General features: G+C 35.6%; 5 protein-coding genes across 7 annotated transcripts; 4 read left to right on the forward strand and 1 right to left on the reverse strand.

Annotated features, from left to right (window-relative positions):
- The first annotated feature begins 5,741 nt into the window (after positions 1-5,741).
- Positions 5,742-16,632, forward strand: LOC120342005 (single-strand selective monofunctional uracil DNA glycosylase-like). Its single transcript, XM_039410646.2, has 9 exons — positions 5,742-6,140; positions 6,726-6,928; positions 7,263-7,496; positions 8,365-8,517; positions 8,871-8,983; positions 9,186-9,307; positions 11,554-11,692; positions 12,166-12,256; positions 13,213-16,632. The coding sequence occupies exons 1-9, from the start codon at positions 5,927-5,929 to the stop codon at positions 13,291-13,293; spliced, it is 1,350 nt and encodes a 449-aa protein (XP_039266580.2). The 5' UTR covers positions 5,742-5,926; the 3' UTR covers positions 13,294-16,632.
- Positions 16,633-17,427: 795 nt separating this feature from the next.
- On the reverse strand, positions 17,428-24,336 carry LOC120342006 (protein CDV3 homolog). 3 transcript variants are annotated; one of them, XM_039410650.2, is made up of 8 exons: positions 24,188-24,336; positions 23,086-23,322; positions 22,928-23,001; positions 21,541-21,620; positions 20,729-20,880; positions 19,744-19,798; positions 19,045-19,182; positions 17,428-18,601 (listed from the first exon to the last, which is right to left on the reverse strand). In XM_039410650.2, the coding sequence occupies exons 2-8, from the start codon at positions 23,237-23,239 to the stop codon at positions 18,472-18,474; spliced, it is 783 nt and encodes a 260-aa protein (XP_039266584.2). In that variant the 5' UTR covers positions 23,240-23,322; positions 24,188-24,336; the 3' UTR covers positions 17,428-18,471. The 3 variants fall into 3 exon arrangements, with proteins under 3 accessions (XP_039266584.2, XP_039266583.2, XP_039266581.2); XM_039410649.2 differs by having other exon boundaries at positions 22,916-23,001; XM_039410647.2 differs by having other exon boundaries at positions 22,913-23,001.
- Positions 24,337-26,418: 2,082 nt separating this feature from the next.
- Positions 26,419-33,738, forward strand: LOC120343450 (inter-alpha-trypsin inhibitor heavy chain H4-like). Its single transcript, XM_039412629.2, has 14 exons — positions 26,419-26,566; positions 26,685-26,878; positions 26,969-27,050; positions 28,490-28,657; positions 29,266-29,447; positions 30,274-30,552; positions 30,940-31,070; positions 31,165-31,420; positions 31,489-31,679; positions 31,870-32,075; positions 32,167-32,290; positions 32,879-33,058; positions 33,423-33,464; positions 33,602-33,738. The coding sequence occupies exons 1-14, from the start codon at positions 26,447-26,449 to the stop codon at positions 33,715-33,717; spliced, it is 2,271 nt and encodes a 756-aa protein (XP_039268563.2). The 5' UTR covers positions 26,419-26,446; the 3' UTR covers positions 33,718-33,738.
- Positions 33,739-34,606: 868 nt separating this feature from the next.
- Positions 34,607-37,889, forward strand: LOC144420758 (zinc metalloproteinase nas-39-like). The gene is made up of 6 exons (XM_078110344.1): positions 34,607-34,710; positions 34,846-34,869; positions 35,045-35,068; positions 36,026-36,195; positions 36,775-36,931; positions 37,365-37,889. The coding sequence occupies exons 1-6, from the start codon at positions 34,611-34,613 to the stop codon at positions 37,790-37,792; spliced, it is 903 nt and encodes a 300-aa protein (XP_077966470.1). The 5' UTR covers positions 34,607-34,610; the 3' UTR covers positions 37,793-37,889.
- Positions 37,890-39,382: 1,493 nt separating this feature from the next.
- Positions 39,383-60,613, forward strand: LOC144421049 (inter-alpha-trypsin inhibitor heavy chain H4-like). Its single transcript, XM_078111180.1, has 18 exons — positions 39,383-39,522; positions 39,636-39,829; positions 39,918-39,999; positions 51,934-52,101; positions 52,725-52,906; positions 53,203-53,481; positions 53,848-53,975; positions 54,070-54,325; positions 54,394-54,581; positions 54,780-54,985; positions 55,074-55,197; positions 55,788-55,967; positions 56,340-56,369; positions 56,522-56,569; positions 56,785-56,832; positions 58,814-58,983; positions 59,293-59,449; positions 60,062-60,613. Exons 1-18 carry the CDS (start codon positions 39,403-39,405, stop codon positions 60,487-60,489), a joined length of 2,988 nt encoding a protein of 995 aa, XP_077967306.1. The 5' UTR covers positions 39,383-39,402; the 3' UTR covers positions 60,490-60,613.
- Positions 60,614-60,948: the final 335 nt, after the last annotated feature.

The raw sequence follows: 60,948 nt of genomic DNA on the forward strand, positions 1-60,948 counted from the left end.
CAAAAAAGGTTGGGAAACGCTGATCTATAATATAAGCATTTGCTTCATTAAAATTAAAACAGAGACACAAAGAATTTGCAGCAAAAAGAAAATCAGAACAAAATTCAAAATATTTTGGGATAAAATCATATATTTTATGAGTTAATCAAAATTCATGAATATGAAAGCACCGAATATTCTTGAGCGTGGTAAAATATAAAATTGCTCTAATAGCTATAAATACTCCACAAATAAACCAGAAGATGTGAAATGATGAAAGGTGTATAACCACAAGTATCTGTGAACGCATTTCTTTTTTCTGGATTATTTATTGTCACAACAGAAACTTCTCCTAATTTCAGATCAATGTTGAATAATAAAATTACTAAATTTAAAATTAGGATTTACACATTTATCCAGAGGGATAAGAAAGACGATAAGATCATATGGCAAACCACGGCCTCTTGTCCATTTACCAGTTTATGTCGAATATGGGTTTGTTATCCACTTGATATAATATGAAGGGTTCCCGTACATTTGAACCCACGTACATTTGAACCCACGACAATTGCACCTGCATATTATTGCACCTATGGAATTTTTTTTGTTTTGCAGATATTTGAACTCATACTAACCCTAACCCATGAGTTTTAGCACCCGCATATAGATTGAACCCACGGATATACACATGGGTTCGAATGTACATGGGTTCAAATGTACGGTGACCAATATGAAAGTACAGAAGCAAATATGCCAATATGGTCATTCGCGTATTGGGTTATGATGAAGTCAATAACATGTGTGACACATGGTGCTCTGATGTACACCATGTATAGCTTTGTCCATAGCAATCCATTATAATATAATTTATTTAGGGGCCGGTAACCTGTGGGCCGGATCCAGCCCGCGGAGCACTATAATCCGGCCCGCGACGCTTCACTAAATTATAGTAACAAAACATCCGTTTTGACGAATATATTCTTTAGAACAAATTATATTATAACCTAAAAATTATATAATTCACAATTACTCATTTAATAAGCATATAATTTAATTATAATTAAGCAAATGGCAACAGAACGCAGAAAAGTTGATGCTAAGTGCAAAGGGTTCAATGGCGCTGAAAATATTCAAATGAAATTTTATGAGATGCAATGAGGAAATAAATCTATATTCTATTCGTGAGATGTATCACTGCTTGATTTTTATTATAAAAAGGACCACCCGTTCGGTTTTTCAACTTTCTAAAAATATGTGCGGCCCGCCAATGACTTGCAACCCGAGCCTTGGCCCGCGAGCGACAAAAGGTTGCCGACCCCTGATTTATATCAATGTTGCCACTGTCACATATCAGCAAAATGCTAGCAAAATCCCGGAGCAAAATATACGATGTCATAAAAACGTGTTTCCACTTTGCGAATTACTTTTAATTAATAATCACAGAGATGTAGAATTGTAAATTGAACGTTAAATATGTAGCATTTAACTACACAAAGCAAATATGATCGAGGGAGGAGTTCAACAAACTATATTTATTACAATAAAATAACGTAGTATTTAAAAAAAATGAGGAGTTTGTTAAATTGACACTAAATTTGAACAGATCTGCATTTGGTGCTCAAAAAATATTTTGGGTATGGATTTATACCTCAGACATCTTTCCAATCAAATAAAGAAATTCGGAGAAAGAGATCAGTTTTCCAACAAAATACTTTTAAAACAACGCAATAACGTGAATTTCCTAAAAATTCAAAAAAAAAAATTGTTAAATTGACGATCGGATTTTCAAGAAATTTACGTTATTGCGTTGTATTAAATGTATTTTGTTACAAAACTGGTTAAGTTTTTTCCCAATTTCCTAATTTGATTGAAAAGATGATGAATCCATCCATCCATACTCAAAATATTTTTTGAACCCCAAAAGCAGATCTTGTTCAAATTTTGGGTCGATTTAACGATTTTTCAAATTTTTAAAAAACTTCTGTTATTGCGTAGTATTAAAAGTATTTTGTTCAAAAACTGATCGATTTTTTTCTAATTTCGTTATTTGATTGGAAAGATATTGAAACTAGCTATCCAAACTCAAAATATTTTTTAAGCCCCAAAGGCAGTTCTTTTTCAAATTTTGGGTCAATTTGACGATAGTTTGGATTTTCAAGAAATTTTTAACGATTTTTCAAATTTTTAAAAAGTTTCTGTTATTGCGTAGTATTAAAAGTATTTTATCCAAAAACTGATCGATTTTTTTCTAATTTCGTTATTTGATTGGAAAGATATTGAAACTAGCCATTCATACTCAAAATATTTTTTGAGCCCCAAAGGAAGTTCTTTTTCGAATTTTGGGTCAATTTAACGATGGTTCGGATTTTCAAGAAATTACGTTATTGCGTTGTATTAAATGTATTTTGTTAGAATACCGATTTTTTTTTTTCTAATTTCTTCATTTGATTGGAAAGATGATGAAGTCAGATATGCATACTCAAATATTTTTTGAGCCCCAAAGGCAGGTCTCGTTCAAATTTTGGGTGAATTTAACGATTTTTCGGGTTTTTGAGAAATTTACATTATTGCGGTAGTAGTGAAAGTATTTTGTTGAAAAACTGATCGATTTTTTTTATTTTTTTTTTATTTGATTGGAAAGATATTGAAACTAGCCATTCATACTCAAGAATATTTTTTGAGCCCCAAAGGAAGTCCTTGTTCAAATTTTGGGAAATTTAACGATTTTTCGGATTTTCAAGATATTTACGTTTTTGCGTTGTATTAAATGTATTTTGTTAGAAAACTGATCAAGTTTTTTTCCAATTTCTTTATTTGATTGAAAAGATGATGAATTCAGATATTCATAATCAAAATATTTATAGAGCCCCAAAGGCTTATCTTGTTCAAATTTTGGGTCAATTTAACGACTTTTTAGATTTTCAAGAAATTGACGTTATTGCGTTGTATTATTAAATGTATTTTGTTAGAAAAATGATAGGGTTTTTTGTCCGATTTTTTTATTTGATTAGAAAGATGTCTAAGCCTAAGGTATAAATCCATACTCCAAGTTTTTTTGATTCCCAAAGGCAGATCTTGTTCAAAGTTTGGGTCAATTTAACGATAATCCAGATTTTAAATAAAATTTACGTTATTGTGTTGTATTAAATGTATTTTGTTAGAAAATTGATCGAGTTTTTATCTCAATTTCTTTATTTGTTTGATTACATGCTGAAGGTATCAATCCATACCCATAATAGTTTTTGAGCCCCAAAAGCGGATCTTGCTCAAATTTTGGGTCAATTTAACGATTTTTCGTATTTCTGTGAAATTCACGTTTTTGCGTTGTATTAAATGTATTTTGTTAGAAAATTGATCGTTTTTTTTCCAAATTTTTTTATTTGTTTGAAAACATGATAAAGGTATCAATCCATACCTAAAATATTTTTTGTGCTTGTCTTGTGCAGATCTTGTTCAAATTTTGGGTCAATTTAAGGTTTTTTTTTCGGATTTTCGTGCTTACTTTATTGCGTTGTATTAAATGTATTTTATTAGAAAACTGATTGAGTTTTTTTCCATCTATCAGTCATTGTTCAAAATGTTTTTGACAAAGCCGCTCTTGTTTAAATTTTTCGACAAATATTAATTTTTTTGGGAATTTCAATTGTTATTCACGTATATAAACATGTTTTTGACATGTATGCAATATTTTATTGCAATACTCACATATTGTTATCATATCAAAGTATACAATCTTATTTGATTCACATGAGACTGGATACTGGTACTGAATTTATACACAAAAATGTTAGATCACATTTGCTCAGTAGGCTACGATTAAATTATTTTTTAATTATAAATGTTATAAAGAAACACCTTTATGACTTCGTGTTTTTGAGCAGCAGGATTTTGCTATCATTTTGCTAGCTTGACAGAGGTAACAGATAGATAAGATTTCACATATTTATCGCGTTTATGTCTTAGTATGGGGTTACTTAGCTAGTCGTTTTTTCCAGATGCATGGACTTAATGGCGAAGGAAATTCGAAATGCACGATATACGGTAACAGTATAACGAGCTTGTGAAATGTTTATGAAAAAACAAATCAATGTAGGCTACATTTTTATAACAAAATGGCAAATGGGTGTATCAAAAAAAAATGAAATACAAATCTTGTGTAATCAATTCACTGATGAGGAATATAGAAAGTGGATCGTCAAAAAGTGAAAAAAACTAGTAACGGAAAACACAGTAAAGCAAGCGAGTAGCCTATTGGCGGTCATGACATCAAACTGAATGCAGTAGGATAGGATAGGATTTACATGTTTATCCCGGGGGAGAGGAAAGGCGATAAGACGGCTTATTCATATGGCGAACCACGGCCTCTCGTCCGGTTACCATTCCGAGTCGGGTATGGGATTAGTTATATTGTTTTGTTTTCGGAAGCATGGACTTGGTGGTGGAGGAAGCCGTAACCGACCAGCGGTTACGTGAACCACCCAACGACGACGAGGAGTCCAGCAATCCTCTCGCACATAATCATCCCTGCATGAGATTCGAACCTGCGAACCCACGCAGAGTAATTAGAGGTGCGGTGGCGAGCGTATTCCTAACGCTTAGCCCGTTGAGCCACACCGCCGCGCCTTCTGTAATGGATGCATCGAAACAAATACTAATCACACCTGACACTCTGACAGTGGAAAAAAAATCTCATTTGTTAGTAAATCCAAGTTGCACCATACGTCTGTACGTTGTAAACATGTGTGAAAGTCGTGCCCATTTATTTGATGTTCTAACAGATGCTTCAAGCTGTTAGGTCAGTACAGCACACTATACAGATCGAGAGACATTTTCTTGTTTCAGAGAAACCCATTTTACCAATGATCAGACACCCCTACTTTGGGGGACGTCTGGTCCTCAATATCGGTAAAAATACAGTAAAATGAAGTTGCGCAAAAAAACTACAAAGAAGCGCAATCTAAAAATGTCATCATTGAATTCCTCGGGGAAAAAATAATCTGGTTTACCGAAGAAAAAAAATTTCTACCGTAGCATTCGAGAGTTTTGAGCAAAAAAACAGCCGCAATTAATTCAGATTATTATTGAGAAAAGCATGGCGCGATGAGAAACATCGGACTTGGTGCCAGACGCCCCTCGTTTGTGAGACACATAGAGTGTTTGTTTTATTGAGCCAAGAGGAGAGAAATTCTTGGAATTTGGATAGTGTGCCGTACTGCAGGTGACACATAACAGCGTTATGGTAAACTTCTGATCAACAAGATATAGCATACTAATACACATCACATTTAGGTGGTTCAGTAATTTCATATAATTGATATGATTGGATTGTTTTCGAATGTCAATTTCAGAACTACCCAACCAATCACAGAATCAGCATAATTCTATAAAAATATTCGTTTGTTCAAAGTTTTATTTATTCACGCAAAATTTTTGTTACAGTCTGAGTTTCACTCGACTACCAGTCATTGTGAAAATTGTCTCCAAATCCTGACTTCAGACTTCGCCTCTGGACTCCAGATCGCAATTAGAGAAAAACTTTAATATGACTATTGGTTTCAGTGGAAAATCTTGGGTTATTAAGTAAAGTCAGAAATAGTTAATGTAAAATTGATGTAAAAAAAACTTAACCGACTCACTTTTGAAAACTCTGATTTGTGACTCAAACAGATAGGGATATATCATTAGTTATTATTATAAGCTGAACCTTCCTCACTTCCTGTGTTCTATTTTTTCAACGATATTCAAATTCAATTTACAGATTTTTCGTATACTAGGATTCATTCATTGGTGCAGCAATATGATTTGTGATGAAGAACAATGTGCACTTTAAAAATTCTCTGCACTGTTTGATAGAACTTAATGGAATGTAAGACACATAAGTCTGACTTTTTATAACAGGAATAATCTGTTATTTCCCTTTCTCATTTCCAACACCTGAACCTGTAATATGGATCAATACTTCCATGGTGTTGGAGCCAAAAGGCAATTTCATAGAGATTGTGATATCTCTTCCGTTCCTGGAGCCATTGATTTTGCATCATTTTCTCAGCTTGCTTCCCAACAGGCTGTAACAAAACAAGCAGCATTAGCTGGTGTAATGCAAGAGTATATGGATGACAGATGGAAAGATCGACAAGTGGGTTCTGCTGCAGTTTTTCCTGGTGAGATATAATTTTGTTAATGTTGTTGATAGTTTTGATATAGGAACCACAAAAGAAAAACTAGCATGTTGGTTAAGCAACAGCGATATTTCGATATAGATTTTTTTATACTGATGAAGGTGCTTTCGGAAATTATGCAATATTCAGCAAAATTTTTCTTGGATTTCAATACTAATCATTTCATTTAAATGACCTGAATTGACAGCTGCCAAAATCGAATACTTTATTATTCCGAATAGAATCTAAAATAAAATTTTACCGAAATTTTGAATTCTAAATTGGTTCATGTTTAAAGGGTAAATTGATAGGAATTGTAAATTAATTTAAATATGATTCTAGGATATGTAATTCTGTATTTGCTTCTATCTTTATGTACACACATTCAATAGTTTGGATTATTCTAGAATATCGAATTTACTAAGTCAAATATTCAATTCATCATCACTATCATTTATCAGCGAATTCAAGTTTTTGGGAAAGAAAATATATATATAGTAATCCAGTATTTTATCAACATTGATAATATTTCTACTAACTTCTGTGTTAACTGTATTGGACTGTTTAATAAAATGCTGTCATTTCCAGGGTCTGCTCCAACATCAAGTCGTGTCTTATACAATAACAATGATGAAATGGCTCAAGCGGCACACAGTCTTCTGATGGCTCAGCATTCTGTTGCAGCAGATTTAGATGCAGTAGCAGCTGCACAGGCTGCGTCAAGGAATTTCATGTCAGCACATATAGCAGATCCATTGACACTTTCTCATCCACATGATGCTGATGATTCGGTAGGCGTTTACTTCCAGATGTGTGGTTATTTATGATTCGATAATATTGATGAAATTTTTTTTTGTCAAATTCTATGCACTATGCAAGAAGCCCAAATTGTATATAAATTTTGGGGTACTGTTCTTAAAAACTTCTGATTATAGCACATATCTCAAAAAGTAGTAGGTGGGCTGAGAATAGAAGTATTTTCTCAAAGAAAAATGCTAGAAACCTCAAGTCGATCAATTCTGATTGAACAAACTAAAATTGGCTGTAAAATTTTCAATCAACTAATAGCAAGTGTAAGTAATAGCCTACTTTTTATTCAAATTTCATAAAATTATTTTTTTACAGCCAAAAGAGCATCTTACAGAGGATGACCTCGCGCATGATAATGTGGTGGCAAATTTTTTGAGCAATCCTCAAAATCAACAACAGTTAGAAGCTGCTCTTGATCTTCATCAACAACAACAAGAATTGATCGGATCTGCTGATTCTACTATAGCAGAAAATGAAGAAGATTCATTCAATGCACAAATTGTTCAAGCTTTCCTCTGGATTGAAGCAAAATTATGTGCAAAACTGAAGGTTATATTTTGATTTGAGTTTGTATGATTGGGTTAAATTTTGAGGAAATGTCAAGAATTTTTCTATTTAGAATGATGTGTTTTGGGTAGCAGGGATTCAATCTGAAACGGATTGAATGTTCAAATACATTTAAAATCAGATGTATCAGAAAAGTTTTTATTTTTTGGAAAAAATTGGTTTCGGGCCGTTAAAATCACAACAAGCAGGCTAATATGGCTTCATTTAACTTCTGATAGCTGTAAAAATATACTGCATCATTAAATTCAATGTTTATAATATATAATAATATATGTTTTTCTTCTGATGAATGGACCAATTTGGAAGATACTCTATATCCAAAATTGTTTGTTCCAGAAATCATGTGAAACAGTTAATTATTCTGTTTTGTCGTACGGAAGTGCTAGTTATGCCATACTTGTAACCTTATTACCCAATTTTTTTTTTTTTAACTCTGACTGCGAATCCAAGTTCAAGGACATGGTTAATCACATTGATAAAGATATTAGTTTTAAAAAACGGTCATCTGAGAGAGAGAGAGATTTATTTTTTTCGTCAACCAAACAATAACAGTCATCGTAATGAGAAAAATAATAACAAGTAATAAATTAATTTGATATAGACAGGAGGGAGTGATACGACCATACGGTCATCAAAGTCAACTCAGGCTTCAGGCTATTATGTTTATGTTTCACTATTTCGGATGACTACATATTAAGGTAGAACATTCCATAGTTTAAATCTGTTGGTTGTAATTGTCAATATGTGGGGTTCAGATGAAAATTAGTTTTGCTGAATAGTATGCGTACATCTTACATTCTTTTGATCTTTTTATGTACATTTTTATTATAATTCCAAAATTTCTTTCCAGTGTGTCAAGTTCAGTGACAAAGTTGAATACGTCTATAATCCACTGGAATATGCATCAGATCCACATGCTCATTATGTCAGCAAATACAGTGGAACTAAAGCGGTACTATTTCTCGGAATGAATCCAGGACCTTATGGAATGGCACAAAATGGAGTAAGTTTGTTTTGTGTATGAAGTCATATCAGCTTATATTGGTGAATATATGAACACTGATTTAAAGCAAGATCACTCTCACTTTATCCAAAGTAGAGAAAATTTATTTCTGTTTTTTTTTTTTCAAATTTGATTTTGCTCTTTCTTACGAGTTCGCTATCTTTTTGAAAACCCCATTTTCATTTATGACCTTATTGTTACTCGTGCCGTGAATTGCTACCGAGGTCGCTTTGATGAGTAATTTTGATTTGAAGCATTCATATATGTCTAGTACTGCAGTTATGCATTTGACTTTCACGCCTATACATTTGAGCATTAGTCTCTTGTCAAAATTATACTATGTTCTATTACAGGTTCCATTTGGTGATACTCGATATGTCAGAGATTGGTTAAAAATTACTGGTGCTGTTCATCATCCCCCACATGAACATCCTCGTCGTATAGTACAAGGATTAGACTGTACAAGGTGGGATTATTGTTTCTATATAATAGGGAAGTCTGATATGCTAGATCTTTACAGATCACCAACTTGAATTTTTTTCGTAAGTACATCATCTAGAAATGGAGCATGGTAATTTTTTTCATTCAGTCTAACTGTTGGATAAGATATTATTATAACTGTATACTGTAATCATTAGTGTGTAATGTATTATGTTGTTGTTTTCCAGGAGTGAAGTGAGCGGTGCTAGATTTTGGGGTTTTATTGCCAAGATATGCGGTACGCCAGAACAATTCTTTCGCCACTGTTTTGTCCATAATTATTGCCCACTCACCTTCATGACCAAATCAGGTACGTGAAATGAAATTATGGATTATTGTTCTCTGCATAACATAATAAAATTGCCTTCTGTGGTTCAGTTTTGAACCAGACCAAGAAAATTGCTCTGTTTGTAAATATTATTATTTGTTCTATATTACATACTAACTATAGCTGGGAATTTCCATCAAAATTCCTTGATCATTATCATCACATAAAATTGACCAGTTAACTGGTAGCCGCTAGGCTTGCACGTAATTGACAAAAATCAATTCCGTAATTACGGCCAAATCGATTACGTAATGACCCCGTAATTGCGATATTTTTTTCACACATTTAAACCTATCATAACAACCAATTGAATCCACTTCTATTCCGGAAGGGACATCGAATTTTGGTTTTCATATTCCCGGCAGTACTACACACCGGCGACAGGTGTTAAAGACAAATATCAAGGAGTGAATTCAAAATAATTTTATTCTGATTTTTATCTTTTGTATTAGCTTTGAATTTCCTTTATCAACTTTATCACCAAATTTTATGCGATCAATTTTATCATTACCAACACTGGTAATATATTTATGAAACGATAGTTGACTTTGTTAAAATCGTATTAACGTATTAACACGACTTTCGTATTAAATAAAAATTCCGGGTTGCTAATTTATTAATCAACTACAAGCGTATTCTCTCGTTTGATTATACTTTCGCTTGCCTCGCGACGAAGACTTGTTATTTCACCGTTTTTTACAATATCCGACTTTACTACTTAGTTAGCATTTTATAATAATTATTGATGCCGACTTATTGACGATATTCCGATTTCCATGCTTCATTTTACATTAAATCATTTCGCGGCCTAAATGTTATAACATTATTTGCGATAAATTTAGATCAAATAAAAATTATTTGCGCATAATTTAAAATACCGTACCTATATGACATGCCTTCTCCGAAAATACAAAGTTATATCGCAAAACAAAGCATTTTGTGACATTTATTTTGCACTCATGAAAATATTAATTTATTTTACTAACTCAAGTCGACAATCCTATTTGCCAAGATTGACACAAGTTTGCTCGAGTGCCGGTGGTATTCGAGTCGACGATAAATCAAGATAAGTTGCCGCATTTGGTGAAGACAGGTAATCATATTTGGCCGACATATTGCGAGGCATTGTGAAAAACATATTGAGCAATGCCAAGTCCGGACAGATATTTAACGATAAAATCGGTAACAGAACATCAAGATTTTGTAATAGAAAATGGATCTGGCGCAGAATAAATACGGGAAATCGCGTCGTATTGTTGTTTCTCTGCCGTCTCAATCGCTTTATCGATGCCGAAAAGACCAAGTTGTGTTGGTTCATTACGCAATTTCTCTTCCGTCTTTATATTGCTGTTTGGTAAGCGCGACATTAATTATCACGGCATTTACAAATAGACCATGTTTTATAAGTTGATCTCTTACATTCTTTAGTCATTTCACCCGAAGAAGTTGAAACCAGGTGTGTTGGCGTCCATCGGTCTCAACACAATTCTATCCCTTATCTACGGTCAATATGTACATTGGCCATGCTAGATAATTTGATAATAGGTTAGTAAATGACGCGTTATGCCTTCCCCATCTGCGTAACAAGAGAGAGAAAAACGGCTGCGAATACCGGAACTCTAACTTCTTCTACTTAAACTTTTGATTTTTTACAGTCGACGGAATTGACTGCTTTGAAGTAAGCTCGTTTCAATCGCGAAAGCGCTCGACCAATAATTACGACTTTACGTAATTCGTAACTTCGCTTCCGTAACTCGAAATAATTCCGTAATTCCGTAAATCCGTAAATTACGTACAAGCCTAGTAGCCGCTGATATTATAAATGCATCACATTCAAAACTACCTACCAAGATTATGCTAATATTCTTGTTGAATCACATTCGTTTGCCGTTTCTGAAATACTGTCATGAAATTGGGTCAGAATTGTGGGTCCTAGCTCGGAATCCGGAATTTTCATTGCCTCTCATTCATTGTGAGCAGTCATAGTTTACGAGTTGTTTACGGCATTTTCTTGATATCCACCAAATGAGATATTCAAATTAAAGACCCCAGAAGATAAAATTGGGTTTTGGGATAAACTTAGTCAAAAAAAGAGAACTACCTAATACAAGCCCTAGTAGTAATAAGATTGTACTCTATTCAAATCTTGAACTATTTTCAAAATAGGCTTGGATTGGAATGTCAACATTGCAAGTTTCATTCAATTTAGTAACTTTATTCCATTTCAGGTAAAAATATTATTCCAGCTGCCCTACCTGCCACAGAACGTAGAAATTTAGAAGCAATATGTGATGAAGCTCTACTACAATGCATCAGAGTCATTCGTGCACAAATTATTGTTGCTATAGGAAAATATGCTGCTGACAGGTAGGTTCAATTATGGGTACTCCCGAAGAATGTGAACCAAGATGGCGGACACCGAAACGTACCGGTAGTATGTGTACCAGGTTAGGAAATAGAACTAAAATAAGAAAAATTGTAATCAAATTATGGCCTAACCCTAACCTGGTACACATACTATGCTTGGTGTCTCCCATCTTGGTTCACATACTTCAGGAGTACCCAATTATGTGTGAAACAAATCGACAATAAAAATATTCAGAGACAAGAGGGAGCTCCACCTAGACTGAGTTTGCGGTGGTTTTGAGCTGCCTTGTGGAAAATATTGATTTGACTTTTGTTTTGGTTTCCAAAATAATCTGTGTGAAGACTGATAGGTGTTTGTATTGTGGATGCTATGAGTCTTTGATTTTAATAAATGCTGTCTCTTGTAGGACTAGTGAAATCCAAACCCTTATTTTAACAAGAGATAACTTATGATCTTGGTATATTGTTTTCAGAGTAACTTGTGTACTACAAAGTGCAGGAGATGAATCTGCCGCTAGTATTCGAATTGTAAGAATTCTTCATCCTTCACCAGCTTCTCCTCAAGTTAGTATTTCAGTAAGAAATAAAATTTAGATTCATCAATTTGATTTTCTATCCCAACTGCACCAGTGACAAGATGATTTTTACTAGCCTTCACAAATTGAAAGAGCCTCTATATATTTTTGGTAAAAATCGAAAAAAGAAAAAATTGGATGTGTTAGCAGAAAAATTTGTATCTAGGTTGTGTAGAAAATATAACAACACGATAAAACAGTGTTTTTCTTGGAAATCAGCTTTTTCCTTGTCTATGTAAATTTTGATTGCGACTTCTACGAGTTGCAACAGTTAGTTTCGGAGCTTCAAATTGAACCTGAGTGTGTTTTAGTATTTGATTTTGGTGAAAAATAAGAGGCTCTTCTTTGACACAAGCAATATGAAAAATCCCAAAATTTCACTTTTGGTGGTATTCGTTCTGGTGCTTATTTCAATCATTCGTTGAACAATAATTTTTCACTGAGAACGAAGCAATTATATTTATTTATCTTAACCATATGTTTTGTGCGTGACTCAAGCAGGAAGTAAAATATCTGATTACAATAGATCAGTGCTTTTAATATATGATGCCGGATATAAAAATTAGATTAGTCAGTTAATTAATAAATTAAACATTGTCCTCGAATGTTGTCAATATGTACAGAATGAGATTGTACTTTGGTCTATGGTTATGTTCCTAATATTGATACGATCATCACTACCATTGAATCGTTTTCATTTTACTTCTTTGTTAATTAAAGCTGAAAGTGTCTCGTGATAGGCTATTTCGCTAAGTTTTTTCTAATTTTTCTATGGACTCTCTAGTTTTGAGTTGGGTGTCGGTTGTATGAATCTCACTTCATATGAATACCTAACCATTCGTCACAAAATATATATCTAAGCTTGGCATTTTAGAGACATCGTTTTGAAATAAGCGTTATGTTTTCGTTGAAGGTAACTAAAGATTTTCGTTTTAAAACTTTCAGGCGAATCGTGGTTGGGAAGAAGTCGTCACACAACAATTACAAGAATCAGGAATCATTCAATATCTGCAATCACCAGGATGAGAACATTTTGTAAACCTACAAATATAATGGTGCAGTTACAATTACACGAATTTTCTACTGAACTGCGAACTTATTTTTAAATGGAATGGTAATATGCTATGAGTCATACTTCCACGTATCATCAAGATGCAACATAAAAACAGTTTTTTGACAGAATTCTGCAAGGGTTTGTAAATGTGCATGATTCCGCTTTTTGATGTTCATGTTGAAGTTTTCTTGATCCAATCAATTCATTATACTAAATCAAAGTGTTGCAGGAGATCAAGGAGTGATCATTTCAGAAATTATTGAACATTGAAGCATGCTAGCATTGAATACGAAAATACTCGCACATTCTGACCTAAACTTCTACTTTAATTTAGACAGTATCAAATAGACAGTCAGAACTGATATATTTTTTCATGCCTTCTATTTTATTATTCAGTATTGTTTTATAGTTTGTCATTGCATGCATGAAATTTTTCTGTACTGTATTCCTTAATTGAACAATGTACCTAATTATACTGTTTTCATCTTTTTTCATTATGTTCCTCACTTTTAAAGGTGCTTGTTTGAATACTTGTATTTTTGAACATGATTGCTATATATTAGCTCAATTCACTTTGTAGGCAAAAGATTGTCTACTAAATAAAGAAATGACTTTTTGAAAAAAATGCTGGAATGTTGTGTTGTGTATAGCTCTTTATCTCTCTCTCTCATACTCTCCACATTTATACTTTATCCATTCATGATATGGTATTTTTCGGAAATTTTGATTCACATCTTTCCAGTGAATATTTAAGTATTCAACAGTATTTAAATCAACAGAATTATCCTTTTGGAGACTGGTAGTTGAAAATGAATTGTGTGTAGAAAACGTTTGAAAGTTTTGTATGTTTGATCACAATTTTAATGCACCATTTTGTCTTGTCAGTGGAATGCAGTAAATTGGATATTTGATAAGTTATGTACAATTTCAGAATCTAAATAGGGAGAAAGCTCATTGCGGGTTGTTAGATGCAACTACTTGATGTTTTGGAACTTCACAGGTGCACACATCATAATTATTAGCAACTGTCTTTCACCATTTTTCAACGTGTATGATTGGACATGTAAATTTAATACTTTGCACAAGCTTGATTGTATTATGTTTGCGCCTTCAGCACTTGCTCGTCTACGAGGTGCTAGCTTTTCGTGGCATACATGTTTATTTGTTTTTTTGAATTTGAAGGACCATTTCTTAAATAAATCTTGAGATTCCGACCAATATTTTATCTTGGCTTCTGTTTTTGTAGTAAATAGTGACCAACGTTTTTTTTTTACATACTTTGTTTGTTCATTGTACTAATAATATTGCTATCATGTCTTCAATATGAATTATTATGTAACAAATTTGGAATTGTTTTTAATTGATTATATGGACCAGTGTGGTTTATCTACCTCTGAGCGATTGTAACACATTAACATGAATTGCTGTATTTTGATAATTACTATTAATAATATGTTCCATGTTTTAAATATCACAGATCAACTCTGTTTTTTTAATTACCGTAACACTATTTTCATATTATGATTCGACTCTAATGGAATAACCCATCTATGAAGAGTTTTATTTTGAGTTTTTGAGCTCAAAACTAAAATGTTTACGATTACCAAATAGTATTTCTGAGTGACCAAAATCATGTCATTTTCATAATCTCTGCCGATTGCATTTTTGTTTTTGAAGCTTCACATTTGTTGAGTTACTATGTTTGCACCAGTTTTGTGATGTTCCGCACTGCTATTTTCATATTTTTTATTTGCTGATCACTGATCTGCTACTAGCTGAACATACTTATCTTTGGAATTAAGTCGTCAAAACTGACGGACGCATCATATAGTTAAAAATTGTAACTTTATCTGATCAATAATCCAAATAGTATATATAAAGAATTAGCTAACCACGTAAATGTTTTACGCAGAATGGTTGTGCACGAGTGTGCAACAGGTGGCCCACAATTAGGCCCGTCGAGCCATTTAGTGTGGCCCTTGTCAACACTCTATCGATTTTTACCCTATCAAGTATAGAATTTGACAGTTTGTTTAGAAAGTCGCTCACCTGGGTTAAAATTCCTTGAAGCTTTTTGCTCGTGTCAATGCGTTAAATCTTTCGTCGCTTTGCCCGGCGTCTTTATTACTGCAAGGCTAAGCAATAGCTGCATATTTTTTCTTCTGCCTCTCCTGCATGGAAAAACTAAATTTTTTGTGTGGCCCAGCTAGCTGTCTGAAGTTGATTATATGGCCCACTGACAAAAAATGTTGCACATTCCTGATTTAGTGGATCAACCTGAAATGACCTGTTATTGTCTCATTGATAATCAACCCTAATAGGATTTGGAACTGCCAGTTCAGCATAGAAATGTTATATTACCTAGTTCAGCTATTGTTTAAAAGAAAAGAACCAATTTCTTGTACAACCAACTCAAGGTTCTCTTTAAGTAAGAAACTTACAGTGAGCACACTTCCGTTCCTATTAAATTTATTGCACACCAAAATTATAAGTGGGATTTGTACATGCTTTTAATAGCTAGTGAGGTATACCAATGACCATAGTCTGCGTAGATGCATAGTTTCTCACATAATACCTATGCGATTCTTCTCAATTACAGTCGTCGTATTCAGTGAAAAAATTTCGTTAACAAATGTTTAGTGTAGAATAGTTAGTACCAGATGGTTCATTTGACTTGAATGGGGATAGGCATAGGCATACGATGCACATGAAGTGAAAGTTTCATCTAAAATAAATTTGATTGTTCTTTACATATAAATTTTTTGCAAGTGACGCGACTCTCGATATCAAGTGATTTTTTTGTTATTTTATATGGCTGGCAACCTTGCTTTATGTCTAGTTTTTTATATTGAAACGGTTCGGTTATTAATGTTCCCTTGTTCCCGCAGACTCCAATCCTGACCCGATGACAATAAAAGCATGCCAAACTCCCAATTTTACCATGGTAATACAAGACTTGACAGTGTTGGAAAACGTTGCACTGTTATCCAAATAATACTTTGACAACTCTACCTCATTGGATACTTTAATAAAATAAGTCAATTTGCTAAACTACATTTCACATTTACGGTAATTAAAAAAGAATCTGTTCATCCTTGTATTAATTTACTGGCTGCAACGTTATTAACTGTAAATATTTCTTTTTTTTTTGTAATTTGTACCAACATTGATTTCACTGCCTAGCTGTTTTCAACATCCATATTTTGTCCTTCTGTATAAACTCTGTAAAAATGCATTGTTAAACACTATTGACTTATATTGAGCATCCATCTTGTTTTATTGTTCATATTAAACCTACTACTGTATTAAAATATCTTGTGCTTGTAAGTTTGAGAGATTGTCAGCGGAAGACTCATAAATAACTGTTGTGTGTTGCTCTGGACTAAGTCACATGCACTTGCTGTTGAAGTAAAGGAGGCTTTTCTCTAGGCAAAGTTATGGCACAAGTCTTTAAATAGATACAATCGGGAAACTGCTTTGAGGTAGTGATTTCATTTTGGCCTGACGATTTCCGTATTCAGAATCTGAAGCAGTAATTTTTGGTGGAGCGGAACCCCAATAAAACATTTCAGGGGCTGGAGGAACCCCTGCGTAGTAGTTTGAATAAATTTAAACAATATAAATATAGAGTCATAGACACTTGGATTTAGATGGAAACTTGCGGAACTCTTGAAATGTTCTGGCGAAACCAGAGTATACAGGTCCTGCCGCTTACAAGCATACATAATTTTGTTGTCAGATTCAAAATATCCTGTCTATCAGTCACAACGGAAAACTCCTATTCTTGGGGCCATGAAGATATGAACGGCAACATCATTTTGGTGGCTTTGTAGCCAATCTTTAAACAAGACTTTCAAGCAGATAGCCAAACTCTTTCCACTGAAACTTCCAAATCACTATATCAAATAGAGTTATGAAAATTAGTTATCTAAACATTCAGATGAATATCTTTATATTCTCATCAGACAAAATATACAAAAAAATATGTTCTAAAAGCCCCTTTGCTTAACGGCGAAACACAGCACTAATTTAAGAGTCTTGCACAAAGAATGAAGATATGTCACCAACCAATAGCTATCCACCCAGCAGTCAAACACACACAGAAGTACTGCAAATGCCTCAACCTTTATTCCGAACAAACCACAACCTTATAGTGCACTTAAAGTAGATTATGCTCATTTCTTGTGCACATAAAATATATCAACGAGACTTCAAACTGCTATAATTCATCTAATGCAGATCTGAATACAAAACAACTTGAAATTTCCAGAATTCATTAATTTTACATTTTTAACAGCACATATCGAGTGCATTTTGAGGCTGGTAGAAAATTCTACAAACAGTAATAAAGGAGGGTATTTGGCGTGTATTATTCTCCATAGGGAGATATATTCTGCTGCTGTACAGCCTTCACAAATTCTAGATTTTTACTGTTAACAGTTGTCATTATTCTGTAAAAATCATAACCCAAAAACCAATGAATTCCCTATTTTTCATGGTCAAAGGGACAAGGTGCAGATGATATCCTGATATTACGCAAAACCGCATATCTGCAATAGTAGAATCTTGTTCATGCAAATTTAACAAGATCACCTTAAATGTTGAACAAATCTCGAAAAGCAATATAATACAATTTGATCACTTGTGAGCATTTGGGCATCCTGGCACCGCCAATGACATGAAAAGTTGCCTTGTAGTGAAATTCTTCAATTACCCACAAAATATAAGATAACATCAAAGCTATTCATTGAACAATACGCAAATATTCCAAAATAGAAAACGATCCGTCAAGCTGATCTAATTTTTACTTCAAAGCTTGCATTTCATAGTAACAATGATATATCAAGAACAATATTATAGCCAGTCATTTTCATAATGAAAAGGTGCGCAGTTGCTTGATATATTACTTCATCATATGAGCCAAAGATTGCAATTCACCATAAACATTTCTATTATAGAATTCAGACTTTTTCGTTAGTCATGTCAGTGACAAAAACAATAGTCAACAATCAAGCCCATATCAGAGAGCATAATCGAGCAGTAAAGTGAAATGCAATACTGATGGATGGTGAGTGCACAGGCATTAAGCATCACTACTCCCGACATGTCACAGTACAGTGTCACTTATTTACTTCGGAACAAAGATAAGTCTAGTCTCTCAAAGCTGCAAATTGATTTCCGAGTGTCAAACCAGCCGATTGTGATGAATTTTGCTGTTGCTGTTGGCTCCGTGATATTGATTTTGCTCCTGATTTAACGGTTTCAAAACCTACGTGATGCCTAGGGAGACGAGAGATATTGTTTTAAAGATAACATTTGTAACGATGCAAGTATAACTCTCATTTGTTTAGCATTGCATCGAATGGAAATGTTCAATAGTGTTGGCGACATAAAAACAATAACTTGATGGAGTAAATTAATACGTTAGTTGTAAAATATACTGTTGAAACTTTTCTGGTCACATATGTGCTTCTAGCGAAAGTAATAAAAATTGAACAAAGAAAAAACAATTCAAATTAACATTACAAGTTACGATATTAGATTATACAAACTACTGCGCGACTCACGACTCTATAACTCCAGCACATAACTGACCTAATCGATCATAAAAATAATCTAAAACTGAATTCATGCATTTTAAGTCTTCAACATATCTTTAAAACTAGTGTCAAATCTGCAAATAAAAGTACGCAAATTGTTCCTAATTTATCATGCCGACTTACTCTGTATCTTGAACAGCAGATGCTAATGATGGAAAATCTATTTCACTATTTATAACTGGAGCTTCTTGCGGTCGTCTTCTCCTTCCTGAACCAGGTTGTATACCACTACTTGGTGTACCTCCAGAACTTGGAGTCATTCTGAAGGAGGCAAATTATTTACAAATTATCAAAAACACAAGATTATTCTAAACGTCCACTCCTAATTATGCTGCGACTAGTGAGTGTTGTTCATTTCAGGCATAACATAGTATTTAGATTGAACAGAATTTAAAATTACTGTTCGAAAGATCTGTTTGAATATTCAAAAATTAACGACAAAAAAGGAAAGCTGACAAAGTGACAAGATAATTTTATCATATGGAAACAATGACTGCAGTTATATCACCAGCATGGCCATATTACCAGTATTCCAGGTGCATGGACTTCACAGCTAATAGAAACTGAAACCGCAGTTACGTGAAACACAATGCTGGGGCAACTAGTCTAGCAATTATCACACATATGATTATCCCTAACAGGATTCAAGCCTACATAGGACAAGCACATTCCTAATATTTAGCATGCTGCGTCAAAAGTCAAGTCTGGAATATTAAATTTCCTAGATACCTGATAAACGTATGCAATCAACCAACAATATGACACTAATTAAAAGGTATAGGTAGCTACGGGGATAAAACAAAAACCATAAAAACTTCATACCTGCTATGTGGAGGTCTATATACTGACTTTGTTACTGCAGGTTCTGATGTTGGTTCTAAAGTATTGATAGATTATCATGAAATAATATATAAGTAAGAAATTAAAAAACATAACTTGATATTACTTGAGCTATAGTCGTTATAATAGCATTGGTAGATAAAAACGACTAGTTTTTATTTGAGTCATATTTTCTAAGTGGAATGCCTCTCAGTGCTATGACTCGATTCAAATACCTAATGATTCAACTTTCGATTCTTTAGACTCGCAGGTTCTATTTGGACCTGATTTTTTCATAATTTGACCAAATTTAAACATTCAGAAATATAGATTGTGATCCTAGACCAGGGGTGGGCAACCTTTTTCGGCTCGCGTGCCAAAAATCAGCAAAATTTAAGGTCAAAATTCTTCCGCGTGCCGACCAAAATTAGAAACAATGCTTTGCTATACTTTCAAAGCAGAAATACACATTAATAAATCGTTCACACATGTACAGACCTATTCACAAAAATACCAGTTTGAGAAATAGCTTTGATATTCTATATTGCTTCTCTTATTTAATATATTTATATTTTATTTTTAATATATTTTTTGTAGCCATGTGTCATTAAAAGGACAAAAAGAGTTTTGATGAATAACGGAAACGATGATGAATAATCGCACACCTAGTTTCATCAGATAATTCAGAGTCTTGAAACTTTTTATCTGAAGGAGAATGACTCGTCTCCGAGGCCTCGCTCGCGTGCCAAGTTTGGCATGTGTGCCAGGGGTTGCCCACCCCTGTCCTAGACTATTGCAAAATCTAGTCACAACTTACCAAGTAACTAAAAATCGAAGAGAACTGCAAACAAATGTAAAAAGATATATCCAGATATACCAAACGGTAAGGAAGTACCTAATATGTTTATTAATAAAACTAAAAAATATTTATTTGTTAATCAGGGAGCACCTGCCTTCCTTTAACTGGGATCAAAATTGATCCACTTACCTGGTTTTCTCATTGGTGCAGGTTCAGGCGCTGGACTTTGACTAGTTTCTTTGGTAACATTTTTCCAGGGACCTTCTGCTTCTTTAGGGGGTATTAATTCACCTTCATCATTATATTGTGGTTCAGGCTCTGGTTCAATTTCTTGTTGTTCACTGCAAAGAAAAATGTACAATCTACATGCATTTTACAATGCGAAATAATGCAAGAAAGGTACAATATGGGTTGGTATTAAGTCAAAGTTAGAAATAAATTCTGCCACGCTTGGAGTTAAGCCTGTTAAACTTCTCTTTGATAAATGGAGAAGTCTGATGTTTTTATATACAAACTTTTAAAGTCAGAATTTTTGGCAACTCAAAATCAGTAGCTACAGTATAGGAATGCGAATATTGATCAATATCGGGGGACGGGGATGTAGAATCGCCTTTTATTATTAACAAACTCTCCGATGCAAAATTATGACTTTTTGGTGATAATCGAAGTCAGAGTTTCTGAGAGAAATGCAAAAAGGATTATGTTGAGTATGCATTCTCAACAGACAAATAAAAAGATATGCATCACATATATGCCCAAGTTTTTATTGAATTTTGATTTTCTTTGAGTTTGAAAGTGGAGCCAGAGAAAAGTCAAAATATTTGTCTATTTGGAGTCATTTAGGAATTTCGTTCAACTCCATCCACCTCCTTGATTGATATAAGAAATAAAACAGTTCAAATAAACAGGCTAATCCCAGATAATAATGAATGTGTTTCATGACATTATTAAATGAAAACATCTTTTTATTTAAAATTTAAATCAAGTAGTACGTGATATACCTTATTTGAAAATTTTGAATCTTCAAATCACTGTAATCTCGTTCAGATTCATCTTCATATTCATGCCATTCTTCACCATCCTAAAAATTTAGGTTTCCAAGTTATGAATACAATTTATGACAAACTGGTATTTTCAATACATAGAAGTAATTTGGCCTCAAAATTTGCTTAATCAAAAATTGTTAATCTTGGCACGAATTACTATAAGTGAAAACACTTGGTATGTCACACAATCTTTCGTGCCATAATAAAAAGAAATTTCAAGTAACTAAAATGGAATGAGTTACTGTTCTTAATACATTCTAAAATTCGGGCTTGGCGATGTGGCGCAACGTGCCAGGCATTGGGAATCCGCTCGCCATCGCACCCCAGGTTCGAATCCCATACGAATAGAAAAGTTTATTTCGACTCCGTAATCAGCAGAAAGGCAATAAAACGGTTGATAAAAACAAATAAATGAAAACTGATTATGAAATCAGGAGAGTAAACAAAACCTTGGACAAGGTAACTGGACGAGAGGCCGTTGTTCGTGATTCAAAGATGTTCCTACATTTGGTTCAATAAAACAAACACTCTATTTGTCTCTGAAAAGAGTCGTCTGCCACAATGGCAGATCACGCCACGCTTGTCTCGATAACAAATAATCAATCGCGAGGTACATCGGTCGTCATGTGACAATGCTATGGAGAAAATTTTTTTCCTTGGTGAATCAGATTATTTTTTTCCAAGAAATCCAATGGTGACGTTTTTGAATTGCTCTCCCTTTTAGTTTCTTGCACAGTTTTGATTTGCCAATATGGACTACAGGGGTGGTGACTCCTCTACGACCCATGGGCCGGGGCCACGGCCCATCTAATTGGGCCACATGGGCCGTGGCCCATCAAGCTATGGGCCGTGGCCCCGTCAGGAAAAATTCAATTATCTTACCAAAATTTTCAATTTTTACAAAATTGTCAATACTCGAACCAAAAAATAAACTCCTGTAGTATGTGTACCAGGTTAGGGTTAGGGCAAAATTTTGTTCAGATTTTTTACATTATAGTTCTATTATGAGTTTGGGGACTGTCTGTGTTAGCCAAGTGAATAGTTTCTTCACACAACTTGATGGGCCGTGGCCCCGGCCCATGGGCCGAAGAGGAGTCACCACTTCCACTCAATATGGAGGCCCAGACTGTCCCGTAAAGAAGGGATTTGCAGTCACCGCTATAATATATGTCTTTTATTGTGGGGGCTTTTCTTGGAATCGGATAACTGTGCCATACTGCACTAAGTGTCTTCAAAGTTTGAGAATGCCAATTCATTTGTAAAGTGTGCTAAATAAATATTTAAGGCTGTATGAAGAGGAAATCACAATATTTGAAAGTAAAACTACTACATTGTTGTTTACTCCTTTCATTCCATCTGAAGTTTCTTTTTCTTTTTTAGGAGCTTTACTTTCTTCTTCTTCAACTCCTGCATTGACTGAAATAAAAAGAAATTCAATTACAAAATTAATTTACAACAAATTGGCATAAAAGAATACAATAGAAATTGAGATCAACCGACTTTTTTCTAATGTTTTTGCTAGAGCTTCGGTTGCGATGTATTTTGTTTTCTTTTTCTTTCCTTTCTTCCCTTTGTCTTTTTTTGCAAAGAAATCGTCTAAGCTATCATCTTCAGCTGGAGGTAAATCCGCCATTTGAGTGGAACCGTCTTCCATTGGGATTGTCAGAAACAATGACTTGGATAAATTCCAATATTCAACCAAATATAAACTGTAATACACGGTACAGCGGTAGGTATCTGTTAAACAATAAACAAAGGTATTCTAATTTTTAGCTGTGATGTTCAGTCGCCATTGAATGAATGATAAAATAGATAAGTTTATTTTGACTCCATAATCAGCAGAAAGGCGATGCAACAGTTGATAAAAACAAATAAATAAAAACTGATTATGAAATCAGGAGAGTGAACAAAAACTTGGACAAGGTTTAAAACGTACAGAATATAAGATGGAAGGTATTGCCAAAAAGGAGCGGTAAGTGTTCACTCACCTAAAACTACTGAATCAAATCATTCACACTCGCACACACACAACCAAAGGGCATTAATAAAATTAGAAAAAAGAGAGAAGCTATAGATAATTATATATTACCAAAAAAAAAAAAAATCACATAAAAAAGAAAATAGAATAAAAGATAAGAAAAGTAATAAATAACAAGAATTGTTTGCCACACCATTTTAATAATTTTGTAAAAATTCCCAAACAAGAGTGAACAGTATTTAATATAACAGTAAAAGGACAAAAAAATGATTTCGCCAAGCTGAATATAATTGGAGTCAAGTGCCAAATTGCCCAACCAAAGTTGAGTGCATGAAGAGGTGGGCTAAACCTTTTCATTCACCAAATACATGCAAAAATATTGCCAAATTGTAGTCCAGATTAGCAATTATTAGATACCGTACTACTGCTGTACTGGTAACAGTTTAAGTATAAAATAATTAGATTTGGGGATTGATACTGAGGTAAGTACTGTAATTTATTGGTTATGAAGGGTGGGAGCAAGGATAAAGGAATTGTGGACGTTTTTCATAGGACCATATGAGATTAATACAGTAATACGGAAGAATGAATATACAAAAATGAAAGTCTGAAATAAAAGCTTACCAAAATATGTAGAAACAGAAAACTATGTTAAAATATTAAAACGCTTTTTATTGTAAATACCGCTACGACATAAAAAATAAAATTGAAATAAATATGCAAACGCCTGCGTCTACATGACCATATGACAAAAACGTGACTAAATGCGGATCATCTTTTAAGGTGGCTACAGCCGGAAAAATATGGCGCTGACACCAAACTGTGGCGGATAGATCATGCCACAACACGAAATATGACGAAAAAGGGAGGTCGCGCATCTCGTTGTTCTTGTTACGTTTTCCACGTTTAGAATTCAGAGGTAAAGGCAAACTTTTGCTCCCCCTATGCTTCCCTCTTTTACTTTGGTCCTGATATCAGCTTAATCTAGTATTTATCTACACCCCACAGTATAATTATAATTTTCTATAACAGTTCCAAATAATTGTTTGCAAATATTTTGTTGTATATTTTATAATTTTCCTTCATACTTTCGAACTCAGGTAGAAGAACAGGCAAACAGCATATTGTTGAGATTGCGGGAATTGGCCTGAACATTCTGGCATTCTCTATGACCGGTACAGGTACTATTTGCCATGTTCACCACGTCACCTAGAGTGTAGAAGGCTGGCACACTAAGTCAATCCGGAATTATTATAGTTCTTACATATCTAGTTTCATAGAACTTGATGGTATTTTCAGATTGTGGAAAATACGTTGACAAAACAACGCTAGGGTGTGAGAAGAGTACAAAAATATCTCTCAAACAAAACAACTTCGGTGATGTATCAATAATCAATATGCAAAGTAGAAGTCGCGAGTTCTTTAAAATTAAATATTGACAAAATGGAACACGGGGTCGGCTCGGTCGGCACGGCTATAGCAGGTAGGAAAAAAATACCGAATTTTATTGGATGAACTGACAAAAATATATAATGTTACTATAAATGAATATTCTTAATCATTCCTTCATTTTAATTGTTATTAATCATGAATTTTCTAACGCCATACCGCAAAAGTTTCGTTCATTGTTTCTTTTCCATACACGATTTAAAACGTGACGATGGTCGTGTGTTTGGAATCGTGCCTTTTAATTTTCGATGCAAATTCACTGTCGCCATCAGGCGAGCTCTTGCAAAATTCACATGTTCATTATTGGAAGTCCATATTATTTTTTGTTTATGCCTCTCAATACACGTTATAGAACCGTTCCACATTCAAAAGGATAAACGGCAATCCCAGAAAATTGAGAATTTATTTACGATTCCGAACTATAGTCAATGTGAAGGATAGTTCAAATCAATTTTTAAACAACATCATTTCGACTTTATTTTGTCGCACTTACGATCTATCAGATAAATATTTTTCAAACGTGATCTGACTCAGTAAAATATAAAAAACAAACTATGAATTGCAATATTTATTTTGCATTAAATCTCCCACATATGAGCGCCGTTCACTAAACTCATGATTGAATTGACATTTGAATTGATAAAGCATGAAGCGTGCAAGAAACGACGTCAATCAAACAAAATTTTTATTATCTTAGGGCGAATCTCAATAAAATGCCGCCCACATATATCGATACTGTATATCAGCCAAATGAGAATCTTTAAAAGTTACCTCATTTTATCATAAAATTTTAATATTTTAAAAGCGTTACGACTTCGATGTAAATTTGCTTAGATGATTAGGTGCGCCTCCGGCGAGTTCTGTTTTTAAGTTTGATTTCATCGAACGACTTTGCAAATGGGGATTTCCACGTAAACAAAATAAAATTGGAGCTTTCGATATGCGAATATATATTAACTATTTCTATGGCACGGGACCATAAAACTCAAACTGACCTGATAGCTGCAACACTCAGATATAAAAATAAATAAAAAAGACCAACAATATCCACGAAAAGCGTTCGTAATTTTGTTGAGCAACAGAAAAGATTACATTTTTCGGGACAGACATCAATCAATGTTCTTTTGCTAATATACCTGATAGTTCTATTTAGATTTAATAATAATTGCTCTTGATTCGTGGAAGGGGGTGTTGAGTGTGTAACCCCTTAAGTGAGTACTTTGAGCAATCTATAGAACGTTATTGGCCTTAAGAAACTTCAATATTGGACGAATACTTTTGTATAGTATTCGCTATTTTTGGAACCTTTTTATAAGTGAATTTTGTCAAAACCGTGCTTTTTATTATATTTCATGATTCGACGTAAAATAATTTCTATACATGTATTTTTCAACCGTTATAGTAATAGGTGAGTTGTATATTTATATAAACGTTATGACTTGGAGTGGAGTACAGGCAAAGGTTGTTGTGCTGCTATCTCTATATTCTGTATGTTTTGCAAATTCTCTGTCACGAGAACAGTCTTTCGTCATTGAAGAAAGTGATGAATTAGCGGTAAGGTTGTTCTCTTCAATAATTCTATTTCATTCTAAAAAGTAGTTAATATACCAGCAACGCTATATGTTGTCTTCAAAAATTATATGTATATATTTATTTTTATTACTGATTCCAGAGAGAGAAAAGACATGCATCGTCTTATCATGGACCAGATGAGCCCCATCACAGTTTGCACGTCACGAGTGTCGTCCAGTCAAGATTTGCAAGAGTAACGTTTGTGAATAAAATAGCGAACACTGAACGCTCAGCAAAAGAAGTTGTTTTTTCAGTAAGGCTTCCAGAAGCAGCCTTCATCACAGAATTTGACATGTAAGATTCTTTTACAACCCCATGAAGTTCTATAACTTGAGTGTTACTCACTGATTTCACACTTTTTATTTTTTCGTGAATCCTCCACAGGATTGTTGGCGGTGTGAAATTTGTCGGGAAAATACGAGAGAAGAAAGAAGCAAAAGAGCAGTACGATCGCGCCGTTGCAAGGGTAAGTTCTTGTCTATACTCTATATATACTCTATGGCAGGGGTTGCGACCCGTGGGTCAAATTCCGCCCACAAGGAAAAATTGTGAGGCCCGGAGGAGTGTCAATTTTGAATGGTGTGCGGCTCGTAAAACGAGTTTTTAATTTGGTATGTGCGAGTAGTTTCAATCCATTTGTGTTGCCACGAGACCAATTTATTATCTATGCCGTCACAATGCCTTAGCTTGTGCGAAAAGAACAACGAATGTCAAAGGATCAATAATGGCTGAGAGGCCATTTTATATTGAAATGCAATTTTGCGGCCCTTGCGGTGAAACATTAATTCTTACGCTTTTCCAACATCATTTCACTCTATTCTTGAACGATATACTGAAAACTGACTATTCCTGGCTTGCTATCAGTAATACTTTCACCAAATGGGCCAACCGAGATAGATGAAAATGCGCGCTTGTATATCTTGGATGGCTTCGACAGTGATGTAAGTCTGTGAAGAGATTCTTTGAGATATTGTTAGATATCAGTGGCTGCTTTTATCCTTGCCTTGTTCGGAGCCAAAGGCAAGAGTAAGCGTCGTATTACATCATAACCCCCCTTATATTTTGGGCCGGGTACGCTCTTGTTGAATCACTCTCGTGTTTTGTTATTGAACATCTTCTATCAGTCAGAACTCATTTGATACCTGCGCCTCTTCCCAAAGACTCACACGAGATGGCATCACAGTATCATTTCGATTGAGACAACAATTTAGACCTCAAAATGAATGTAAAAAGATTGTTTCAATTACATTTGTCTCATACCATTTTGATCTCGAAATGAATTTATAAAAAATTATGTTCTACGTTGTCATAAAATTAAGGGCAATGCTGAATGAAAAATAGATACTCAGCTCGCCGAATGCGTGAATTATAAAATTTGCTCGTTCAATAGCCCGGGCGCTTATTTTTTTAAACATACTCACTAACCGGGCCCTTATTCAAACCGGCCCTTTTTTAAGCAGGGGTGCTTGTTATTTTTAAAGTAAAATTACACACAAAAATACCGGTAGATAAGATCGATCGTTACAATAATTAATACCGTATATTGTCATTTCCAGTTCTCAAGTATAATTTAAACGATAATAATGAAAAATTTGACTTTTCTACGCACCGCAGGTACAAATCCGCGAAAAAAAACTTTTACACTGGGCGGGTATTCAAGCACCGGCCCTTATTTATTTTCATGTCCTGTTCACACGGGCGGCTATTCAAACGGGCCCTTAATCAAGACCGGGCGTTGAAACGAGCATTTATGGTATGTATTTTTCACACTTGAAAAGTTTACATTACAATGGTGTAAACAGAAATAGCCGCCGTGAAGAACTGGAATTCATTCAGATTAAGTCACGTGAATGATTTAAGAAATTGTCTAGTTTGTATATTTGATTATCAAGTGTTCATTTATAGGGAAACACTGCGGGTCTGGTTGTTGCGGATGTCCGGGAGACTCAGACCTTTGATGTTACTGCCAATGTGCCTGCTCAATCAAGTGTGGAATTTCATCTTGTTTATCAGCAACTATTGAAGCGGAGGCTAGGCCAATATGATCATACAATTATGGTGAACCTGAAAGAGGTAATTTTCTAATGATGGAAATTGTCTTAGTTCAAGTTAGCTATATCACATCAATGGTAGAGACCACAGCATTAAAGAGTACGGCAGTATTGCGCAATATATAGACGCAAAAGTTGCCGATGTCTTTTGATTTTCGAAGCAGTCACTCACCAGTTACTGGTAAACGTGGAGGGTGGAGTGGAAATGATGTGAAAATAACCTCCTTTGCTTATGTTTTGTGAGTTCGCGTGAACTTGCTTGGGCAAATTTTCTTACAGAAAACGAAAACAAACAAGATATATAAGTAAAAGCGTTCTGGGAGACACTTCCAACTTCAACTACCGGAAATATGGAAGGCAAATTGTTCAGTAGAAAAAAAGTGAAATACAAATTTCACAACATCAACAATATGAACAACAATTTATGTAAACGATTCATAGGTCTATTTTTATACATTGAGTTATTGCTCACCAATCTATTTACTACATTTCAAATGTGTCACTGTACAAAAGACCTGATTAAGAGGAGTTTCTTACACTATACTATGATTGAAATTATTTGTACAGATAATGGTTTATGTGAGAAAGATGTGGAACATGGAGTAAGTACTAAATACTTTCGCATTCTAGGTCATTGATCATTTTGTGATTGATATATTCATAACGGAAAGATCCGGAATTACATCGATATCCACTACATATCCTGGTGAGGGTAGTGGAGCCAGAGACAAGGGTCTGAGAGGACGAGATTCAGACGATAAACTACGAGTCAATACTGATGTCAGAAGAAGCAAATACCAGGCTAAAGTCACGTTAGTATTTTTTAAGGGAACTTGGATATTGTGTATTGAACTGCAAGTCCTTTCTCCTTGTTTACTTTCTACTTCGGATCCGTATGTGGCACTCACCACAAGGATGCTTGAACGAGATAGTATTAAAGTGATAAGTAAAAATAACATTATCTCTTTCAACGAAATAGTAAGTATATTTGTGAGCTTTCGTTAGATCATGGTCTAACTTCTTCAAACAATACAAGATATAACTGTAAATATAAAGATCACAAGTATTTAATTTATTTTAAAATTAAGTTTTCTATAACTGATTTAGATGCTATGGTAATTTAATCCGTATCATCTCAGAACTGTCGGTCTAACTGATGTGGTTGGGTTGAAGTTCGATAGACAAGTTAGAGAAAACTTAATTTCAAAATAAATTAAATTCTTGTGATCTTTATATTTACAGTTATATCTTGTATTGTTTGAAGAAGTTAGACCATGATCTAACGAAAGCTCACAAATATACTTACTATTTCGTTGAAAGAGATCATGTTATTTTTACTTAGTATTTTTGTTAGGGAAATTCCCTGGTCATTAGGTAGAATCAGTAATACGACAAATAATACCTAATATTAGTTCAATAAGTTGGAAATATACGTCCCTATAAGGTATTCGTGTGTCATACATACATCGTCAGATTTTCTTACCCAAACAGTCGTTGTAAATATTTGAGATAACTAAGCGTATGAACCGGGCATATTTGCAAGCATCTAAAAATACACATTGATTTGAAAAACAGTCAAGTACAACGATTCAAAACCGTTTGTCCAAAAGTTCTTATTATTGTTTTTTTTCAATCTAGATTCAAGCCAACACCAACCGAAATGCGTCGTCTAATAACTTTACCTGAAGACGAACAAAAATTCACCGTAAATTATGACGTAACGCGAGAAGATTTAGGTGGAGAAATTCAAACAAGAAACGGATACTTTGTCCATTTCTTTGCGCCAGAAGATCTTCCAGTTTTACCCAAAAAAGTTGTTTTTGTGATTGATAGAAGTGGATCGATGTCCGGGAGGAAAATCTCGCAAACCAAAGAGGCATTCATATCCGTCATAAAAGAACTCAGAGACTCCGACCAGTAAGAACCACATTTTAACAATGTTTGGGGTTTTAAAGATGACCCAATAAGCGTGTTATTTTCATCAGACATAATATATTACCTCAGCTAGAATACCAAATATGCGCTTAATAAGAATATTTAGGAATTTTCACACGTCATTTATATTGATCACATCAAACTGCGCAGGTGAAGATGTTTAGACTATTACTCTGTTACGGATGTGAGAAATAATTTTGAAGTAAAATTTCTACCAATCACAAATGTTTTATAGATTTTAACGTTTTGAATTAGGCCTTAGTAGTTTTTTTCTTATTTAATACTGTTGCACCTCGATATCGGCAATTCTGAATGGCAATGACATCATCTTAGCTACTCGAACCTAACCGTCGCGGTACATTTTCACAGATTCAACATCGTATCATTCGCGAGCAGCCGACCAACAATATGGTCGGACACCGAGGCCGGTTTAGTTGACGTAACTAAAGCAAATCTTAATGACGCCATTGCACACGTAAACGGTATTCGTGCTGCAGGAGGTGAGTATGAGCTCTCAGTCACGTGGCTTTACATATTGTTGCTTATGTATTACATGAACAATCTATGGTATTCAATCGCCTTTATTATTGTCAGGGACCGATTTCAACAGTGCCTTAATAGCAGCTTCTAAATTACTCTCTGGAGTAACGATGGATGACAAAGTTTCAGCCATGATAATTCTTTTAACTGATGGTAAACCGACGTCGGGAATTACAAGAACATCTAGCATCCGAAAAAATATAAAAGAAAAAATTGAAGGACGATTTTCTCTGTTTTGTCTTGGATTTGGCGATGATTTGGATCATGACTTTTTAAAACGAATGGCAAATGAAAACGACGGAATAGCCAGGTATCAAAACTACATTAAATTTTTTCAACCTAACAAGAATATTTTACTTATTCATTCTTATTTTGCAGAAAAATTTATGAAGATTCCGACGCCGACTTACAACTGGAAGGATTTTTTCAAGAAGTTGCGACACCACTTTTGCTCAATGTCAAAATGACTTATTTAGGTGTGAACTTGGCAAACATCAGTCAAACAGATTTTAGCAAATTCTTCAGAGGATCTGAAGTTGTTGTTGTTGGAGCAATAGCTCCCGGTGGCGGTGAGTTGCAGTAACAGAGTCCAGTACGACAATGCCATTTTTTTAGTGATTATCCGGTCTTTCTCGTTGATTTCTTGCGGTATCTAGCGATATTTGCAGTTAATATTATTATTCTGGCATTTATGTGTACAAACACTATGATCTTAATACAATTATAGCTGATAATGAAGATTCGTTAAAAATCGTTCAGGTGACAAAACGAAAGTTGTTGAATCAACGATCAAAGGAACATCTAAGGATGGTGAAGTAGAATATAATGTAAAAAGCAAAGAATTGGATAAAACATTTCAACACTGGCACAAAGAAACTGGCGCATTTGAAGATTTTATAGAACGTTTATGGGCGTATTTCACAATACGCGATCTTTTGGAAAAAATAACTTTATCATCAAGTCGAGTGAGTTATTCTTGTTCAAACTCGTGTTGTTCTTCACTCTTTTTGGCCATTTAATATTCAATGCTCTCATTATTTTCACCTTCCCACACAGAGAGAAGTTTATCAAATAACAAGTGAAGCACTACGATTATCTCTGAAATACAGTTTCGTGACTCCTCTCACATCGATGGTGGTTACATTACCTGAAGATGAAATAACAACAACCCCTGCTAGACGTGAGTATTGGGATATATTCACTTGCCTAAATGATTGAAATCTTTTTCACCATTACACAATAGCAGTTTATTGTGTGCTAGATTCAAATAATTTATATTTTTAAATTATTCAACGAAACAGAAGACATGGTTTCATATTTATACTAAAAAATTCAATTAATTAATCCAATCCTATGACAAAGTATGGCCATAGCAATCCTGTTGACGGTCTCCCTGATAACTAGCCAGGTTGATATAAGGTGGATGTTTCCGCCAAGTAGTTAATCAGAATTTTCCCTGAAAAGCTGCAATAGACGAGACTAAAATCATCCATTAGTATATGTAAATGACAGGTAGTTTATTAATAGATTAGAAATGATGGTGTTTAAAATATGTACAACAGTTTTTAGGCGGCACCTTGCAAAATCTCAAATAAGGCGTCAAAAACTTTGGTATGGTATGGAGAGAATTTGTTTGGGGCCAAAAATGGGGGAGGACATCTAATCGGTAAATCATTTAATTTATTTTTGTATATGGACGTGATTAATAGAGTATTGTGCAAACTCTCTAAATGTAAAAATAAAATCAACCGATAATTACTTGTTTCAGCCACAATAATTCCAACAATACCTCCGTGTTATCTTCGAAGTGACATCATTCCTCGAGGACACCTGCTTCTACGACCTCCTATATGGTGCCCCTATATCTTGTCAGCGGCAAGAGATAGCAGCTCGTCAGATAGTGGAAGGGACTCTTCCTCTACCAAAACCCTTTCCGGAAGAATCATAGGTTTGTACAGTACTTTAATAATTTGCCTTTGCCTCATGTTGTTTTTGATGTTAAAAAGTTGAAAAGGTCAAAGGTAACGTTGCAAAATCACTGATTCCTATTTTTGTGAAGTGATTCACTGGTGCTGTATTACAACAATTTGACAATGCGAACATATATCACCACCTCACTCACGAGTTGACAGAAGTAAAGTTTCGCTACTATTATGAACCTTTTTAGTGAATGCAATTGGCTTAAATCTGTCCCCTGTTCTACAGTACAAGACAAAATTGTAGCGAGATGTTCAATTCCTTAGCCACGTTCCCATTTTACCTTCGCATAATATTTATTTCTGCTGTCGTTTCTGTTTTCACATTCTTTACAGGAAGCTCTTCAGGTGGATCTTCTGTGCAGCGCATAATTGGGGGTAAGTACGAAAATATATTGTTGACAAAAATAAAACGCCTTATCTCTTACGAGATAAAAATGTAGTAAAGTATCATTTTTAGCGACTTCTTAATTTTTTCGTTGTATAACATTCAATTTTAGTTTAACTATCCACAGGTGGGTCATCAAGTAGAACTGGTTCGATACCACGCTCAGGCAAGTACAAAAATATATCCAATTGTTTTAATGAAGCCTTTCCCAATAGAAAAAATTTTAATATTTATTATGTATGATTGGTCAAACCAAAATACCGAGGCACTAACAAGAAGTTGATAGAATACTGATGACCAAAAAGTGCCACAACGCTACAACGCTTAGATATAAATGCACAGAATATTTCTACCGTTCAAACTCCAATATATACTTATTAGCTATTGCCAGCCAGCAGCAGTTCAATTTTAAATAAGTGCTGGCAGAAAATCTAATGGGTAGATGGTAATTTCTAAGAGCACCGCGAAAATGGAATTCTCTTCGTAACTTGTTGAACGATCGATTTTAAACCTTCAGAAGTAAGATGATCCAGAAGACTAGTACTTTAATTTATTTTCCAGTTCCCTTGTGAGTATCAATGAGGTCCAATATTACACCCAAAATTACACTGCTTTATTTTAATTCATGGGAACAAAGTTATAACTTTCTCAGGCGTGACCGCCTACGTCACGGCTGACAATTTGTTTTTTGTGAACGCTATGCTCAGCAACATTTTTGCATTTTGTTGCTCTTTTGTTTATTTCCGATTACTCTTGATATTTCACCATTTAATTATGTGCGTTTCGGGAGTTTCCGGTAGAATCCCACTTCTCGACGGTTTTTCAGGTTACTTGTGAAAGAGTTCTAAGGCTCTTATTTAAAAAACATACGAATTTATTTTTGCTATAAAATTGTCAATAAATATTAACTATGGCAAAACCCGAGAATTTATTACTCCGAGTAGACTTTCTGTGGTGTACTACAAACTCCGTATATTAAATACGGTACGCAAGTAACGCTACCGTTATGAACAGAACAATTCGGCTTAAACAAGTATTGAAAACGCTCTGAATGAAATAAAAAAATAGTAATGACATATTCACTAATACTTTAACTTACCTACATCGCTTTTATACTGTATAACTTGTCTTCAATTATGAGGATAATCAATTATGATATTATATTAATGATATATATGTATATATATATATATATAGGTATTTCAGGAGGTTCCGGTTGGAAAAGACTTTTACCAGGTTTGTTAAATAACATCCTGTTAATGGTGAACGGTTAGGTTGTGAACAGTGATGAGACTCATTATATGTTCCTTACCTTATATGTTCATAATTGAATATAATATGATTGGTATTAATGTATTCTATATATTTCAGGGTTTACTCCTCCACTTCCTCCACGTGAGTTTGGAATCTAATATCAATACTTTTCTATCTCTAAGTAGTATGCGACTCAAAATTGTAATTGTCGATGTCGTAAAATCTCGCAACGCGACTTAACTATAGTTTACTTCATAAAGTTCATGTTCAAAGATAATGTGCCTGGTATTGAAATGATCTATTCTATATATTTCAGGTGATCCTCCTCCACCTCCCCCACGTGAGTTAGGTATCTAATATCAATACTTTCCTATCTATTTGACACAAAACATACATTTGTTAGCTAATGTTGGATGTATAAATAAAGTAATTTTTTTCTATTCGGCTTGAACGATTTTTTTCGATCGTAGGTATACACAATATTTGATTTGATCTCGTTGTTATACTACTCTTTGTGCCTTTCAATTTACGAAGTTTTAGAATAATGTGTTTGATATTGAGATCATGTATTCTATATATTTCAGAGTTTAATGCTCCCATTCTCCCACGTGCGTTTAGTCTCTAATATTAGTACATTTTTATTCATTTAATGAAATCAAGAACGTTTCAATAATCAGTTCTTGATAATAGACAACCAATTTGAAAATTATAAAATATTAGACATGTACGCAAAAAAGATTGTTAAATGCTATATCTTCTCCTGCGTCGAGTAATAAAAAGTGCGCTTTCTAAAAGTTGCTGTTTGATTTTTTAATATTCACAATTCGTAACAATTTTTATTAAACATTTATAGTGTATCTCAGATGAGCATTGATTTCATTAAATGTATATATATAGATTCAAATTGATTATCTTGCTTTATTTGTTTATGACATGTACTTGTACCTATACCAACCTGTCCACATATTGTTCTGTGGAACAAGAGCGTAATTATCGATTTAAAACTTATAATAAACTTAACAACCCAAGACATTAATTAAAAAAGGTCAGGCATTTTTTCTAGTAAAAATGATCGAAGCACGCACTCATCCCTGAGCCACCACAAATAATATTACTTTTGTGATTAGGCGCGTAAATCAAACAATTGTTGTGAGATTCATTCTAAAAATTTAGGCGCTAAAAATTTGTGCTGTCTCGATTATAATTTTTTTAACCAATTTTTAAGCTAATATCTGATATCTCTTGATTGCCTATTAAACCTATTTCTCCCTACGTTACATTTTATCATCGTTTGCAGACATAAAAATCTGGGATAAATGTAGTGGAAAACTCGACGACGAAAGCGGCACAATACAACTCCCGCATGAGATTAGAAAGAATCCATATCGATGTGAATGGAAGATTGAACTAACAGAAAATAGTTGGATAGACATAAAAGCGAAGACACTTAACACTACTCAAAATAAAGTGAGTAAATTATGTGAACACTTTTACTATCTCATTCGCGTATGTCTGCAGATAAGCCATTGCTATTTCTCGGAAATTGCTCATAATCGGATGTTCGAATGAAAAACTAATCCGATAAGACGATTTAATCACATTTCAGAACACAATCTTCTCCATAGCCCTGGTCGGGTATGAGAAGAGAAATGTTTAACCAACTTATGGTTCAAAAAATATGAACTTGGGTGGCGGAGAATGCCTTAATCGAACCACGGAGCGTCGAACAATCATGCGGCGGCGTATGTCAATAATCCTCCCGCGCAGAGAGGTTTCTAGCGCTTCACACAAAGCTGCAATCTTTGCAATCGAATCTTAGATCAGTACAGTCATTAGTCGGAATATTGTATACTTTTTCGCCGCGGTGTTTCATGAGCCACAGTTTACCAAACATAATTGAAACAAAAAAACAATATGCGATTGGAACTTATTTCAATAACACTAAATTTGATTCAATTCGAATCACGAACGTTCCCGCCACTCCCCCCAAGCACACCCCGCTTCTATTCAATACCAAATCAATGATTCCAACATGATTTGGTGCAGGTAATCGTCACAAGCCAGGGCAAAACTATTCTGGAACATAAAGGTGGAATCTCCCAGTTGAAATCCGTGTCGATACAGCATAACACAGCGACTGTTCTGTTGACGGTTTATCCGAAAGATGATCGATGGCCAGGAATTGTGATTTCTTACAATCAATGTAAGTGTGATATGAGCATCCATTTATTTTATTGGATTCATGTAAACTAGTTCATGTATATTTAAGTTGCATGCCTATTTCAATCTACGACATATGCGCGTCGAAGCCACTTAATAAATTATGGAAAAGTCGAAACTAGTAATCAGTCAATATATATGACGTGCGCAAACCATAATTTATTCAGCACGATTTGATTAAGAAAACAATGTGTTGTGTGTTTGAATTTGTCTTTGGATGATGGATATGGTTTCTTAGTTATTATATTATATGCATTTTGTCAATGTAGTTAACGGACCATTGCACCACTCTCATTTTTTCGGCCAATTTGAAGATTGTACACATTTTACAAATATATATTGTGTCAGACTAAATTAGGATATTTTCCCTTCTCACTCCATTTGCAATATTATATAAATTGAATACTGTTTTGTAGTCAAGCCAGATCGTCCGTTGCAACCAATTGCTACACCGAAGGATTCTGAATTTGCTTTGAATCAATCTATGAAGAATTGTGGTGATGATATTTCATCTTCTAATAGCAAAGAAGGCATCATCACATCTCCCAAGTATCCAAAAATGTATCCAGACAACGCATATTGCATATGGAATTTTGCCAACACAGATTCGAGTCACAAATTGCGTTTAACCATCATTGATATGGATATAGAAATGGGATCAGGAGATCAATGCAATCACGATAAATTAGTTATCAAAAATGGGAAGAATGTGCAACAAATCTGTGGATACAATCTGCAAGATAGAATAACGACATCGGAGAAGCTAATATCGATTGCATTTTTGAGTGATGATAGTTTGGGAGCTGGTGGTTTCAAAATGCGATACCGATTTGTTCCTAAGTAACAGCTTCTCCTTATCATTTTGTCGTTTTCACAAGCTAATCAGTAACGTTATTGTTTATGTTTTATGTTTTAAACAGCTATCAGTTAGATTCTAAAGTTTTCACAAATGATCCTGGTAATAAATCAATAAATTTATTCAATTCAATGTTTTTGTAGTATTACATCCAGAATATTTGAGTAGGAGAAGAATACTTACAGCGCATGTAGAAATACATTAAAAAGTAGAAGTCGCAAGTTTGTTAAAATTAAATACTGACGGAGTGAAATCGGGGGGTTGCTTCACTTTACCATATAGCAGGTCGCGAAAAAAATATAACAAATATTGCACTGAGTGAACTGACAAAAATATATATTTATACTATAAAAAATTATTTTAATCATTCCATCGTGCGTTTGAATTCTCATAAATTGTGATTTTCCTATCGTCGTACCGCAAAAGTTTCGTATTTTGTTTCTTTTACATACACGATTTGAAACGTGACAATGGACCGATGTTTGGAATTCGTGGCTTTTGAACTTCGATGCAAATTTACTGGCGCCATCAGGCAAGCTCTTGAAAAAGTTACTTGTTCATCCTTGAAAGTCCAGATTATTTTTTGTTTATGCTTTTTATGACACGGAATAAAACCGATGCACATACAAATGGATAAACGGGAATCCCAGAAAATTGAGAATATATTTACAATTCCGAATTGTGGCCAATTCGAAGACTAGTTCAAATTAGTTTTTAAACAGCATCATTTCGACTTCATTTTGCCGCCTTTATGAACTATCAAATAAATATTAAAACGTGATCTGACTAGGAATTGCAATATTTGTTTTATATGAAAACTCCCACATAGGAACGCCGTTCAATAAACTCACGATTGAATTGATAAAGCATGGAGCGTGCAAGAAACGACGGCAAGAAACGACGTAAATCAGATAAAATTTTTCCTATCTAAGGGAGAATCACGAAAAAAGCACGTTACATATATTTATATTGATATTGCATATCAGTTAAATGAGAATCTTCAAAAGTTACCTAATTTTATCTTAAAATTTCAATATTTTAAAAACGTTACGATTTCGATATAAACTTGTTTAGATGATCTGGTGCGCCTCGGGCGAGTTCTGTTTTTAAGTTGAAGCCTTTGACATGCAAGTATATATTAGCTAGATCTAAAGCACTGGACTATGAGACCTAAACTGGCTTGATAGCAACGCTCAGGTATAAAAAGTGTAAAACATATCCACGAACAGCGTTCGTAATCATGTTGAGCAGCAAAAAAGGTTTTTTTTCTCGGGACAGACATCGATCAATGTTTTTTGCTAATTTACCCTATAGTTCCATTTAAATTTGTTGATTGCTCTTGATAAGTGGAAAGTGGTGTTGAGTGAGTAACTCTTTGAGTGAGTACTTTGAGTAATCTGGAACGTTATTGGTCTTAAGAAACTTCAATATTGGACGAATACTGTTGTATATCTTCCGATATTTCCGGAACATATTTATAAGTGAATTTTGTCAGAACCGCGCTTTTTATTATATTTTGTGACTCGACGTAAAATAATTTCTGTTTATGTATTTTTGAACCGTTATTGTAATAGGTGAGTTGTATTTATATAAACGTTATGACTTGGACTGAAGTCCAAGCAAAGGCTGTTGTGCTGCTATATCTATATTCTGTATGTTTTGCAAATTCTCTGTCACGGGGACAGTCTCTCGTCATTGCAGAAAGTGACGAATTAGCGGTAAGGTTTTTCTTTTACTATTCAATGGCATTTTGAAATTTTTTTTATTATACCAGCAACGCTATATGTTGTCATCAAAAATTATATATATTTATTTTTATTCCTGATTCCAGAGAGAGAAAAGACATGCATCGTCTTATCATGGACCTGATGAGCCCCATCACAGTTTGCACGTCACGAGTGTCGTCCAGTCAAGATTTGCGAGAGTAACGTTTGTGAATAAAATAGCGAACACTGAACGCTCAGCGAAAGAAGTTGTTTTTTCAGTAAGGCTTCCAGAAGCAGCCTTCATCACAGAATTCGACATGTAATTTTTTTTACAATATCACGGAGTTTTATAACTTAGTGTTACTTAATGTTTTCACACTTTTTTCTTCTTTGTTAACCTCACACAGGATTGTTGGCGGTGTGAAATTTGTCGGGAAAATACGAGAGAAGAAAGAGGCAAAAGAACAGTACGATCGCGCCGTCGAAAAGGTGAGATGTTTTCTATACTCTATTTGGGGATGGGAAACCTGAATTACTCTCGTGTTTTATTATTGAACATCGTCTACTCTATTTGTTAGAACTCATTTAATACCTGCGCCTCTTTCCAAAGACTCACACGAACGTAGGCCGCGAGCCGAGGCCCTGAAAAACGCCTAGAAAGTGAGTTTCGTAGCGCACATCAGGTAACTAACTAAAAATGATTTTAAAATGTTCCCTAAAAATTTAGTAACAAATATTGCCTTGTTCCCACTTCCAAAAGTTGCACGTTTTACGGAAAAGACGCTTTTACTACTAGAAATATGTGCAACGATCAATGTTCCCTCTAATTTTTTGTAGTATGTGTGCGCAGAAATTTTGGTGTGTGCGCACTTTTTTGGAAATGACTAATATTTGTGCAAAAACCAATGAAGAAATTTTGGCGTTCTAACCGGGTAATGAGTGGGCCAACAACAAACTTTCTCAACCTGCCAACCGAGAACATTATTACATTACATCGAAATACGTCTGTGCGCAGTAAATCTATGGGTGTTGTCAAAAACTGAATATAACTGAATACAACTGAATACAACTGAACACAACTGAAAACAACTGAATACAACTGAATACAAAAACTGAACACAACTGAATACTACCGCACACAACTGAATACACGGCTCGTGGCACGTGACATAAGTTTGAAAATGAATACAACTGAATATAACTGAACACAGCTGAATACAACTGAAAACAACTGAACAAAACTGAATACGACTGAACAGAACTGAAAACAACTGAATACACGCAACGAATACAACTGAATATAACTGAACACCACTGAATACAACTGGAGAAAATGGCACGGGACGCATAAGATTCGTGACGTCATCACTGATTACGTCATAATAGATAATGCGAATTTTAGAGATAGCCCCTCAAGCAATACATCAAACGTTTCAGAAGGATGAGGCGGTTTCATTACGGTTATTTGTGGCGTGATTGGTGACGTCATTGCTGATTACGTCACAATCGATAATGCGAATTTTGGAGATAGAACATCGAGCAATATAGCAAACGTTTCAGAAAGATGAGGCGGTTTCAATACGGTTATTTTTGGCGTGATTGGTGACGTCATTGCTGATTGCGTCACAATCTAAGATTTGAATATTCGAAATATACTGGCGTGCAGTATAATGCACCTTTGAGACAAACGAGATGGTTTGAATGTGGCGACTTTCGACTAAATTTATGACGTCATTAGTGGTTACGTCATAATATCAAATGCAAAATTTCAACATATAATCACGACTAGTATATCAAACGTTTCTGAAAATGAGACCATATTATTACGGTCATTCGGCGTGTTTAGATACGTCACCGCTGATGACGTCAAAATATTTCGACGTGATTTGTGGCGTCATCACTAATTACTTTATTGACGCTCGTGCAAATTTTTGAGATTGAGGTAACACGAAATCACTGACAATGTTACATGATGCATACTCAGTTTTGTCTACGAAGCAAAATATACGCGTGGCTTGTTTAGGAGGTAATCAAAATTTGCCTAGAGTGAAGAACAGTGGTTGAATGAGCGCCGATGCTTGTACATATGATATCATTTTATTTTGATACAAATGTATAGGAATCGTGTGGCCTCTCGTTTGGTTGGTAGCCAATATTGGGTATGGTGAGCTAGCTAGATATTTCAGGTGCATGAATTTGACTTAATGATGGAGGAAGCCGTAACCGATCAGCAGTTACGTGAACCACATTGCGACGGCGATAAGGCCAGCAAATCTGGATCCAATGAACTGAACCGCCTGCCTTCTTTTTATGGGATGAAGGTGCTTTAGTCTTCCTATTGTCTTGCATCCTGTGCCGGTATCTGCGGTACTTGGTGCAGTAAACCCAAACCAAGAACAAACTGAAAGGCGAGCATGATTATCTTAACAACAGCAAAGAAAAGTATGTAACATCACGTTTTGTTTTATTCGTGCAAAGAAATGACATGTTCATTAAAGCATACACATCAGCCTAACCAACGTGAAAACAATGAACTGTTAAAACACCAACACACAAACGAACTGTAATAAAAGATAAAAACACGAAGCCAGTGACTATTTTGTCCGATAGCTCATCAAAAACACTGGATGAATAAGCTATGTGTAGTGAATATTAGTCTGTGTCATAATAGGAGCCACGTTACATCTCTCCATCTACTTTTTTGCTGCTCTTTCGGCCCTAGTTCCCTTCTTTTGTCCCGGCTTTCTGGCAATGTGCGATTTTCTTGGACAAAGAAATGCTGGGTTCGACGCTTCTTCCATTTCGTTTTCAAGGGGAATATGGGAACGGTCTTTTTCAAAAATTAATTTTTGAAATATTTTCTCTTTTTGGCCCTCTCCCATCTCTCGCCATACTGCATTGCTGTAGGAATACTTTTTGAACCTTGAACTTAGGGAATAATTGCCCCTGCCGTGAATGGCTCTCCGCATGTCTGTGTACTGCAAAATAGCATGGTCTTTAAATTTTTTGATTAGTTGAGGCAGCTTTTGTGGCTTCCAATCAATGTCAACTTTTATGAGGTTGTTCATCGACTCAGAATTGTTGTTGGTCCACAGCGCTTTTTGCATTAGCCCATTCCTCGGTTTGACAACGTACTCTGCAAGCAGAGGCATAATCTGTGCAGTTATATACCTCTTGATATCTTCGGGGAACTTTGAAATAAGCCTTTTGCATTCGACAGATTTGGTTTCAAATTCCTCATTTGAAACTGCTCTGGCAATTCCATCATCCCCGAAAAGAGAGGATAACAGCATTTTTTTCGACTCTTCGGAAATCGACCCCTTTGTCCGCAACAAACGCTGCACATTTTGGATCAAGTGTCGTGTGCATAGAAACCGCTGAACTCCCGGAAAACACTTGTCAAGAGCTTTTGTTAAAGCAAACTCGTTGTCACTTCCAATCCTAATTTCCGAAGTGAAAGCAGTGGTTGATATCCTGGAGCTCAAGTGAGAGAAAAAGTGACAATATGTCGTGAATTTTCCATCCCAGTGGAGGTAAATTGGGCCCAAAAATATAGGATTTTCACCAGTGCTATTTCTTACAACTTTCGACTGCTTGTACACTATTATAGTGGCACAACAGGCACCAAGGTTAAACGTGCGATCAACACCCAAAATTGTTTTGTCACTTGTTGTTGAAGCTATTCGCTTGAGATCAGCGAGCTGATTGTTGGTATACAAAATCACACAGGGTGGGGAACCTTTGATTACCGCTGCCTCTCGCACGAAGTCATCTGTCTGTACCATGCTTAGCACATCAAGAACCCCATCAGCGAAAGTGCGTGAACCCTCTGTACCCCAACTGTCTTTTTTGGCATGCATTTTCCTATATCTCACTTGTCGATAGTCCCTCGGGGCATGAATCGAATCTTCGCCAATCATTTTCTTATAGATTTCCCTTGTGGACATCCTCGACTGCACATGATCATCGATGTTTTTTTACAACTCCAGGAGGTGTTCTTACATACTCACGCTTGTTTCGTTTTGTATTTTCATGGGGAGGCATGGGCTGTTTCGGAAAAGCTCCCAGGTATTCAACGACAGCTTTCCCTTCACCGTTGCAGGAACCATCGTAACCACGAAACCAGGACACCCGTTTTCGATAGTTCGTGTTAGCCTTTAGTTTGCTGTAAACTCTATGAAGAATTAGGATATCTTGGGTGTCGGGCATTGGCCGTACATGCTCTTTCCTGAATTTTCCCCCGGACTTTTTCTCTGTGTAGAAGCCATCTTTATCTTTTCTGACGAATTTCAGGTTGCCATTTTCTTCAATGAGGAAATATGCTCTGGTAGACCCTGCTTTTACACCACACCACGCGCCACAATCATCTGGAACAAAATTCCTCTTGTTATTTTTTCCCAACTGTACCACGAATCCAATGTTGCTTTTCGGACCAGTGGGGATTTCTTTTTCAGCAATAACCTCTGCCAGCATAGTTGTGTAAAGTTCATTGGGTGCAAGAAATCTGCCACTCAATTGTATTTCACGCTCATCATTTGATGATTCGAAAGCAGTAGATGGACTTGATGTGGTAATTGGTGTGGTAGCCCTCATCTTTTTTGGCTCGAACGCATCAGCAGAGTCATCGCTGTCGTCACTGATATCCCAAACAAATTCAAAATTAATCTGGTCAAAACCGATGCTAGTATCAGAACTGGTTTCATCAAAATTGAGTTTTCCAAATTTGAATGGGGTAACGCCTGGAGAGTCAGGAATAGTATTCAAAGCCTCCTTTACTGGGGTAGAATGGAGAGCACCAGGATTAAATTCAGTTTCTTCAACAAGTGGTACAAAGTGATTTGGAATCCAGTCAGAAGTCATCGTCAGTTCTGTTGTTGTCCACATAATCCCCAGATCTACGCCAACTATTTCTCTAGGCTTGATGCAATTGCTGAGAAACTTTGGATATAAGTCCCTTGTCCCATTAACAGGGGGGTACAGCATGTTCACTTGTCTTTTAATGATGTTAGAGAGTGCCATTATTGTCCAAGCTGAAGAAAAAGCACCAATACGAGTACAGTCGACACAGGCTTCGCGGTAGTCCGGGGACACATGACAAACAACTCTCCCCATATCAGACTGAATGTATTCGTCTTCATTATTGACCATTTCGATGCAAGTTCTTGTCCGAAGCTCATTAGCCATATCTTCAGAATCATTCAGAAGCAACGACACTGCGTTGAAAAGACAATTACCATCTGCTGTAGTCTTAAGTGGGCGTTTGCCTTTCTCCAGTCCATGCTTTCGCAATATGTCCAGTGAGTGACGATCAGTGGATGTATGGTACTTGGTGATATCTTTTTCATGACTTATGAAATATGGCATGATATGCTTTTCCCTGATTGTACATGCACAAAAAATGCCCCAATTCTTCTTGGCACTCTAGAAATAGAAATGGAGATTAGTTGTGAATCACCAATCACAAAATTTATGGAAAATGATGTTTAATTCCGCTATCAAGCATCCCTAATGGCGTTTCCACCATCACAATACTTTAAAATTCACATTGACCCCATTGAGCGGGAACCATCCGGGGTTTGTCAAACCGATTGGAACAGACACAAAATCCCATTTTCACCTTCGGGAAAAGTCGTCATATGGTTATGGAGAATGAAATTCCGTAAAATCTTTCCCATCAATACTGTGCTTAATCTATACATAATCGAATGGACTGTGTTCACCCGTTTTACTAACAATATATCCATCAGACAAGCAATTTTCATTCCCAAATTTGTAATAAATTCCGTCATGTGGAAATTCATTATTTCATAGTTATTTTTCATCGTGTTGACATAAACAGCGTTAACGTCTCGTGGCAATCCGTATTTACTAACTGCACTCAATATAATAATAATTTATAGCCTCAGTAACTCTTGGCAATTTAGCGATCGTCCGTAACTTTGCTCAGAGATCAGCGCCTACATTTTGAGAGAGTGCGCGTGACTTTACTTTTAATAAATTTCTTTATAAAAACACTAGACGGATGATGCACAATCTGTAATTAGGTCTATAAGAACGGAAGAGCGGTGAATTACTTACTCTGCGTAAGCGATGGAGTGCAGTCAAGAAGTCGAATGAACCATCGTCTTCCGAAGAGCACTTTCTGCATATATACGATGCTTGCGAGAGGTTCCCAAGTTCCATGATAGATTCTTCTTTCAATTTCTCGCAGGTGCCGTGGAACCAGTTTCCACATATTTCGCATAAAATGCTGTGGCTTCCTTCGGCACAATTCTTAAAGCATATGCCGCATGGTGATTCACTGGATTGATCCATCTCCTTCAGTTCTTAGTGACAACTTGAATGGACTTTCTCAGTAAAAATAGTCTAGCTAAATCAATTGCATAAGTTACCTAATACATCCAAGGGAAAGAAAGGTTCGATGAAATCTTCGCTTGGTACGAAGCAGATTTAACAGAATTGTACAGGCTAACACGTAACAGAGAGGCAGCAGGGCTGAGTGCTGTATACATAAGGCTTTGGTCGCAATCATATAACGGTTGGTATTCATCCGAGGGCAAGCGATACAGATTTGTAGTCCTGTCGTAAGATACCTTGGTTACTACTCGCATAAACCACTTACGAAATTATTGCTTATGATCTCATCGGAGAACTAAGACCAACGAGCATCCAAATAACCTAACACCTTGCGCGGGCGAAGTGTCAGAAGTCTTGTTTGAGGTTTGAAACGACATCTGGTGACCTGTGACCCCGGAGACAAGTTTTCAGCGTCAAATGCGACACTAAACTAATTTTCGCAATTTGATCATGTGGTAATATTATTAAAACAAGCGAAAATATTCAATCCAGGTGTCAGTGATTCATCGCAAAGTGCTTTAGTTAGAATACAAAACACATCCTTCTTCAGCACTTCCGTAAGCAATCCCGTACTTAACAAGGAATAATGGGTGGTTTGCAGCTAGGCGGTAGGCTACAGCGTGCTCAGCGTTAGGAATACACTCGACATCGCACCTTCGATCCCTCTGCGTGGGTTTGCAGGTCCGTATCACATTCGGAGGTTAATTTTATGCGAGAGGGTTGCTGTACTCCTCGACACTATTCACGTTACCGCTGGTCGGTTACGGATTTCTTCACCATCAAGTCCATACCTCTAAAAACAAATACCGTATATGCTCGTTTAACCGCCCGGTCTTGATTAAGCGCCCGTTTGAATAGCCGCCCGGTGTGAAAGCTGATTTTTCAGTGGTAGAGAACAATAGGAAATAAGAAGCGTATTATGAGGAATTACTCTTAAGACGTGAATAATTTGCGTTTGACATGGAAAAAGGATTAATGTCGTCAAATATTTGTCTTCAAAGATACCGGTATCGTAATTTTTGTGTATAATTTCACTTTAAAAATAACAAGCGCTCCTGCTTGAATAAGCGCCGGTTTGAATAAGGGCCAGGTTAGTGAGTTTGTTTAAAAAAAATAAGCGCCCGGGCTATTAAACGAGCAAATACGGTAACTGGCTAACTAACCCACACCTGACATGGATGGTAACCGGACGAGAGGTCGTGGTTAGCCCTAGGATCAAGCCGTCTTTTGTACTTTACTCTCCCCGGGGATGAATATGTAAACCTGTCAAACAACTGAAAACGAACTGTCTTTACTAGTGTGCACACGAATATTCAGATCTGCAAATGGACTGCAAGCAATCTATCGTGAACATCCGATGCCACAATAAGCCGCATTATAATACAATAGTATGTTAAATAGTAGGCCTAAGCAGGGGTCGGCAACCTTTTATCGCTCGCGGGCCAAAATTAAAGCTTGCAAGTCATTAGCGGGCCGCACATATTTTAAAAAAAAGTTAAAAACCGAATGGATGGCCAATGAATCACCTTTTTCACACAGATCCGACGTTAAATTTCAAACAGCGCGCGAAGACTGATCATTTGAATATTTTCTGCGCCATTAAACCATTTGGACTCGGCATCAACTACGTTTTGTTGCCATTTGTCTAATTATAATAAAATTATAGGCTCATTAAACGAGATTTATATACTTGTTAGATTATAATATAATTTAGTCTAAATCAGTGAAGCGTCGTGGGCCGGATTATATTGCTCGGCGGGCCGGATACGTCCCGCGGGCCGTAGGTTGCCTACCCCTGGCCTAAGCTATAGACAGGATCGAATCTAGACGATGAGAAATAAACAGGCTACGACATTTGTGGCCCCTCTTCAACAATGAGATCTTCATAGAATATATTATGACGCGATGAATTGATTTTGAAAATTGCTTGAAAATGAATTATAGTTCAAAAATTAAATGTTGAGACGAACACGCGGCGGTGAGGGGCGGATCTGGTCGGAGAACACCGTCATAACGAAATCGCCTCTAGTTTTCGGAATCATAAGAACTATACCTGTCCCTGTGCTATTTCGAAAATTCGCATTGGCGATAACGATGTGATATGTGATGATATCATCAATCACGACAAAAGTTACCGCACTCAAATCATCTCGTTTTTATTAAGGGTGCATTATACTGCACGTCACTATATTTCGAATATGCACATTTGTAATTGTGACGCAATTTGTAATGACGTCACCAATTATGACACGAATAACCGTAATGAAACCACCTAATCTTTCTGAAACGTTTGACGCGTTGCTCGAGGGGCTATCTCCAAAATTCGCAATATCAATTATGACGTAATCAGCAATGACGTCACCAATCACGCCAAGAATAACCGTAATGAAACCGCCTCATCTTTCTGAAACGTTTGATGTATTGCTCGAGAGGCTATCTCCAAAATTCGCATCATCGATTATGACGTAATCAGTGATGACGTCACGAATCTTATGCCTCCCGCGCCATTGTCGAGTTGTATTCAGTGGTGTTCAGTTATATTCAGTTGTATTCGTTGCGTGTATTCAGTTGTTTTCAGTTCTGTTCAGTCGTATTCAGTTTTGTTCAGTTGTTTTCAGTTGTATTCAGCTGTGTTCAGTTATATTCAGTTGTATTCATTTTCAAACTTATGTCACGTGCCACGAGCCGTGTATTCAGTTGTGTGCGGTAGTATTCAGTTGTGTTCAGTTTTTGTATTCAGTTGTATTCAGTTATATTCAGTTTTTGACAACACCCTAAATCTATGCGTGTGCGCAGCCTCTGAAAGCTGTGTGCGCGCGCACACGTGCACACTTTAGAGGGAACACTGGCTACGATCTGTCCTATATTCTCTACATTTTCGGCAATGAACAGTGACTTTTGCATGACGTAACAATTGCATCGAATCAGCTGTTAGAGAGCGGATGAATCTTAGTTATTACTGCTCGATCTTGCGTTGAGTGGGGCAGCCTTTCCATAGCCCTGTTTAGTTATTATTAGTTAGGTTATGCTTAGACGTTGTTAAAAAGTATAAGTAAGTTACTAAACACTTGTACATCCTTACCACGGATATGGGCATGAGACGAGGCCTTGAAAAACGCCTAGAAAATGAGTTTCGTAGCGCACATCTGGTAACTAAATCAATTCTTTAGTTTTGTATGAGTATGAACATACTGAACGCATTACAGCTTGTTCCACAATCCTGATGCGAAATTCAATATAAGGTTCCCGGGAATTCAATAACCATAGGTTTACAACAACGCAGCATAAGAACTATGCAATTCAAGAGCCCTACAGCACACTAACACAATGTATTTCTGTAACGTCTTGCCTCACTAAAATCAGACTTCCTCAGTCAATCATAATTTATTAGGTAGATTACGAAAAATATGGCATACATGTAACCAACAACAAAAAATATTTTAATTGTGTGACAGGATTTGCGAGGGACCTCGAAAGGTCTTCAAGTATGGACACCAACAACGCTCATTCAGATTAGCGAATAAATTTTATGTAATAACCACAAGCAGTTTACAACAAGAACAGCATAAGTAGTTGCATTCATTTTATAGAAGCTATCAAACGTATTTATTTTTAAGCAATGAAGTCACAAATTAACATCGTGAGCACAAAAAACACAAATAAATCAGTTATTTCTCACTTAGAAATTTACAGGAAAAGTCAAGAAAATTAAATGAATGTACAATATGTACATAACATAGTGAACAGAAATATTACAATTAGTCTTTTTTTAGTTTATGTGGTTATGTATTTGAACAAAGGGAATATTATTTCTTGAAACAGGACTACGACACTAACGGATGTCCGAAAAAAAAATAAATAGTATTTATTAAATCAACTTCAATATCTAATCCACTTTCTTCTGAATTGTTTCCGAAATCAACTATCTCGAAAATCGACTTTTCCTCTATAAGTGTACTGTGGTTTTTGGAGTCAATACAAAAACAAAAAACTGTGCAATATAGGTTGCTTTCGGCACACACGGCTTATATTACACGGCTTATATTATTTTGACTATTGCCAACACTTGCAGTTTGCCAACTCAAGAACTGATTTGGGGGCTTGAAGTAGATCCATCAATTTAACCCGCAAAACACCCTTATCAAGAACACATCTATGGCCGATAGGTGGGAGAATAATTGGCCTTGGTTCTAGGCAACAATGATGAAGTCCTGCCAGGTAATTTTCCATCAGCTTGCTTGCTTCTTGCCCCACATGCTTCTTCAGTGAATCATTGTTGGGTGGATGAGTATAATCCATATGCCAGTGGTAAAAAGACGTGGCTGGTATCATTTACCTTCTTCATATCCTCTCCATACAGTGAACAAACAAATTCCCCAGCTTTATTTATTAATGCCTCGTTAACCTCAAAAGATCTTCATATTTGAAAAAAAAAATGAATTGAAAAACTCAATGAAGTCTCCAACATCGGTTTGATGGGCAGTTCCAATTGCAGAAAAGCGAGAAAGTATTTCATTATGAATAGCCCATCTAAGCTGTTTGCAACTGTTATGATTTTCATATACCTTTACGCTTCAAGACTTCTTGTTCGATCCATTTTATAGCACTGATAGCAGCAGGGATTAGAGCCTGCGTTAGGTTGGATTGGTGGAACATTGCCGTTTTCTTTTGTAGTGCAGTATCTAATATGAGGAAGAAAATCATATTTGGAATAGCAAGAGTGAAAAAATACCACTAAATACTGACTTATACATAATGCATTTTATCTGATGTACTCAATGAGCGTATACATGCTCATTGCATTACTAGAGTCCTGCAGTGTTTGCATACCGGTACTAGACTATATCTACACTGAATTTCGATATATCACAATCTGAAATGCCCTATGGACTATATTTTAAAACATCAACTATCTGTCTACAACTTGATTTCTCACCTCTCAATCGCTTCCAGTGCTACTTTTCTTTCTACTGCGGCATAACTCATCATTGCTTCCCAGGTTCTTGTCGACTCTATAAATTTAGATTTAGACCAACCGACATCAGTAAAATTGATTATTTTCCTCTCTTAAGTATAAGTCTGCTGAATAGTCAAGAATTGTCATTAAATTAATCATAAACCTTTCATGCAAGTCAGAAAATATCGTTGTTTGTGGCATATTATTCTAGGTCTAGCCTTCCTTGGAGTTATTGTACGCATTTAACAACGTCTTATGAGCCAGTGCTCACCTAAAACTGCTATTTAAGGTAAGGATATACAAGTGTTTAATATCCTACTCATACTTTTCTACCACCTTCTTAGAATAACTCAATTGATAACAAGAGAGCTATGCTCAAGTATATGGACACGTAGCGCCACCCAGTGGCAATAATTTTGATGACGTCATAGCGAAAAAAAAACTAATAGCATTCTGGAGAAAAATTTTATCTTCAACCACTGAAAATATCAAAGCAATTGGTCCAGTATTCGAAGAAAAAAGCGATTTTTTAAAAATGGAGACGGAGACAAATAACAACAATAACAATAACAACAAAATTTTGAAACCATCGTTATGGCCACTAAACGTGTCCAATAACTGAAAAAGACTGTGGAAAGGCTACTCAACGCAAAAGCGAGCAGTAGTACATCTGATATCCATCCGACCATGGGGGATCCACCTACAGCTGACCAATTTGATTGTTACGTCATGCAGAATATCTGCGTTCATTGTCCCATGATACCGAAAAACAGAGAATATAGGACAGGCGGTAACACATATTTATTGTAGTAAAAACGTCTTTTCCGTAAAACGTGCAACTTTTGGAAGTGGGAACAAGGCAATATTTGTTACTAAATTTCTAAGGAACATTTTAAAATCATTTTCAGGCAGTTACCTCATGTGCGCTACGAAACTGAAAGATAAATGGCCTCGGCTCGCGGCCTACATAAGCAGACTATTATTTCGTTTAAAACAATCTTTTTAAAATTATTTTGAGATCTAAATTTTTATGTTCTTAGGACAAGACTGGATGAAAAATAGAAAAATTGTCTGCTTTGTATATTCAATCATCAAGTGTCTATTTTTAGGGTAACACTGCGGGTCTGGTTGTTGCGGATGTTCGGGAGACTCAGACCTTTGATGTTACTGCCAATGTGCCTGCTCAATCAAGTGTAGAATTTCATCTTGTTTATCAGCAACTATTGAAGCGGAGGCTAGGGCAATATGATCATACAATTATGGTGAACCTGAGAGAGGTAATTTCTAACGTTGAAATTAAGAAAAAACTCAAAGTTGAAAGTTAGCTATATCACATCAATGGCAAAGGCCACAGCAATGAAGAGCAAGGCAGTATTGTGCAACACATAGATGAAAAAATTGCCGGTGTCTTTTGATTTTCAAAGCAGTCACTCACCAGTTACTGGTAAACGTGGAGGGTGGAGTGGGATTGCTGTGAAAATACCCTCATTTGCTTATGTTTTGTGAGTTCGCGTGAACTTGTTTGCGCAAATTTTCTTACAAAAAAACGAAAACAAACAAGATATATAAGTAAAAGCGTTCTGGGAGACACTTTCAACTTTAACCACCGAAAACATGGAAAGCAAATAGTTCAGTAGAAAAAAGTGAAAGACAAATGTCACAACATCAACATAATGAACAACAATTTATATAAACGATCCATGAGCTATTTTTATACATTGAATTATTGCTCACCAATCTATTTACTACATTTCAAATACGTCATTATACAACCGACCTGATTTAAGAGAAGTTCCTTTCACTAAGACTAGGGTGGAAATTATTTGTATATATAAAGATGGGGGTTTATGCGAGGTAGATGTTGAACATGGAGTAAGTTTTAAATACTCTCCCATTTTAGGTCATTGATCATTTTGTGATTGATATATTCATAACGGAAAGATCCGGAATTACATCGATATCTACTACATATGCTGGTGAGGGTAGTGGAGCCAGAGACAAGGGTCTGAGAGGACGAGATTCAGACGGTATACTACAAGTCAATACTGATGTCAGAAGAAGCAAATACCAGGCTAAAGTCACGTTAGTATTTTTGTCAAATAATCATACTTAGAATGAGAAATACGACAAATAATACCTAATGTTAGTTCAATGAGAAATAAGTGGGAACATAAGTCTATAAAGAGTTTTCATATGTCATACATACATCGTCAGATTTTCCTGTCTAAGCAGTCATTGTAACTATTTTAGATAACCAAACGTATGAAACGGACATATTTACAAACGTCTAAAAATACACATTGATTTGAAAAACAGTCGAGTACAACGATTTAAAACTGTTTGTACACAAGTTTTTATTATTATTTTTTTCAATCTAGATTCAAGCCAACACCAACCGAAATGCGTCGTCTTATAACTTTACCTGAAGATGAACAAAAATTTACTGTAAATTATGACGTAACTCGGGAAGATTTAGGTGGAGAAATTCAAACAAGAAACGGATACTTTGTTCATTTTTTTGCGCCAGAAGATCTTCCAGTTTTACCCAAGAAAGTTGTTTTTGTGATTGATAGAAGTGGATCGATGTCCGGGAAAAAAATCTCGCAAACCAAAGATGCATTTGTATCGGTCATAAAAGAACTCAGAGACTCCGACCAGTAAGAACAAAAATTTAACTATGTTTGTGGATTTCAAGATGACCTAAAATCGCGTAAATTTAATCAGACATAATATATTACCTTATCTAGAATGGCAAACATGCGTTTAATGATAATATTCAGGAATTTCCATGGGGCAGGTTGGTATTGATCACACCAAACTGCGCAAGTGAAGATGTGTAGACTGATTGACACTATATGTTATGGGAGTGATGAGTATTTTCAAGTAAAATTTCTACCAATCATAACTGTTTAGCAGTTTTCAACGTTTTGAACGGGAATGTTTTTACATTAATACTGCTGTATCATGTTATCGTCAATTCTAAATGGCTACTAGCACCTAACTGGCGCGGTACATTTTCACAGATTCAACATTGTGTCATTCGCGAGCAGCCTAACTATATGGTCGGACACCGAGGCCGGTTTAGTTGACGTAACTAAAGCGAATCTAAATAACGCCATTGCACACGTGAACGGTATTCGTGCTGCAGGAGGTGAGTATGAGCTCTCAGTCACGTGGCTTTACATATTGTTGCTTATGTAATACATGAACAATCTATGGTATTCAATCGCCTTTATTATTGTCAGGGACCGATATCAACAGTGCCTTAATAGCAGCTTCTGAATTACTCTCTGGAGTAACGATCGATGACAAAGTTTCAGCAATGATAATTCTTTTAACTGATGGTAATCCGACGTCGGGAATTACAAGAACATCTAGTATCCGAAAAAATATAAAAGAAAAAATTGCAGGACGATTTTCTCTGTTTTGTCTTGGATTTGGCGATGATTTGGATCATGACTTTTTAAAACGAATGGCAAATGAAAACGACGGAATAGCCAGGTATCAAAACTACATTAAATCTTTTCAACCTAACAAATAGATTTTACTTATTTATTCCTATTTTGCAGAAAAATTTATGAAGATTCCGACGCCGACTTACAATTGGAAGGATTTTTTCAAGAAGTTGCGACACCACTTTTGCTCAATGTCAAAATGACTTATTTAGGTGTGAACTTGGCAAACATCAGTCAAACAGATTTTAGCAAATTCTTCAGAGGATCTGAAGCTGTTGTTGTTGGAGCAATAGCCAATGGCGGTGAGTTGCAGTAACCGAGTCCAGTACGACGATGCAATTTTCTGAGAGGTTATCTGCTCTTTCTCGTTCATTTCTTGCATTATCTAGCGATATTTGCAGGTAATATTATTATTTTGGCATTTTTGTCTAGACACAATATATATATATATAATTAATGCAATTATAGTTGATAATAAACATTTGTTAAAAATCGTTCAGATGACAAAACGAAAGTTGTTGAATCAACGATCAAAGGAACATCTAAGGATGGTGAAGTAGAATATAATGTAAAAAGCAAAGAATTAGATAAAACATTTCAACACTGGCACAAAGAAACTGGCGCATTTGAAGATTTTATAGAACGTTTATGGGCGTATTTCACAATACGCGATCTTTTGGAAAAAAGAACTTTATCCTCAAGTCGAGTGAGTTATTTTTGTTTCCACTCGTGTTCTTCACTCTTTTTGGCTATTTAAAATTCCATGCTCTCATTATTTTCACCTTCCCACACAGAGAGAAGTTTATCATATTACAAGTGAAGCATTACGCTTAGCTCTGAAATACAGTTTCGTGACTCCTCTCACATCGATGGTGGTTACATTACCTGAAGATGAAATAACAACAACCCCTGCTAGGCGTGAGTATTGGGATATATTCACTTGCCTAAATATTTTGCTCCACCATTACACAATAGCAGTTTATTGTGTGCTAGATTCAAATAATTTACATTTTCAAATTATTCAACGAAACAGAAGACATGGTTTCATATTTATACTAAAAAATTCAATTAATTGATCCAATCCTATGGCAAAGTATGGCCATAGCAATCCTGTTGACGGTCTCCCTGATAACTAGCCAGGTTGATATAAGATGGATGTTTCCGCCAAGTAGTTAATCAGAATTTTCCCTGAAAAGCTGCAATAGACGAGACTAAAATCATCCATTAGAATATGTAAATGACAGGTAGTTTATTAATAGATTAGAAATGATGGTGTTTAAAATATGTACAACAGTTTGTAGGCGCACCTTGCAAAATCTCAAATAAGGCGTCAAAAATTTTGGTATGATATCGAGAGAATTTGTTTGGGGCCAAAAATGGGGGTGAACATCTAATCGGTAAATCAGGTTAATCGGTTAATTTATTTTTGTATATGGACGTGATTAATAGAGTATTGTGCAAACTCTCTGAATGTAAAAATAAAATCAACCGATAATTACTTGTTTCAGCCACAATAATTCCAACAATACCTCCGTGTTATCATCGAGGTGTAGTCATTCCTCGACGACACTTGCTTCTACGACCTCCTATATGGTGCCCCTATATCTTGTCAGCGGCAAGAGATAGCAGCTCGTCAGATAGTGGAAGGGACTCTTCCTCTACCAAAACCCTTTCCGGAAGAATCATAGGTTTGTACAGTACTTTAATAATTTGCCTCGCATCAAGTAGTTTTTGATGCTTAAAAGACAAAGGTACGTTGCTACCTTCACTGATTTTTGTGAAGTGATTCACAAAATCGTGCTGTATTACCACAATTTAAAAATGCGAACATGAATACGCCTCCTCACTCACGATTTGACAGAAGTAAATTTCGCTACTGTTTGAGCCATTTTTAGCGAATGCGATTGGCTAAAATCTGCTCACTGTCCTTTGTCATCTGTCCCCTATTTTACAGGACAAGACACAATTGTAGAGAGATGTCTGATTCTTCAGCTACTTTTTCATTATTCATTCGCATATTATTTATTTCTGCTTTTGTTTCTGTTTTAAATTCTACACAGGAGGGTCAGCAAGTGGAGCTCGTAGTTTAAGTGAGTACAAAAATATATAGATTTCGTGTCAATTTTAGTAAAATGACTATTGTCGATAAAAATAAATTGCCATTTGAGGGATAAAATAATGTAGTAAAGTGTCGTTTCAGAGTTCTTTTTTATTTTTTGTTTTCTATAACATTTGATTTTAGTATTCACAGGTGGGTCTTCAAGTAGATCTCGTTCGATACAACGCTCAGGTAAGGACAAAAATATATCCCATTGTCTTATTGGAGTCTTTATTGTCTCCCAATAAACAAAATTTTAACATTTGTTGTGTATGGTTGATCAAATCAAAATACCGGGCCCCTAACAAAAAGTTGAGAGAATACTGATGACCAAAATGTGCTACAACGAGTCGATGTATAGATATCAAGTTCTACCAAAACTTCACTAAATTCCCTCTCATTGGCAGGTGTTCGACCTTCGCGCCCGTCATCAGGTGCTACTTCCCGAGGACCAGGTAGAATTAATAATTTTTCAATATATTGATAGAATTGATTATCTTGCTCTATAAAATGTTCTTGCATCTACAAACCTGTTTGCACGCATATTATTTTGAGGAACAATAGCGTAAATATCGATTTATAACTTGCAAAAAACTAAGAATCCAAGACAGTAAAAGCGGCTGGGCAATTATTCCTAGCAAAGGTGATTGGAGCACGCACTCACCCTGCAACCTGTGTAATATTACTTTTGTGATTAGGTGCGAAAATTAAACAATTGTTGTAAGATTCATTCTAAAATATTTAGTGGCTAAGACCTGGGGCCCGAGCCCGACCCGAAATTCGGGCCGGGTCGGGCCTGAAATGTCAATCATTACGTTCGGGTCGGGTCGGCCTTCTCAATCGCTGACTTTTTTTTAAATGAAGCGTTTTGGTCACGAGAGATCGTGGTCTGCAAAAGAACCAGAAATTGCCTCATCAACACAAGACATACTTTACTAAACTTTTGCAATGACAATTCAAAGACCTCCTAAATAAAATAAGAAATTTTGTGTTACTTCGGGCCCGGGCCTGCAAATCCAGTTAATTAGTCGGGCTCGGGTCGGGTCGGGTTTAACATCCAAGGGCCCGGATCAGAAGGGAATTTTTGGACCCAATCTTACCTCTAGTCACGATTATAATCTTTTCAATCAATTTTCAAGCTAATATCTGATATCTTTTGATGGCCTATTAGGCCTAGTCTCCTCCTCACGATACTTCGTCGTTTGCAGACATAGAAATCTGGGCTAAATGTAGTGGAAGTTAGATTTCGTGTCAATTCTAGTAAAATGACTATTGTCGATAAAAATAAATTGCCATTTAGGGGATAAAATTATGTAGTAAAGTGTCGTTTCAGAGTTCTTTTTTATTTTTATTTCTGTTACATTTGATTTTAATATTCACAAGTGGGTCTTCAAGTAGATCTCGTTCAATACAACGCTTAGGTAAGGACAAAAATATATCCCATTGTTTTATTGGAGTCTATATTGTCTCCCAATAAACAAAATTTCAACATTTGTTGTGTATGGTTGATCAAATCAAAATACCGGGCCCCTAACAAAAAGTTGAGAGAATACTGATGACCAAAATGTACTACAACGCGTCGATGTATAGATATCAAGTTCTACCAAAACTTCACTGAATTCCCTCTTATTGGCAGGTGTTCGACCTTCGCGCCCGTCATCGGGTGCTACTTCCCGAGGACCAGGTGGAATCAATAATTTTTCAATATATTGATAGAATTGATTATCTTGCTCTATAAAATGTACTTGCATCTACCAACCTATTCGCACGCATATTATTTTGTGGAACAATAGGTTAATTTTCGATTTATAACTTGCAAAAAAACTAAGAATCAAAGACAGTAAAAGCGACTGGGCAATTATTCCTAGCAAAGGTGATTAGAGCACCCACTCACCCTGCACCCTGACTCCCTGAGTAGTATTACTTTTGTGATTAGGCGCGAAAATCAAACAATTTTTGTGAGATTCATTCTAAAATTTTCAGTGGCTAAGACCTGGGGCCCGAGCCCGACCCGAAATTCGGGCCGGGTCGGGCCTGGAATGTCAATCATTACGTTCTGGTCAGGTCGGCCTTCTCAATCGCTGACTTTTTTTTTAAATGAGGCGTTTTGGTCACGAGAGACCGTGGTCTGCAAAAGAAACAGAAATTGACTCATCAACACAATACATTCTTTACTAAACTCTTGCAATGACAATTCAAAGAACTCCCAAATAAAATATGAAATTTTGTGTTACTTCGGACTCGGGCCTGCAAATCCAGTTAATTAGTCGGGTTTAACATCCACGGGCACGGATCGGAAGGGAATTTTTGGGCCCGATCTTACCCCTAGTCACGATTATAATTTTTTCAATCAATTTTCAAGCTAATATCTGATATCTTTTGATGGCCTATCAGGCCTAGTCTCCTCCTCACGATACTTTTAACCGTCGTTTGCAGACATAGAAATCTGGGATAAATGTAGTGGAAAACTCGACGACGAAAGCGGCACAATACAACTCCCGCATGAGATTAAAAAGACTCCATTTCAATGCGAATGGAAGATTGAACTATCAGAAAATAGTTGGATGGACATAAAAACGGAGACTCTTAACACTACTCAAAACAAAGTGAGCAAATATTGTGAAAACTTTTACTATCTCATTCGCTTATGTCTGCCATTAAACCATGACACCATGATTTGATCTCGAAAATTGATTATAATTGGATGGCTAGTCTATAATTGTCATACCTATGCTTGAACGCTCCACACAAAGCTGCAAGTGTCATTTCTTATATAATTACATTAATTATCTAAAATATTGCATATTATTTCTTCGCCGCGGTGTTTCATGAGCCACCAAAAATAATTGAAACAGAAAAATAAAAATATGCGATTGAGACCTTGCAGTACATATGCCCCGATTCATTTGGTGCAGGTAATCGTCACAAGCCAGGGCAAAACTATTCTGGAACATAAAGGTGGAATCTCCGAGATGAAATCCCTGTTGATACAGAATAACACGGCGACTGTTCTGTTGACAGTTTACCCGACAGATGATCGATGGCCAGGAATTGTGATTTCGTACAAACAATGTAAGTATGATATATATGAGCATCTAGTTATTTTACTGGGTTTATGTAAAATTGTTCATGTACATTTAGGATGCATATCTGATGCAACCTACGATATATACGCGGTGAAGTCACTTAATATTAAATTACGGATAAGTTGTTGAAACTAGTAATCTATCCAACTTCAAGTCTAATTACTGTGAGCAGGCTAGCGGATACCCTTTTCCGAGGCCTATCCGAAAAACTAAGTGAAATTTGCGATGAGCATAATAACTTACTGTTATAATGTCGCAAGTGTATCGAATTAGGAATTTAGGAATCAAAATACTCTGGCCTGCCCTTGCAAGTCATTGTGGTAAAAAGATGGAAAGTCGTCATGACGCAATTCATAATTTTTCAGACGATTTGATCAAGAAAATAATGTGTGAGTTGTGTGTTTAAATCTTGTCTTTGGATGATGAATATGGTTTCCTAGTTATTAAATGCACCTTGTCAATGTAGTTAACGTACCATTGCATCACGCTACTTTTTTGGCCATTTTGAAGATTGGACACATTTTACAAATATATATTGTGTCAGCCTAAATTGAGATATTTACCCTTTTCATTTCATAAATTGGAAATTGTATTATAGTCAAGCCAGATCGTCCGTTGCAACCAATTGCTACATCGAAGGAACCTGAATTTGCCTTGAATCAATCTCTGAAGAATTGTGGTGATGATATCTCATCTTCTAATAGCATAGAAGGCATCATAACATCTCCTGAGTATCCCAAAATGTATCCAGATAACGCATATTGCATATGGAATTTTGCCAACACAGATCCGAGTCACAAATTGCGTATCACCTTCATTGATATGGATATAGAAATGGGATCAGGTGATCAATGCAATCACGATAAATTAGTTATTCAAAGAGAGAAGAATGTGCAAGAAATCTGTGGATACAACCTGCCAGATGAAATCACGACATCGGATAAGAAAATATCGATTGCATTTTTGAGTGATGATAGTTTGGGAGCTGGTGGTTTCAAAATGCGATACCGATTTATTCCTAAGTAACAGTTTCTCGTATCATTCTGTCGCTTTCACAATTTAGTTAATTTGATGTTTATGTTTTAAACAACCATTAGTTAGATCCTAAAATTATCACAAATGATCATGGAAATAAATCAATGAATTTATTCAATTCAATGTTTTTGTGATATTACATCCAGAATATTTGAGTGGGAGAGAAATACTTACAGCGCATATAGAAATACTCATAATTTTCTGAACCAAGAGGAGTTGTCTGTAGTGGTGTTGAAATAGATTGTCTTATATCTGTTATGCATCATATATTCCCCACTTTGGTTTAATTAGAAATATTAAAAAAGAATAACTGCATGCTTGCCTTTGGGGGGGGGGGGGGGGGGGTGCTTCACTTTACGATATAGCAGGTCACGAAAGAAAAATAACAAATATTCCATTGGGTGAACTGACAAAAATATATATTTATACTATTAAGAAATATTCTTACTT

This window comes from Styela clava, chromosome 3 (genome assembly GCF_964204865.1).
Source record: "Styela clava chromosome 3, kaStyClav1.hap1.2, whole genome shotgun sequence".
NCBI lineage: Eukaryota > Metazoa > Chordata > Ascidiacea > Stolidobranchia > Styelidae > Styela > Styela clava.

What these genes read in the sequence shown, in the direction of transcription:
- LOC120343450 (XM_039412629.2), top strand. Translation starts at nt 26,447, where the DNA reads ATGACTTGGAGTGGAGTACAGGCAAAGGTTGTTGTGCTGCTATCTCTA. An exon ending in ACGATCGCGCCGTTGCAAGG is followed by an intron (nt 27,051 to 28,489) that starts GTAAGTTCTTGT and finishes GTTCATTTATAG; the next exon opens with GGAAACACTGCGGGTCTGGT. An exon ending in GAAAACGACGGAATAGCCAG is followed by an intron (nt 31,421 to 31,488) that starts GTATCAAAACTA and finishes CTTATTTTGCAG; the next exon opens with AAAAATTTATGAAGATTCCG.
- LOC120342006 (XM_039410647.2), bottom strand. Translation starts at nt 23,239, where the DNA reads ATGGAAGACGGTTCCACTCAAATGGCGGATTTACCTCCAGCTGAAGAT. An exon ending in ATTCAAAATTTTCAAATAAG is followed by an intron (nt 20,881 to 21,540) that starts GTATATCACGTA and finishes TTTTCTTTGCAG; the next exon opens with TGAACAACAAGAAATTGAAC. An exon ending in TGCACCAATGAGAAAACCAG is followed by an intron (nt 19,799 to 20,728) that starts GTAAGTGGATCA and finishes TCAATACTTTAG; the next exon opens with AACCAACATCAGAACCTGCA.
- LOC144420758 (XM_078110344.1), top strand. Translation starts at nt 34,611, where the DNA reads ATGAGGATAATCAATTATGATATTATATTAATGATATATATGTATATA. An exon ending in TACTCCTCCACTTCCTCCAC is followed by an intron (nt 34,870 to 35,044) that starts GTGAGTTTGGAA and finishes TATATATTTCAG; the next exon opens with GTGATCCTCCTCCACCTCCC. An exon ending in TCCTCCTCCACCTCCCCCAC is followed by an intron (nt 35,069 to 36,025) that starts GTGAGTTAGGTA and finishes CATCGTTTGCAG; the next exon opens with ACATAAAAATCTGGGATAAA.
- LOC144421049 (XM_078111180.1), top strand. Translation starts at nt 39,403, where the DNA reads ATGACTTGGACTGAAGTCCAAGCAAAGGCTGTTGTGCTGCTATATCTA. An exon ending in TTAACACTACTCAAAACAAA is followed by an intron (nt 58,984 to 59,292) that starts GTGAGCAAATAT and finishes CATTTGGTGCAG; the next exon opens with GTAATCGTCACAAGCCAGGG. An exon ending in TGTGATTTCGTACAAACAAT is followed by an intron (nt 59,450 to 60,061) that starts GTAAGTATGATA and finishes ATTGTATTATAG; the next exon opens with TCAAGCCAGATCGTCCGTTG.
- LOC120342005 (XM_039410646.2), top strand. Translation starts at nt 5,927, where the DNA reads ATGGATCAATACTTCCATGGTGTTGGAGCCAAAAGGCAATTTCATAGA. An exon ending in CACATGATGCTGATGATTCG is followed by an intron (nt 6,929 to 7,262) that starts GTAGGCGTTTAC and finishes ATTTTTTTACAG; the next exon opens with CCAAAAGAGCATCTTACAGA. An exon ending in ATGGAATGGCACAAAATGGA is followed by an intron (nt 8,518 to 8,870) that starts GTAAGTTTGTTT and finishes GTTCTATTACAG; the next exon opens with GTTCCATTTGGTGATACTCG.